The following is a 72,089-nucleotide window of genomic DNA, read 5'->3' as shown; positions in this document are numbered from 1 at the left end:
CTCTTATACTGGTCCAGCACTATTGCTCCCCTCAGAAATGGTGGCAAGTCCCATTGACACCAATTTATACTGAGACTTTGTACCAGGAGCAAATCCTACAAAAAATAATTTTTGCCCTCCGGCACCTGGGTTTATATGGCCACCAGAAACAGCAGACCCCAATGCAACACCTCCTGCTCTGCCTATGTCTTCGTGCTGCATCATGCCTAACCCTCTCTCCAGCCATCTATAGCCATCCCCTTGGGCTTCTCCATCTTTCGATGCAACAGACCCGACCCAAGGGGCGGAGGAGTGGCACTAATAACAAGGGACTTGTTGCAGATCAGAGAATTCAAAACTACCCTAAATAAACAACAATTGTGACTTCCTACCAGTCAATTTGACCATCTCTGTCTCTGACACCATCACTCTTCACACCATCTATCACCTCCCGGGCCCAGCTCCAACCTTCGGATATGACCTGCTTCACACCTTGGGTGCCCTGATCACACCCACCTCTAAAATCCTCCTCCTTGGGGACCTTAACCTGGGATATAAGGATCCGACAGACTCAACAGCCACTTCCGAAGCCAATTTGCTTAGTTCTCTAGGCTTCTCACATCATGTCAACATGCCCACTCATGTTATTTTATGTTATGTTATGGTATGTTATGTTATTACATTTGTACCGCGCCAAAGCCTGTGGGCATCCAGGTGCCAAGAGGCAGAAAATAAAAAGTTGTAACTGCAAGAAATTGGTGATATTGGTGGAATAATACCCTTTTCAGCTGCTTTCTAAACGCGAGATCATTTCCGGTTTTGCGTAGCTGTACTGGTAAGGCATTCCATGCCCCTGCTCCCTGAATGTGGAAGACCCGACCGGGCTTGTTTAACACGGAATTCTTCCAGCATGGAGCTGATCTCAGATTTTTTTTAGGATGGTAAAGATTTACTCTATCTTTCAGGTAGGCTGCAATCATATAAAAGGCTGCACCCTGGATTGGATTGTGGACCTCAAATGACAGGTTTTTGTTTGCTCTAACAGCCCCTGTCTGTGGTCGGACAACCACATTGCATCTTTCCTACCGGGCATGCAAATTTGGCCCCACTCCTGATACTCCCTACTATGGCCCGTAGCTCCAGAAACCTCACTAAGGAGCACATTGCCCCTCTTCTCAACACACTCCTGCCAGACGCAGCCTACTGGACAGTGTTAGGAAAGATTTCTCTTTACTGCACTTTTCCTTCCATCTTTATGGAACCCCAACACTTGTTGCTTTTATTTATGATTCTGACCTGCTCCTTTTGTAGTGAAGCCTTACACTTCACTACACTGGCTTTTGCTCATATGTTATGGGGGAACTGGCATGTCCTTCAGGCTGTCAGTACTGGGAAACATTGTTTCCTTTAGTCGGTTACTGTGTTACTACTTTTGGTTACTTTGTATCACTTGTGGTAACTTTTAGCATCGTACAAAGCAATTTACAATGCAGTAAAATGGGGTACACTTTTTGTTTTCCCCTAGACTACAACTCAGAGGATTTTTGGTTACTCTTGGTGTGCTAAAAAGATAAGCTGGTGGCAGCAGTGATGTTTTCCAACTTTTTAGGACTTTTCATTTTAGCTTTACCCGCATTTTCTGTATTTGGCTACAAACTGTGGCTACTGGCCAAAGATGGCCGTGCCACAATATTTTTCTCTTGTCCTTTTGTCATCATGTTCTTTAGTCTTCTTCATGGCCAGTGAGGCCAGGAAAATCCTTACAAGGGCTTCCAGTGCCCGGGAAAGCAGAAGCTTTTGGCGGGCTACTGGAGGGCTTTGTGTGTTTACTGGCAGGGTGTGCGCTGGGACTGTCTGGTCCCAATCCACAAACTGGTTTCAGTGTGACTGAGTCAAATGCATGAGTGTTCCCATCAGTGGTCCTGATTGGACTACTGCTGGGGTGTGAGTGGGGGCTATTCTTGCTATTGGATAGTGAGGGCAGCTGCTCTTACATGGCTATTAGGATAAGAAAATCACCCATGCACCAATTTTTCAGAGATCCTGGAGAAACCTGAAGGAGCCAAGAATTCTATCCAGGTGTGAGACCTGCGAAGAAACCAGAGACTGTTGGAAGTAGGCAGGGTTACCAACATCTGCTGCCGTTCTGGAGGAGCCCTGTCTTGCTGAAGATCTTTAGCAGTCTTGCGAAGGATCTGCAATCCTGGGATTGGAAGGAACATCCATTCCTGACATCTGCTCAGTACCCTGCAAAGAAGAGCCTTCGGAAGTGTCCTGGGATGTCCTCTGGTTGGCCAGTTCTGAGTTTGGGCTACCGTGATGCTGAGGTCACTGTTCTGAGTTTTGACCTGGAACTTGGGGGATCCTCTGCTGGCCCTACAAGACTGACCTCTGTGATCATTTGGCATCATAGCTTCAAGGAGACCCGAGATAGGAAGAAAAGTCTGATTGCAGCAGTTGAGTCTATTTGTGTCACCGTCCTGTGGTGACCACCATCCAAAATCACCCAGCTGACCCAAGTCCAGTCCTCTGATGGGTCCTTCATTCAGTTTTGCTGCATTCTTCATTAGAGAGTCCTTGCAACAGTGAAAGACACCAACCAGAGATCAGCCAGAACCTGGAATCCCTGTGCATCGAGGACTGCAACATTGGTGGGAAAAACAACCTTGGACCATCTTCCTTTGTCCTGCCAAGTATGGGAACAATCTGATTATGGGGGTAAATTACAGTGATTCTTACCACTATACTACCATTATACGTTTATGGGCTTATAATAAACTTCTTTATAACAGTATTGGCTTTGCCAATGCTTGCTTGTGCACGACCTCTGAAAGTTGCGGCTACTGTTAGCTAGTTTAACTTGTACTCTGACAATTAGAAACCTTAACAGGACCCCAGAGACCCTACCTGCATTTGTTCCTGCTTCAAAGATTCTGTGGAACTTTACCTAACTATTGCCCAAAAGGCCTCAGACAATTTAGGGCTGGACAATTTAAGTTAGGGATAATTCTCTGTGGACCTTGAGTGCATAATAATAACCTTGCCCTTCCTTTTCAGGAGTTGGCGATATATATTATGCCCTCTAACAAGTGGATGTGTATGCATCCATTTTTGCTAGTGTTGTGTGATAACTCTACTTGCCAGTAGTCATTTTTTATAATACATTTTGGCCAATAAATAATAATTGTATTTTATACATCATGTCTAAGTGTAATCCGTGATTCCCATTGTGTGAACTCATTGTGGACCCGTTACAAGCTCACCACCTCTGGAGAACATAGACTAGACCGCCTTTCACTGCTACCTGAACTGGTTTGGCTACAGCTCCCCAGAGTTGTCCCTGTCACAATCTAGGTTGGCCTTCTAAACATCTGACCACCAGGCCAGAGTATAGAAAATCAGTCATAGCAGACAGACCCCACTGCACTCGTGAAAAATTATTCTAAAACCCTGACTGCAGCAGTTGATGCTATTGCCTTGTTAATACCACGCAAACTAAACCATCACTCCCGACCTTCCATAGCTCTGTGTAAAAAAAGCCTATCAGAAGTTAAATAGAAAAAGTCACCCACACAAGCTGTGAAGTTGATGCTTACTATAACAGCTAATCACTTTAAACAAGCTATCCTCCTTGCTAAGTCATCCACTTAAAATACCAATATTACTAATGCCAAATCTAGTAACCAGGATATCTTTACCATCCTTAGGCAACTTCAAACCCTGTCCTGCCCCCTGTAACTATCAACAAAGACGAACCATGTTGCACCAACATTCAAAGTGCACTGCTTGCCAAAATTGACTCCCTTCAAAGAAAAATTGACCATAAGCATTCCTTGCTTTCCCCTCGCCCATCTGAAAAAGTATACCCACCCCAAGCCAATCTACTAGACCTCCTCATGTTCCGCTTAAGCAATGTCTCTGAGGTGGAAGTCAATTCCATCCTAAAAGGCCTCAAACCCTCAAGATGTGAAGGAGACATCTATCCGGCCACCCTTATCAAGGACTGCTCTGAGGTCCTGGGCCCTTCACCACCGCCTTTATCAATGCCTCCTTCTCCACTGTGATTTTCCCCATCAACCTCAAGGAAGCCTGGGTTCTTCCTCTCATTAGAAAAACATTGCTCAACCCTACGATTAAAACAAACTATCGCCCCATCACAACAGACACCCTCTTAATTAAAATCCTGGACTGAGCAGCTCATCGGCAGATTTCACATTATCTACAATCCAATCTGTCTTGGGTGTGCGCAAGTCAGGGTTCCGTCCAGGCGATGCAACGGAAGCAGCACTACTGGATCTGAAAAACCAGTTTGATGAGATCAGGGACGATAGCAAGCCTCACCTACTGCTACTCCTTGACCTATCAGCTGTGTTCGTTTGATATGGCTGGTAGACCACAAAATCATTTGCCACCACCTAACCTCCATGGGCAATTTCTCACCAGAAGCCATAACCTGGATTGCCTCCTTACTTTGCAAAGGATCCTTCAAAATATTCTCTGAGAATGACAGTGCCAACTCAGCCCCCATCACCCCTGGAGTACTGCAAGAGTCTTTTGTTTCCCCAACCTTACACAATATCTTCACAATGCCTCTTTTCGTCCTTTTAGACTCCATCAGCATATCCTACACAAACTATGCCGATGATACCCAAATCTTATTCCCCCTTTCTGGCAACAACTTCGCTAAACTCTGTCTACAAGCCCACACAGCCTTTTTTCTTAATGACGAGAAGACCAAGATCATTCTGGTGGGTCCCTCGGCTGGGATCAATAAACTTGATGCCCAATACTTTTACTTTGTCATTGATGGCATCCAGATTCCTATATCACTTTCAGTGAAGCAACATGGAGTTAACCTGGATGCCAAACTCTCACTCACACAAGTGAATGCCATCGCCTCCTCAGCCGCCTACACCAGAAAACTAATAAATGCCTCTAGACCCTTCCTATCTCCAGTTAGCTTCTTTACAATCGTTCGAGCAACTATTGGATCAAGGCTTGACTACTGTATTGTTTTCTTGGTTGGCAGTTCCAAGCACAACATTCGCAAGATGCAGGATATTCAGAGCAACACACTTCGGGCAGCAATGAATATCTCGAAACCCGAACACATATCTCAGCCAAGCAAGGCCCATTGGCTGCATATTAGTGAGTTGATCCTATTCAAGGTACTTTCAATCACTCACCAGTGTCTTCACAATGAGGGCCACACTACCTAGCTCAGAAGATAACTAAAGCAAACTCCTCCAGACCTACGAGATCAGCCTATTCCCACCGTCTGTGCGAGTCTAAATTTAAACAGGCTAAAGCTGGAGGCTCAAGCTTCCCAACCATTGCAGCCAAACAATGGAACCTTCTCCCCACAACCTTGCGTTCCGAACAGTCCTACTGTTCCTTCAGGAAATCCCTGGAAACACTGCTATATGCCTGAACACTGAGCTAATGAATGCCCCTGTATCTTGTTTCTATTCATGTTCTCTCTCTGCAGGTAGCTGGTTATGCAAGAGCGCCTTGATGCATCTCGGCTTAGTGGGCTGTACAAATCCAAAAACAAATAAATTAACTGAGCTTGTGGGAAAGTGTGCAGTATGCCATATGCTAATTCTCAGGCGCATTGTTTGCACAAGTATAGTCCAATCCAAGGCTTTTCTTCATCCCCATCCTGCTCTCACCAAATACTTTTCCAAGTTTTAATTCACGATCAAGTGAAAATCAAGCATTTTCATTTAGCATTATTCCTCACTTTCCTTCACTTCCCATGTACTATATCCACCTCTCCCTGACCTGCACACCCTCAGCCTGACTTCTTACAAATATGTGGGTTACTTGACCACTCCTCTCCTTTTAGGCAAGTATGCAATTTCTACTTTTGCAATACAAAAGGCCAGTTAAGGGTCACTGCTATATGTATTTTTTTTAAAAACACAACCACCAGGTACTTTTGATTTCTGAACAGGAATCTGCAACTTTTGCATTATTTCATTCAAGCATCCAAGCAAGATATGAATTGCCTCAACGTTGGACTGGTTTATGCTCTTTAGTCTCAGGATATTCAATTGTCCCCCCTGAGCAGTTAACCCAAAGTCAACTAACTTTAAAGTTATTATAAATGTTAACTTTGTGAGACTTTACCCTGAGAGTAGATGGTCAAAATACATTAATAACCCTTTTACCGCCAGGAATTCAATGCTTTCCTATTGAAATCAGGACATGGGTGTATGCATGAAACCCATCATGTCGACACAAACAAGCCCCTCTAACTGCACTGACCTGTAGGAACAGTTGCATGAGTAGTCCTTAGGAGCTTGGGTTTGAGACTCCAATGGTTTCAGCAGCCCCACTTGTTACCCCATCCCCCTGTGACACCCATCAGCGGGTGGGGCGGTTTGCACTCAGTAGTTAAAGCGCGGGTCGCGCCATCGGCTACACTCGTGAGCTGGGGTGTGAATGTTTTCAGATGATTGCCTTCAATGCAGATCCTCGCACCTGGAAACGCATTGCAGCTTTTCTGCCGCCTAGGTTGCTAACCTCAATCTCATTTCATTAGCAGCAGAGAGGCATCTAAATTGCAGTTTCAAATCATTACCATATTCTATTGTTCACTAGCTGATTAAAGGGAGTTTATTAATAAGTGCCTGTCCCAGAAGGAACTCAGATCTGTGATGATGGTGGGAGGGTTGGAGCATGTGTGGGGGATGGATGCGAACATGAATATGAGCTACTTTATGGCAGTAGCTGATTAGTCGCAATTCAACTTAAGTCGAGATGAGAAAATATAGAGTGAGCAGGAATTAGCAACAGAATGTGCATATACAAAATGCAATGGTGCTGTGATCACCTATCTTTCTCCGCCCTGCCCAGATGCAGAACGTACGTGTGTGTGGTAATTTCACCATCTGATGTCATCAGATGGTAATGATTCGTTATTTATATGGTACGTTTGCCAATGCACTGCCCATAGAACATTTACATACAATTATTATCACCCAACTGAAGTTGGTACTCATTTATCAACCTTGAAAGTCTGAGTTGCCATTGCCAGGATTCGAACCTGCACTTCACACACCGGTTGCAGCAGCAAGCACTCAACCGGCAGACCTATCTTACCAGCTTTAAGCAAGCAGAATGCTGGTATTCAAGCAAGGAGACTGCTGCCCAGGGTAAGGGTGGTTGGTGGTCTTTTCGTTGTACTTGACTGATATATGTAGCTGCATTACAAATAATGTATGACAACATGCCTGCAATGTACATGAGCAGACAGCATGACCTCCCTGAAGGAAAGCCACTGGCTAAATACTGCATGAACTGGACTCCTTAAAACATTTAAGGAACAATTCATATTTTATTTATTTCAATGAAATATGCACATTAGTGTTGCAAATAATCTTAAAGAAAAGTAGACAGAGGCCTGCTTGATAATGTGTGGGGCAGTAGAGTCCTACCAGCATCTCAGTAACTCTCACTCTCAGTGCCGCAGTGTTGCACTTTTTAACGGGATTCAAAAAGTGTAACATAGTGGATATGTGGGGGCGGTATTACAGAGACTTGGCACCAGTGACAGTACAGTTAGCATTAGCGCAATGTTTTGCCCTAGAGCAAAAATACATGTTTTCAATGATTTTTCCACAGGCGAAATGGTTGCCCGATTCCTAGCAATATTGTGATATGTGTATATATACAAAGATGGCCAACACTAAGCCATACAGATAAAACACATAGTAACTAGTCCTTTTTTTATATCTAGGTTTACTCATCTGAAGATGGCCGACAGCATGCCATATAGAGAAATGATATACAGTAACCAGTCCTCTTTCATGAAGTATTTTGAACTGAATGGGAATGTGGATCACCTGTTGTGATCAAGAGGTGAGGATACCGTGAAATGTGTTAACTCTGCTATGCGTGGGCCACACACTTTGGGAGAGCCACGATGTTAGTGGATTTTTAATCAGCCATGTGCTGGCAGATATATTGAATAAAAGATACATGTGATACTGGTCTCCTGAGGAGTCATTACTGAATAATGGGGGAGTGCTTTTCAACGACGGCGGAAGCAACAGTCTTATGAACACATATATATATATATATATATATATATATATATATATATATATATATATATATATATATATATATATATATATATATATTCATTTGTACCGTGTTAGCCAAGTGTTGAATAGAATGTTGATACAGAAGAAAACGGCGATTCAATACCTTAATTTGGATAACAAAGTCCTTTATTTTGCATATTTGCGAGCTTTCGTGGAATGTCTCCCCTTCCTCAAGCAGGGATGGAATTAAACCTTTGAAAAACATCACAGTACTACAGCTTACATAGCCCCTCCTGCAGATACCCCCTTTAGCTTTGACTGTCTGTACCTGATTTGTAGTTTTGCTCAGAAAGGCATACATTGGATGCTCAACACCCCCACACACTGGGATCTTCACAGTCTAAATGGTACACTGTGTTATGTGGGGCATGGGTAACTGAAATTGGAGAGCAGGGAAAACACATACGCAAACAGCCTTTCTTATTAGACAGATCGTAGGAATGCAGAAGGATGTGGCTAGGTGTCTGTCATTGCATGTGCAATCCAGTTGAAGCTCAGTATGTCCGACCAGTCTCTTTAAAAAAATCAGTGGTAGCACAATCATCAACATATCAGGCTTGTGCCTCTGGAAGTCAGAAAGAGGGAATATACAGCCAGTTTACATGTTAGGCGTGTGACCCTAGGAGCCCAGTGTGGTAACTTTGTGTCAATTACCATATCAGTATTGTGTCACAACACAATGAAGAGGAAAGGGTGGGGTTCGATTAGGGACAAGGCCCCAGACAAGTCTCATGGAAGCTTTTCAGCTGGGACATTTTGAGGGCAGATGGGGCTGGGTTGAGGGAATCCATCAACGATTCATTGCTTTAGAGAGGCTGTTGGGGCTGTTGCAGTTCCAATTGAATGAATGTGAACAGCTTTGGAGAAAATGATGGAAAGTGTCAGGTCTGGATGTTGTGATCCCTGTATCTCTATGGGGGGAAAGTCTGTTATTTGGAATAGTGACTCATGAAACTGCAATGTCTGTTTAAATCCCCTGCCAGTGCATTAAACATGTGAATGCCTTTGAATTCATAGGTCTTTCTTTCTTTGTCAACCCACGAAATTACCCCAGAGTACAGCAGTGTTGAGCTCATCAAGAGCATGATTAACTTCTGAAAAACGCTCACCCACTGGACTCTCGTAAGTACATCGCTTGACACGTTGACGATTGAAGTTCATGCGTTTATGTAGACGTTGACTAGTTTTCCAAGCATAGTAGCCATGTTCGGGACATTTCATGCACATAATCAAGTAAACAATATTGCTGGATGCACATGTAAACCGTCCCATCATTTAGTAGTTCTGCCCCATGCGCGGTATCTTGATTGTGTCTGAAATGTTGATATGTGGGCAGGTTAGGCATCTTTGTTTCTGCATGGCACAGTTCCATAATTTGTGCTATGTGTGTGCAGTTTGCTTCTCACCATCATTCCCTTAAGATTGTCCAGTTGTCTGAAACCAAGGAAGAGCATCTCAGAAAAAACGTCCCTCAGACGTTCATCATGCAGGATGGGTTGGAGTGCCTTAGCAATCTTGCAGAGGGTTTGGAGCTCTGGACTGCAGGTGACTACCAATGGCTACCGGGTTTGTGTCTCTTTCTCACTGTATTCTAAGAGGTTACTCTGGGGATCTGTGGTGCCTGTCAATCTGGCTGTTGTAGGGAAGGCATGGTATCACAAGTATGATACTGACACAATGGAAACAATTTGTAAAACATTTATTTAAAGCGTTGGGTTCAGAGAAACTCCTAATTTGCCCGATAGCTAAGATAGGAGTAGTCTCGACCATCAAACGATAAACAAAACAGTCCTAGTGGTGTCAGTCAAATCAAAATGGCCTATGCAAACAAAATGTAATGCCTGCCCTATTTCTTATTCAAAAAAGTTTAAAAAGGGGAAATGTATGCAAAAGGAAAAATAAGTGTTTAAAAGGATAAAGGTAGTTGAACCAGCTCTCCTCCTCATGTTACACCTCATGGAGTAAGGCTGTCCCTCTAGGCATGATGAAACACTCTGGCTTGGTTTGTAACACTCTAAGCAGTTCAAAGAATCATTGATTGAGACCCGCCTGGCCTTCCACGTTAAAGTCTTTTTCTTGACTTTCCAAAATAGGTTTTCCAATGTAAAGTTCACAAAGGTCCCCTCTGCCACGCTCAGACCTTACAGTACACATTTCACGAAGGTCCACCTCTGCCAGGCTCAGACCTTACACCACACAGTTCATGAAGGTCCCCCTCTGCCGGGCTCAGACCTCTCACGTCACAGTTCAACTCAAACTTGCAAAGGGGCTCCCTTCCCCAAGTTTGTTGTACTTCGGGTCTCCCTCAATCATGCTCGTACCCCTTTTGAAGATGTTGGAATGTGCGTGGTGCTTTTACCAGACCACCGCAGGACCACTTCGACTCAAACCTCGATGTTACTTTCACTTAATTTGCTCTCGATGTCTGTTTGCTTTATAACTTCAAACAATGTACCTTTCACAGAGACTTTCAAATGGGCTACTTCCTTTTGCTGGACCACTCCGTTACTCAGTATCATGCGATTCTCTCTCCCTATCTATCCTACCCTCAGGCTCCAGGCAGACTGCAGGCCATACCTTGGATGTTCTCATCGCTACTGACATCCCTCTCTATATCCCTCTCACTACCTCTCTCTCCTGGACTGACCACTCTCTACTCTCAACACACCCAAAGCTCTCCTCTCCTCTTGAAGCAACACACGCGGCACTGCCACTTGGCATTAAAGTCACCAGACCCATGATAAAAGTGACAGTGGCTGCCTTTTATCTCCACCTACACTCCTCCTCCCATTCCTGCAGCTGACTCCCACCCTGTTACAGCCGTTGCTAACCTCAACCTCTTTATCTCCCGCACTCTTGACACTCTTGACCCTGCCAAGAGGGTCCGACTGAAGCCTTCCAAAAAGCACACCTGTTGGTACGACTCCGATCTGGCTGCCATTAAACGCAAATGAAGGGCAGCTGAGTGGAAATGGAACTCATCGGGCGGACCATCTGACCAATTGGCCTGCATCCTCCCTCAAAGGCAATATCGACTCTGCATCCGCTCCAAGAAAAGAGGCTTTATTCAAGCCCGCATCTCTGTGGCATCAAGCAACAGAGACAAACTTTTCAAAGTCTGCAAGGAACTTGCTAATCCTGCAGCTGCCTCTTCTTCTGTCACACCCACCCAGGACCTTTGCTCGGCCCTGGCTGCACACTTCATCACAAAAACCCAAGACATCCTTTCCACCCTCTCTTCCACTCCACAACATACACCAACACCAGAGCCTTCCTTGCCCCCCCCCTCCATATATCCTCTGTTCTCTCTCACCCATCACACCTGATGCGGTCACCAGTCAAGTCCAGTCTATGAAGGCTTCATCCAAACAGGTGGACCTCTGCCCCTCTAAAACCATTAAGGAGAATATTGTCTCCATCACTCCAGCCTCTGCAACTCTCCTCCACTGGAATTTTCCAAACTGCCCATAAGCACTCACTTGTGCACCCTTTTCTCAAGAAAACCTCTGCCTAACCCTCCAATCTGGCAAACTACCGCCTTATCTCCATCACTCCTTTCTTGAGCGAACTGCTGGAGAAGTTGGCTATCACTCAGCTGACCCTCCATACTGAACCTTTTGGCTGCTTTCAGGACCATATGTCTGGCTTTAGAGCATTCCGAGGCAAAGAAACTGCTCTTTTGAACACCCATTAACACCTGCCCTCAAATCCTGACACTATCACTCCCTCTGTCCACATTTTCTTTGAACTCTCCCATGCCTTTGACATGGTTAACCACAACATCCTGATTGCACGTCTCTGTGACACCCTGGGAATTACAGGTCAGGCTCTTGTGTGATTAATCTCCTTTCTCTCTGACCGCCCATTCGACTATTGCTCTCTCAACCTGTGGCATTCACCAGGGATCTAACCTCTCCCCCTGGTTCTTCAATGTCTACATGGCTGCCTTGGCACATGTGATTGTCACTTTTACCTCTAACTTCTAGTGATACGCGGATGACACGCAACTATCTTTCAGCCACCTCCTCCTCACTCATATCTGACTTTCTGTCCGCTATTCAGTCGTGGTGTGCTGCAAACCACCTCTACCTCAATGCCAGTAAGACTCAGATTGTTTGCATTGAGACCCCTGCTCCCTCTTTTCCACTTTCACTCTGGCCGGCCTCCATTAGCCCCGCGCCCGATCCCACCTGCGAGGCAAAAAACCACAGGGTTATCTTCGACTCAACTCTCTCCTTCTCCTCTTACATCTCTGTGATCTCTAAAAAGTCTAACTATCAGATACACCTCCTCAGAGGTACCCTACCTTTTCTCACTTTCCCTCAGTGGCTCACTGTCTCCAGAGCCTTGGTTCTCTCTAGGCTGGACTATTGCAACAGCCTCTTCCTCAACCTCCCTTCTTCGGCCCTGTGCCCACTGCAACTCATCCAGAACAGAACTGTGAGACTTCTCCTTGGCCTCAACCCCAGGGACCACATCTCCCCTGCGCTTAAATTCCTTACCTGACTCCCCATGGCTGCAAGGATAAGTATAAGACACTCTGCATTGCCCACAAGGCTTTCAGGTGCCTGGGACCTACCTACCTGCAATGCTGCCTATCTAAATACTGTCCCTCACAAGCCTACCGCTCATCTACCTCCAACCTTCTGCAAGAGAGCGGGTTCTCCACGCAGAAATTTGGAGGGAGATCCTTATCCTCAGCAGGTGCCTCCTTCTGGAATAGCCTCCCTGCCACCCTCTGTCTTGAGCCTGACATTCTTAAGTTCCAGAAACTCCTCAAACCCCCCCTTCTCCTCTTCCTTCGCTCTCCCTCTACCCTGCAAACCTAGCTCTCTGCTCTCTCCCTCTCTCCCTCCTCTTCATTACCGCTTGTTCACTGTCCGCCTGGTGTACCTCAGAGTTTCACCATTCCCGGACACCCAAAGCAGTCCTCTTTCACACTTGCCTCAGGGGCCTATACCCACCCACCTTCAGGGCACTTAGAAAAACCCCAAGAGAGCACTTGGACCCCCCTCCCTGTTACTGTCTATCCACTTGCACAATCCAAATTTGATTTGATTTTGATTTGAATTTATAAGGCGCCGAAGCCCACAGGCATTGGGACACCAAAAGAACCTATCAAGGGTGGGAAGAAAAACAGATAGGCCTAAACCAAAACAAGCCTAATGAAACAGACTCCTCTTCAGCTCCTTCCTGAATTTGAGTAGATCCATCTCTGACCGTAGTTCCTTAGGCAGCTGATTCCAAAGCATGGCAGCACAGACAGTAAAATATCTGCCCATTTCCCTAGCTCGTCTACTTTTAGGAATAGAGAGGCAAACTGAGTCACTTGCTAGCAAATCTATAGTAATGCAGAGTTTTAACACATTCTCTCAGGTAGTAAGGAACCTTACCATACAAACATCTGTGAATGATGGTCATAGTTTTAAAGCAAATTCGTGCTTCCACCGAAAGCCAATGTAATTTCCTCCGGTGAGAGGAAATAGACTGGTGTCTAGCAATCCCCTTAGCTATGCGCACTGTTAAGTGACTCCAATTCAGCACTCCAACTAAGTCAATGCCTAGTCTGGGATGCCCAAGGGAAGCCCTAATTTATATATTTTTATGACAAGTTCATAGATCTGGATGATAAACCCTTGTATAACGCCCCTCTCTTTGAATCCCCCTGACCTCACTGAGCCAAGAAGTAGGTTTGTTTTGCAAATAAAAAGATGTATTTGAAAAATTAAACAATATATATATATATATATATATATATCACACTTTTATGAATACATTAATATTTGATTGCACAATCTTTTCAATCAGTGAGGCATTAGTATAGAAAGGATATGGTAGCAGAGAATACTTTTATGGTTTCAAGGAAAAGCAATGATGGAAAGAATGCAGCACAGAAATCAACTGATATGGTTTCAACAAGAGATAATATGATCACTTTTTCTTTTGACAATTCACTCCCCCCCTATGCAATATAAGGAGATGGAAGAAGAGCACACAGTTTTCAGGAATACCATCAAATGCAATACAAATTCCAGTTCCCCCCTAGCAAGCTTATAGCAACCGGTATGAGTTTAAAACCTGCAGAAATACTTTTAATGTGATTTGCAGTGAAGTGAAAATATGCTAAAAATGATTCAGGGTGGGTGACAGCTATTTTGAATTAGTTCAGGTGAACACTAGCAATGATTAATGAGGGATTATCAGGTTGAAAACAAATTTCAGCAATGGACGCAAAAGACAGCTATTTTTGACAGGTGAAGAAGTTGAGTCAAATTGCAATTCGCTGCACTTTTTCTGAGTGCATCGAGCGCGATTACGGAAAAACTATAAGGAGTAGAAAGTCTTGGACTTGTTGGAAAGCTTAGATTCTTAGCTTTAAAATGAAAGTTAAATCTTGCTCCTAGGAAGTGCGGTTCAAAAGATACAGACAATTTAGTGGAGGTAGATTTTCAGAAATAAATGTTTGCTGTGGAATGTTTTGAATCAACAGGATGGACACACAATTCTATGATGCAGTTCGGGACAGGTTAAACATGTTTTGAATTAGATTATTTTAAACTAAGAGATTGGTTTGCACAGTTTTGGCTTGATACTCACTCCTAATTTTGGAAGGAATGGGCCTCGTCACAGATCTGGTCAACAGGTTTAGCTGTGGTTCTCTCTGCTCTGCTTGTCTGGATCTCTGGTTCTGGCAAAAGTTCTGGCACTGCACAGCGGTCTGGTCTCCTATCGGCACTGCACAACGGTCTGGTCTGCGGTTCTGGATACAGCTCTGCTTTGTGGGTTCTGGCACGGGTTCTAGCCAGAATCAAACAGCTCGCTGTAGAATATCAGGTTGCAAAAGATTTTGAGGCCTGCTGAAAAGGATTCAGCTTGTGGATTGACCCCTCTGCTTTAAGTTCTGGAGTCTAAATTCTAAGTTCTGGTCTCTGGATCTGTCTGGATTTGAAGTCTGGGGTCTGGTTTTCTAAGTTCTGGTTTCTGGATATTGCCTGAATTTGAAGTCGTCCGTCAAAGTGCTTCGCAAGAAATCAGTTTGAAGTGGAAAGTGAATGTCCCTGCCTGGCTCTCAGTGGCTCTTTTTATGTCTTTTGAAAGTGGGTGGGAAGGCTGACTTTCTATGCCCAACCCTCTGAGGATCCTGATATGCTCTAGGATTCTCTGTCGCCTGACTGGAGAACTGAGTTGTGAGTCAACCAGCATCATTTTTATGGCATACAGAAAGAACACTCCCCTTGTCACTTTGCACACAAATCTATTTTTGATTCCAATGCATATTTATCCATGTACAATTTTTCTAATATTATATGTCTGGTTAACATATTTTCTGTAGCGCCAAACCATCCGATCCCTGTCTTTGTAAGATATTGTGTTCACTTCTGACAGAATTCTGCCCTTTTCATCCAGAACACAATCTCTAAACTTTTCCAGAATTTACACAAATGTGCGCAAGGAATATGGGCATCAGATGATGAAGTGTCAGATTTTTAACATACAGACATTTGGAGTAATACCCTATTTTCCGCTACTACCCCCCAGAACATACCACAGAGTCCTAACACCTCTTAAAATGTGCACAGAAAAATCACAAGAATAATGATATTAATTATATAATTTTGACAATTATGTACTATGAATTATCCATCTTTCTAAAATTAGGCTCTGGCCCAGAGGGGTGTGGTTTCCCAAAGCACATGGGGGAATTTCTGGTTTGTCCACTTCCTCCAAGCTCAGCTGGCTCACAGAGGCAGTGCCTCTCCCATTTCCTTCCAAGAGGAAGCCATTTACGACCCCCTGATTTAGCAATTGCTTGGAGCAAAGGAAAGTTCATTGTTCTGTTTCCCTGCAGTCCCAGGCGCCGCTCCCCTGATTCAATCAAAGAGGTGTGATCTCCTTTTGGTGGGGCAGCAGAAGGCAGGCCAGGCCTGTGAATACAGTTGCTGGGCAAGTTTCAACTCCTGTCGGGGGTAGTTGCCGGGCTGAATTCAATCTCCTTAAGCCAGACTTCAGCCATAGGTCACTTTTGTTCCCATTTTTCTTCATTCAAATCAAACTTACAGTTTTGACACATGCAGCTAGAACGCTGATTCTAAGTTCAAAACCATGACATTTAAGCAGTTGCAACCTATGTGACACTCAAAAGTAGGTCACTCATTTATTTTAAACATTTCGATTTTAGTGGCTTTAAATCCCATTTCACTTATGCTGCTGACATCCACAGCTCAGCCAGTTTTGTTATGAACATTATTTTAGGCTCTTCATCTTTCCAGATTTGGTATTCACACAAGACTTCATTCTACCAGACGTCTGCTGGTGTTCAGTAAGATTTTTGAATATCTTGCAATGTTTGAAATAGGCATTTTGAGCTTGCATTCTGAGAAACAAAGGTGATTTCAAAGCGCTTTTTGAGCTCACAGGCACTGCTGTTTTTCCTTTGGCACCACGTTTCACTCATGGGACTTCTGGCCCATCACGCTCGCACTGGTGGGTGGCGGGTCAGGCGACCATTTTGGTGTGCGCAAAAACTGTGCGGTTTTCCTGGATTCTGGTGCAATTGTGGGCTTTTGGGCCATCTTGGATTTTCTAAGCCCACAGCACCAAATGTTGCAGCATAATAACTTGAACGTGGGTCGATACACCTGACAGAACTGCGTCATTCTGCAAGACTTGGAGACGCCAAACACAGTTTTTACTGTCTCCAATCATCAGGACATTGCAGTAATCTATCCTCAGCATTATTAAAGCATGCATAAGGATCGTGCAATTAGCCTTGTTACATATGGTTTAACTCGCCTAAGCAGCCTGAGAAAGTATTGAGCTTTATTATAGACACGGTCAATGTGAAAATTAGTATTCAAAGAAGACTCAAAGATTACACCCAGTGTCTTAACTCTATCCACAGATTTGATGGGATGATTTTCAATACAAAATCTCCCATACTTAATGTCCAACTTGGATCTGGTCTGGGGGAACCAAATGGCATGAGCTCAGTGTTGGTAGAGTTCAAACAGATCGCAACATTGGCCATCCAATATTCGATTGCTGTATAGACTTTATTTATATGCTCCACATCCTCTATATATGTGCCGCTGAACTCGTAGAGAAGTTGGGTGTCATCCGCATAATTTGTAAAATGCACAACCAGCTTTTCTAAGGGATCAGAAAGAGAGCGGCAAAAAATGTTGAATAAAGAGGGGGATAATCAAGCACCCAGAGGGACCCCACATTCTAGTTGTTCATATGAGGAATGTGCATGGCCCCACACTATTCGAGATTTACAGCGAGTCAAAAAAGACTTTAACCAGGTCATAGCCTGCGTAGAAAAGGAGCCATGTGCGGTTAAACCAGCTAGCACTTTTGCCATGGTTGACAAGGTTGAGGGCTGCTGACAAAACCAACAACATCAGCACCCCCACCTTGCCCTAATCCATGATTAGGAACATTTTGCTTTTCATATTCAACAGTGCACTCTCTGTCCCATAGCCTGATCTAAAACCAGATTGCCTGGGGTGCCATTTTCCAGATGCTTCCAAATGCTACTGGAAATTTGCCACCTTGTCTAGTATTTTTAAGAGCAACAGCACATTGGAAATAGGTCTGAAGTTAGCCGGCACATTCTGATCAAGGCCCGGCTTTTTTAATAATGGGGTCACGAAATCTTCTTTATTGCCATAGGCAGACAGGATTCCCTAAAACTGGCATTTATAGATGAATCAAAAGAGATAAGAGTAATTCTTTATTTTTCAGAATAACTTTTGATGGCAGGAGTTCCCCCTCACATGTCGATGGTCTCATTTTTTTCATAATATTCAGAAGCAACTTCTCCCTAACTGGTTTTAATGAAAACGGCGCACCTCGATTTAAGAATATAGTAAAATGATTATCAAATTCCGAGACCAAATGGTCAGGGGGGTCTGTGTCCTGATTAGATGCCATAAGAGTACTGAGACATGACTTCAGGTCTGATTGTTGAACTTTCTCAAAATTGCGACAAGAGACCTGATGATCAGGATTATTTTCCTGGGTTTTAGGAGATGGCATAACAATAAAATGGTCCGACCAAACACACGACTGAGAGTCAACCAGCTCTAATGGGAGGTTTTTACTGACCACCCAGTCTAACACATTCCCTTTCCTATGTGTAGGGTTGCTCCCATTTTCAACAATGAACTGTTTAAATGTAAACAGTTGAACCAGCCTTGTGGCTTCCAAATCCAGTGGATTCCCCAGCCATCTGTTAAAATCCCCCACTATTACAGTGGATGCATGGGTTTGTGTGCTGATGCTAAAATAATTGCTAAATCATCATAAAAAGTATCTATATCTTGAGGTGACCTAAATGAAAAAAAATATTAGGCATAGGAGTAGTCTTGATAGATACAATTTCACAGCCTTTGCAGACAATTGGGGTCTGAAATAACTTGAGGAGAGTGCGTGCAATATTTGCCACTCCCACCTCCCCCCACCACCCTACCTGTTCTGTCCAAAAACGGTATATCCAGATGGGGTAGCCAAATCAATATTAGGGCCACTTGACTCGGATAACCAGGTCTTTGTAATGGCCATAATATCAATGACTTGGTCCACAATGCAGTCTCTTACACTCAATAAATGTTTATCAAGCAATCTAGTATTCAAAAGACACATTTTCAATTGCGAAGAGTCTTTTGCACAAATAGTAATTTCCCCAACAGTTTTTTTTCACATTCATGACTGGCCCTTGGTCGATAAAGCCCAAAGGCAAAGCTTTACTAAAAAGAAGAACACTCACCTCGCCATTCAAGACCACCATAGTGGAAAAGTGTCTACGAGAAAGGGGGACAGCGCCGGCGCGTCAGCGTGGACTAGCACAGACTTGCTTGTCCCTGACGCACCGGCGTTGACGCTTCTGAAAAGAAATAAAAATGTGCAAAGACTACAACTCCACTGGGAGTTGCAGTTTCAACGTGCAACATGACTGAGATTGTCTGTCTGTTCTCCCCTGTGTAATCCCCTTAATTGCACTGGGAAAACTGCAGAATCGCCGTGAGGCCTATTTGCTGTGTCCCAACTGTTAAATGTATTTTATGCATTTACTCTGCCTGTGCAGACTATTATCGTCAAAGAATTGCAAGCGCTCTGAGCAACTGTTGTTTTTTTCCCCTTTTCCCACCCCTCCCGAGCGCTTTGAAACACTTTTCTGTGTATAGGCGCTATATAAATAAACAATACAATGCAATAACATCTTGCTAAAGGAGTCAAGCAAAGCCAGGCACTCTACACTAAGTGCATACACCAGATACCACCGGATACCAGTTTATCACAACTGCTTTTTACTTCAAAGTTCATTCACAGGTCTGCCCTTCTTCACATTTCACCCGTATGCGTGCAGCCTTCACTTGGTCTCTCAGGTCGCTCACCAGCTGTGTGCACATCTTTTTTGTTTTGCTATTTTCAATTAACAAGTAAAAGTTAGTACCACAGGCTTGGCCTTGTCTCTCCATCCGCGAGGGTCGCTGGTGTCCTTGGAAGACAATGTAATATTCACTTATAGGATCTGGCCTTCTCCATTTGTCTTTCGAGGTCTGTCGGAGGCATCGCCCTCCACTGGGGAACCCATGGGGATTTCGGCCCGCTGCTTTCATCTCTTGGTCCGTTGCTCTGCTCCAGTAGGTGGGCCCTCGTCCTAGAAGTTCTGCTTGTGGTTGTGTTCCGCCTTGCTCAGAGAGTGTCTTTAGGTGTTGCCTTTTATTTGTAGGAGGAAAGCTAACTGGTATCAGGTGTATGCACTTAGTGTAGAGTGCCTGACTTTGCTTGACCCGTTTAGCACGACATGTTCAGTACAATGAATGGACAGAGTAAATAAAACGGATTGAATAGAGGGTACAGATGGAGTGCTTGATCTCAAAAGCTTTACTGATAACCACCATATCACACTACCACGCTTATTCTCTCCTTTACACCACCACTCAACTAGAACACAGCGATACTATGACACATGCGGTATAGCTGTTCTCATACTAACACCCGCCACATACTCCTCATCATCCTAATTAAACACAGCTAGCTGAGAACACACTGCTAGCTTAAGCATCTCCTCAGGCCTAACACAGCCAGAAATCAGTCTGGGTGTCCACCCTCCAGAATGAACACATACAACTGACCTCCCCACCACAACACCTACCGTTAAGAAGCAGCTATCATGCGACTGCCACACCGGCTGCACACATATCCGGTACACCCACGCACCTTATGACTCCCTCCCTCTCGCTCTACTGACTTGAACTACGGTTCCAGAGGGCGTTCAACGTACCAGCGCTTTGAGATCATACCAATGATACATAAGGCGCTATATAAATGCCAAGTAACATAACATAACAATGTGGGAGAGTTAGTCTGGTTGCTCTCAGTCATCCTCTTCCTTAGCCCTGTGCTTGTGAGAAAAGGTTGGGTTGGGACTTTGGAAAATCCTATAAAATAGGGTGCAGCAGATGAACAAAAAAAGGGGAATACCGCGTCTCACCATTCCCTGCCTCACCCCACTCTCCGAAGACCCCTCACCGAGGTGATCCTCCCGCACTGATCCACCCCTGGGAACTGGATCCGAAAATGATGGCAGTTTCCTGGCCCCCTGGATGACAAGTACCCAAGGACTAACGGGTGAGACACCCTTTAGTTTCTCACAAAGTCCACGATTCTGTTTTTTTATCCATGATTATGTAGTCTGATCTAAAAGTTTTTCATGTTTTTAGCCCGGTCCCTTATGTCGGAGCATATTCAATTGTATCTTAATTCTTGGCTGAATATTGTAGTATGTTTTGTGTACCATGATTTTCAATATATTGTGGTCTGTTGATGGCCATCTTTTATTGTTATGGGGCTGTTGAGGAAATGTAATTTATCAGGAGAGTAGGAGAGTTTGAGGTTGATGGTTGTATGGAATTAATTTAATCTTCTGTGAAAGTTTAGGAAGCCCTGTTCCCCAGCAGTACAGATCAGGAGGATGTAATCCATGTAGATCAGGTATCTGAAATGTCTGCAGTTACAGGTGCCAGGGAAATCCATCTCTTATTTTGCCAATAATACATATGGATACTGCAGTGCCATTCGAGTGCTCATGACCAACCCCATCATTTGGAGATAAGTATCGGTACCAAACCTGAAGGTCAGGATGAATTATATGCACTCGCCTATGGTGTCAGCAAGTGGGTTCTGATCGCCAAGAGCATTCTTACATGGCTCAGTGTCATCGATGTGGGGAATGTTTGTCTAGACATCCATGGCTGCCAGTAATGTGCCCTATAACATCCATTTTGTTGAGTTCATCAGTGGTGTCCTGGGTGTAGCTGGGTGTCTCTCTTACCGGTGGTTTCAAGATGTTCTGGACCCAGCCCGACATATTCTCAGTCAGAATGCCTGACCCACAGATTATTGGGCATCCAGGGTGGTTTTCTGTGTGTATTTTGCAGAGCATGTAGAAAGTACCAGGTATTGGGTTATCTGGTACGAGGCCCTGAATGTGTTGCTGGAAGTCATTTAGAAGCCTCCTGATGATCTTGTTGACTTCTCCTTTGTATTGTTTCATTGGGTCTTCCTGAAACTTTTTGTAATATCTTGTGTCAGAAAGTTGCCTTTGTGTCTCCTGCACATATTCACAGGTGTTCATTTTGACAACTGATCCTCTTTCGTCTGCTGGTTTGATTGTAATACTCTTGTTGCTGTTCACAGATTTTACTGCCCCCCCTTTCTGGAGGTTGCAGGTTATAGGAACGTTTAATGTGTTTCTCCAGTTTGGCCGATGCATGTTCTATGTCTGAAGCTTTCAATGTATCTACTCAGTTTTGGTTTGTGTCAAATGTCCAGAGTCCAGTTGGAAAACAACATTTCTGGCTTTTTTTGTGTCCCACTTGTTGACAATTTCACTGCTGCCCTGGCTTTGAAACGGTGATGCACCAAGTTAAGCGGGTCATGACTTCCCACATTCGCTGAATTGCACGTTTGTTTTGCATTAAATCTCTTCCATTTAACTTCCGCCATGGCCACTATACATATCTTTCAGGCCCACAAACCAGGGGCTTCGGCCCTGGTCAGCGAGCATGGCCTTGTTGCTCACTGGGCAAGGCCATATTGCACCCCTTGACAGGTTACCCCAATAGGTTACCCCACTCCTCACCATGGTTGTAAAATTCCACTTTGTTGGGATTAATCTGATTCTTTTAAATTCTCTTTTAAAAAAATGTTTTTCCATAACCGCGGTTGTCTTAGCAAATGACCCTGAATATGCGAAAATAAAAATGAGACTTTAATCAAAATCAAAATAATAAAATCGCTAACAATTTGTGAAAATAACCCTGAATATCTGTGGTTATCAGTGCGATGCACTTTTGTTTCCCGATCCCGCTTTCTACTATAACCCAGACTACGCAAAAATGACACTAAATTTGTGAAATGTTTTTTCATAACCGCGGTTGTATTAGCAATGGACTACAAATGTTTCCCGATCCCCTTTTCTAACCCAGACTATGCACAATTGACACTAAGGGGCTGATTCACGGAATTATTTGCGCCGAAAAACGGGTTTTGTGCGTCATTCTGCCCGCAAACCCCTGTTTAACAAAAGGGGATTTGCTGGAAGAATGGCCCACAAATCCCCGTTTTTCAGCGCAAATAATTCCATGGATCAGCCCCTAAATATGTGAAAACATTCAAGCTCTGAACATAGTCCCCAGCCGCTTTCCAACTCTCCAATTTCACATGGCATCCTCATCCTCCCTCCAAGCCTCAAAAATGCATTTTTTTCAACTTTTTCCGTTTTCGATTATCCACAAATAATTTGAAAATGTTCACAGACATCTCTTGCATCGAACAAAGAAAACATGGTAGCTTTAATTTCTGAAAAGCCTCTCTCCTGAAAAGCACAATGGGAGATTAAGCTATCATTTTGTGAGAAGGGGACACCCACTTATCCGTCAAATATTTTAAAAACTACTCCACGGAATAACCCAAGACCTCACAGAAATTCAGTTAACGCTTCGTGCCCAGGTTATTTCATATGTGGTTCAATTCCATCCAACTGCTTTGCCTGTATATGGCAGCAACATTTGGACTTTTTCTCTATGGGAAAATGAATAGGGACTAGGTCCAAATAGCATTTTTTTCACTTTCTTAATAACCTTTTTTATTTTGTAACTGATCTTTTTCTTAATGTCCAGTTATGGGGGAGCCCATAACACACTTATTGTTTGCAAAATGTCAGCCAAATCCAGCATGCAGGCCAAAAGTTATTAGCAATTAATTTTTCGGGTTTCCTAAGTATCTCGATACTCAACTATAATGCGGCGACCGCCACACTCTAATATGTATATGTAAGTTCAATGAAAACTTTATGGTTAAGTTGCACTAATAAAAACCAATGAAATTCACTGAAAAAAACTTTGTTAAAGGGACATTATGGTTAAGTTGGACTCATAAAAGCCTATGAAATTCAATGAAAAAACTTTGTTAAGGGGACTTTCTGGTTAAGTTGAGGTACTAAAAACCTATAAAATTCAGTGGAAAAACTGGCGCCACCACCGTGCACTGCTAAGACTAACATCCAGGACATCAAAGTTGACATCAAAAATGTCATTGATGACATCAATGATGACATCACATGTCTGTCTCACTCTTTTTTCCTTTACTGATATATCTAGGCCAGTAACAGTCAGGAACTAAAAATTCACTATACTAATCCACTTTAATCCTATGTTTTGTCCCTTGTGGTCATGGCCAGTAGCCAGATTGTCCGGATCATGACCTTAGTTCATGACCCAGACAATCTGGCCACTGCCCATGGCCACAGGCTACCCCTCAGTCACTAAAGGCATACTGCTATTTTTTGTAGCTACATTATGACACTTGTCAAAAAATAAAACACTGGCACATTTCCAAAACCATGCTTGTAGGTCCTTGCCAATGCTCTTTACGCAGGTTTGCTGGAAATCCACCCATGTTTTATTTTTTCAAAAGTGTCAAATGTATGCACATAGAATCATCATATAACCTAGCCCCCACTTGACAAAATCCATTCAGACTTAATGAAAACATTTATATCTAGATCTATAATCGTTTTGCAAACCTTTGTGTAGATTTGTCAAATGGCACCACATTTATAAGACTTTACAATATTTTGGGACCCCCCCCTCTAATTTTGCTCCCTCTTGACAGAATCCCACCAAACTTTAATAAAAACATTTATATCTAGATCTATTATCAGTTTGCCAAATGAAGTGTAGATTCGTCAAATGGCACCTCATTTATAAGCCTTTACATTATTTTTCCCCGCCCCCTCCAATTTTGCCCCTCTTGACAAAATCCCACCAAACTTCGCAAAAACATGTATGTCTAGATCTTTTATCAGATTCCCAAATTAAGTGTAGATTTGTCAAATGGAACCTCATTCATAAGCCATTACATTATTTTGGGACCCCCCCTCTAATTTTGCCCCCTCAAGACAGAATACCACTAAACTCATTCAGAACCACGTCATACATATACATGCAAAATTACACGAAGTTGTATTAAGTGGCGCCAAAGTTATAGCCATTCAAGAACTGCATTTCACCAACCCTGTAATGCTGAGGTGTTTGCAGACTTTTGTGGCAAAAACACCTGTTTTTCTGCTTCTTGCAGCCATATCCCATCCCATCCTCATTACCCCTCACCTACCCAGAGATTATTTGTTAAGTTGATAAGTGCAATGTTGTGTTTTTTAATATGTTTTTACCGCGATGTTCGCGGACAACGGCAGATGCCCGTGAATCCAAGAAGGCGGGCGTTTCCAAAAAGCTCACGCACTTCAGGCTCTTCACCATCAAATCAGCGAACACGTTGCATGTCCGCGGACATGACGCAAGCCGATTAAACATTCAGTGTCCTGTCCACGGAGCGAACAGGGAAGCGAACAGGGAAGTGTGTCCACGGAGCGGACATAGATATCACACATTTTTTAAAATAACTACTGGACGGATTTTCACCAAATTTACAAAAGCACTCTTTCGGGACCACACCACTGCTCCTGCTGCAAATTTGGTGAAAATCCATCCAGCGGTTCAGGCTGTAGGCATGAGCAAAGTTTTTTTCCCTTTCATTCTATGGGAAAAAAGTTATAACTTTGCCCCCCGCCGGACCACAATTCACTTTGCAAACAAATGTTGGTGAGGATTCGTCTAGGGGGAGAGAAGTTATAAGTGGGATTAGCAACTTAACCATAACTACATAGCCACTACTGTGGCTGTGTAATATATATATTTGTATATGTCATTGTTAGATGTATGGAGTAAGAAGTGGGTTGTGAAGGAAAATGTCTTTCGGTGTAAATTAAGACCAACATAACCTTTCCCAAAGAAACACATTCTTCATAAATTAACCTATTGTGTGTATTTACGTTACACACCCAGCTGTTGGTCTCGGAGGACATGGCAATGTTTGTATTCATGAGGAAGTCTCTGTCACTATTCGGATCATAAATGTGTCCATGGCCTATCTCTCTTTCTTCCAGTTGGGTAAAAATGAATACAAGATACATTAAATTACATTGTCATTTCCATTGTTCTTTCACACCCTATATATTGGACACTCTCAATTACCTCACCATGAGTAGCAAACACACAGGGTGGCCAGCCATGAACCACCATGCAAACTCCTTGGGACACATATAAACACTGTCAAAAATGAAACTAATCAATGCAGAAAACATGCTAGACACATGGGATTGCAGAAGAGCAGCCTCTACCAGTCGCATATCCGACATAATAACCAGACAGAAATGCAGACAGAAAAAGAAGAAAAAAGGCACGCCAAGCAAGTAGTATCTGTTCTACAACCGCAATACCGATGGAAAATCTAGGGCAAATGCACAGAGCATACAGCCACCGCCTGCTCCACAGCAGAAACACAACGAAACTGCACGGCAACTGAAAGGCAAGACTCCAGGGCCCAGGTCACTTGGTGGCACCTCTCCCCACTTCCAGGAAAACACATACATGGTCATAGAGAGAGAGAGTAGAATGACCCAGAAACAAAACAATGGACATGGGCATGAATATGAAGGGATAGAACATATAGGAGAAAGAACAACAGGCAATGATCACACATACTTGCACAGGTGAATAAAAAGGTAGAACGGAAACATGCAGCAAACATGCAGCAACCATGCCACTGCACACATGTAGCCTAGGGAAAACAAGAAAAAAAAAAACAGAGTTGTGGGTACCACAATACAATAGATGACCCTGATTTAAATAACCTGTTTTATCGGTGTACCCCACTCAGGAGGGTCTACAAACATGGTTAGACTCGTATCCTTAACAGAGGATAAATACACATTTGCACATCAGTCTGGTCCCACCCACTTGTTGATGTTGTAAAACCTGTGGTTTTACCATAAGTCACCTTGGGTAATCCTACATGGAGCCCTTGCTCACTGTAACTTTTAGAATCTCAGCTTTACTTCACTGAGGACACCCAGCACGGCTGAAACACGTGTGTGGGTTCCTGATCGTATTCTTGTTCAGAGGAGAATTGCCAGGCATTTCACTGCTGGACTGGTCTTGTGGGTGGGACCAGACAGAGATGCAAATACAAATGCCTCCTCTGTGAAGGGTCAGTGATCTGGGACGTGGTTGTAGACCCCCTTGAGTAGAGCAAATTCCAAGAACAGGGTATTTGTACCATGTTCATTCTCAGTAGAGGGGCTCCCAAACCTTTGAAAAGAGCTCACTGGCAGCAAACTCTCCAGTGCAAAACATGGTACGACTACAGGAGAATTGAGGTGTATGCACATAACAGGGAGGAGGTAGGCACCTGCAGGAAGGAGAACTTGAAAAACACGTGTTGAATTACATAGAGCCAGAAGCAGGGTTTTCAAAATCACCCAAAAACAAAGTCAACAAGTAATACATTTGCAGAACTAGACTGAGCATGAAACAGGGTCAGAACAAGCACTCAAACAGAAAAAAGAGGGTTGAAAGTTCGCTTGACATGATATGATGATATGATTGGTTATTTATAACACGCTTAATACCCAGAGGTTTCTAAGCATGGACCTGGCAATCAAAGCCGTGTTGCTCCTGTGTCGTCTTGCTTCCAAGGTGAGCATGTTGCCGCTGAGCTATCTTCCCAAGTCATGATATGATTGATATGATTGACATGCCTCAGCTACTCCAGCAAACCACACATGTGGAGGGAAGGGGTGACCACTTCACTCAAACGTATACAGGCAAAAGAGCAGAATGGACAGAACCACTCAGAGTAACAAAGGGGGAGAGCCCCAAATGCAAGGATGGTCTCAAACTTAAAGTGTTAAGGAGATAGGATGAAAATATGCATCCGTAGATCATGGGAACAGGCTAATATATTATTAGGCTGGCTGGCACTAATGACTAATAACAATGCAAAATGCAGAAAGACATGTATGGACAAGGTGCAAAAAGTGTATTTCTTTTTATTGGATTTGGTTCAAGAATAACCTTTAAAACCGAATTAATAAGATTCATAATGCAACACCATATCACATTGTTATACTTAATAGTAAATTATAACATCTTCGATAATAAAATTCATTATAACATTTTCAAGTTTTATTTTTATTTTATGTTGTGCAATTTTGGTTAGCATACACCTTATACACATTTAATCAATACATAGTACAAATTACAAATGCAAATACATATGGATAAACTGCATGAATAAAATGGAATAGATAGATAAAAAGAATAAACACACCATTTAATCAACAATGTCCATACAAAAAGTCATATGCACTTTCAAATTCGGATTCAACACCATGGGATAAGGTGGCACATGACTTCCTCAAGGTTGCAATTACTTGAAGTTAGTGACTCTTCCTGAGCTTTGAGAACATCAATCACTATTGTCCAAATATAATAAACCGCTGCCATGATGACCACTGATTCAGCTGGTAGGATTTAACAATGAATTGTGAATAACGCTTTTCATAAGCACCGTACATCCTTTGACACCGGGTCAGAAGATGACGCGCTGTTTCGGTCTCCAGTCCACATAGTCGACAGAAATGGTTTTCACGCTGTATCTTTTTCCACCTTGCCGTGTGCTCCAGAGTTGATAAGACATTCTTCTGCAAATAGATAATATTTTTAAAAATCAGCTTTTGGCAAAATTTGGTCAAGTAACTACGAGGGAGGACACCACCTATTGATTGTTTGCAATATTGTGCATACATCGGCTTAATCGACAATCGATCCAGATTATTACAAATCTCTCCCTGTTGCATTTTCTTTTTTTAAACTACCATCCAATTTGGGAGGGCCTTTATATGTTCCAATTGTAGACTTACTGAGGTCAAACGCAAGTGGGCAGTATTCCTCAAATATATTAAGAATTTATTTTTACAATCTAATCCCTCGAGATTAGCTAAATAATAATAGAGGGTGCCCAGAAGCTCGGCAGATGGCTTGATCGCAATATACAATGCACTGCTTTGTAATAGTCAGTGCATTTTTAGAGATTGGTCCCCCGGCTTGCGCCTAATGCTTGAACTGATACTGAATGAGGGACTATGAAAATGGATCTTAATATTTTCTGCTGTAGTTTGTCCATCCAGGTAGTCAAAGCTTGGGGTAGTAGTGTTAGACCATAAAATATGGCAGGCACAATGCTCTTAGTAAGCATTTAACTGACGCCACAGAAATCGTGTGGACAAACTAGACAGACCTAGTTCTATGTGTATGCACGCGTTTGGAACTGAAATGGCCAAATTTAAAACTTGTTTCCAGACTCGGCCTTGTATGGAATTTAATAGCTCCTCAATATTATGCAAACATAAATCCATATTATACAAGATTATTGGTTCGATCTTTAACAGATAGAATTGAATTGCAGGATTTAGCTATCAAAAAATCACGCCAATATTTCTTTGAATAGTTGTTCGTAATGTCAAAACCCAAATATTTCAACATACAAATGATATCCAATTGAACATTATTGAGTGTCCAAGAATAACGTGGGATCTTATTTGTGGAACCTGACAATATTAGAATCTTTGATTTGCCTACGATAGCATGTAAGTTGTGATGATGGGCAAAGATGAAAAAGGCCTGTAATTTGTTTTGTAGGACCATATGTGTTTTATCGAAGATTATATATTTATTTATTTATTTATTAAATATGCATTTAGCACAGTTGATTTACATATTACATACATATGTCAATACATCCAATTATCACTTAAAAACTGCTTAAATAAAGTAATTAAAGCAATCAACTATATAAAATTCCTGAGGACAGATTTTCTAAGACCATCAAAATTAGATTAAAACATTTCATCATGTGATATATCAAATTGGAGTCGCCACCTTGCAGAAGACCTTGCCAGATTTTTCTTATTTCTACTGTTGTACAGGCATTATTATAACGTTTCAGATATATATGTCTCAGCTTCTCTAAGCTTTCACAGTCATAAATTAAATGTTTTGCAGTTTCTACACTTTCACCCCCGCACAATCTGCACAATCTTAAGGTTCTTATTATGCCCAGTCTAGCGCCTATAATCTCCATAGTCTCACATTTGTTATATTTAAATAACATATAGGATCTTACGATGTCAGCACAGGGGTATGCGTAGAAATATTTTGGTTCTCCAGTATTCATAGTCCAGTATTAAAAAAACATATGACAATTTGCTTTTGCTGATAGGCTTACCATATCTCTTTCTTTTGCCACAGTGTATATAGACTCTTTCAATAGGCGTTTAACCTTTGCATGAGAATAGAGTATCCATATCTTAACGTTTTGTTTCGCCCCTTTCAAATACATCATATATAGGAAGTAGATCCTTTTAAGACTTTTCTGATTGTTCCCTTCATTATACATCTTCATCAGGTCTACTACATAGGTATTATTATTTAAAGTGCATAGTTTCATATATAAAATAGCAGCCATGTACTCTAAAATGTCACTGGCATATCTAAAATCACCTTCAAGTAGAAGATATTCGCACAAAACAGATATTTATAATAGTTTACATATTCAATTTGTGTTTTTTCAATATACCATTTGTATCTATTAGATCTGGTTTGTTTTCTTTTATCTAGAAAGGCCATCACCTTGGTTTTGCTTATATTTATCTCTAACCCATTTTCTTTTACAAACTTTACCAGGCTTTTAAGCCTATTTTGTAGACCATGCGGGGGTATAATCTAACAATACTAAATCGTCTGCGTATCCCAGCCAGCACAACTGCAGCATAGCAATCCTAATCATATCTGTCTTTTCTTCACTTATTTCATTTAAACAGTCTGCCAGATATAAATTAAACAGCATTGCCGCAAGTGTGCATCCCTGCTTTACTCCACGATGGGTTAGTATGGTTTCAGATAGTATTCCCTCGGCATCCAGTCTTATACGTACCGATGTATCTTGATAGAGCTGTTATATCATAAATAACAAGCCCCTTGGTATCCCCCATTTCTCTAGCTTACTCCACAATTTGTCTCTTATAATGATATCAAACACCGCAGTAAAATCTATAAAAGCTACATAAACCGGTAGTTTCCTCACTTCCCAGGATTATTCAACACGGATACTAAATTAATAATATTGTGAATGGTCGATGATTTTGCCCTAAAGCCAGCTTGGTTTTTTGGAAGTATGTTGTTCACTTTAATCCACTCATTTAGTTCTATAAGCAACACCTTGGCAAATTTTTTCGCTGGGATGTCTAACATGGCTAGCATTCTGTAGTTTTTTGGATCACTCTGCACACCTTTTTTATATATGGGAAGGATGGTACTTTCACTCCAAGTATCGGGGATGGCACCTGATTTTCCTATGTAACGGTATTAACGGAAGAGTCCCTTGGCCCATAACTCAGGTGATAACTTCAAGAGGGCATTGCATGTGCCATCAGGCCCTGTTGCCCTGGAGTTATGTAGTTGTTCAATTATTTTCGTTAGGCTGTTTATAGTGTATGTACCTATCCATTCAGTTTTTATAGCTCCATTCATTTGCCTGTCTCCTTTAGCCATCCCCAAATGTAGATTGTACGTGCTGTACTCATTTATTTTCAGGCACACAATTTATTGGTAGGCATTTCTTCTTAGCATCATTCATTGCTGCCCACATTCCATGATGGTTATTCGACTGTGCACTTACAGCAACAGATCGCCATATTTCTTGTTCTTTATATTTGCGGTATTTTCGCAGCCATGTCCCATATTCTTTTTTCACATGCTTTATTGCCATAACAGTTTCACTCAACTCGGATTTTACTATTTCTTTTATAGAGTGCCGTAGTTTTTGTTTTGCCTTGTGTATTTCACAGTCAAACTTCTTACTATTCATATGTGAAAGGTTCCATCTTTCTCCAATACTGACATATTTCCATTTTTTTGCAGTGGCTGTTTTAATTTTGTTCACAATTTGCACAAAGTCTCTAATCGTTTCTTGATGGTTCTCTATAGTTTCTGCTATTTACAGTTCAATGAAGATCGTTAGCTCAATTTGCACAATCTCATCTGCCTTGGCCAATTTTGTCAGATTCCAAATTATCCTATTCACCGGTGCATTAATTTGTATATTACCATTCAGTTGGTATTCCTTTTCAATTTTTGGAAATTGCGTCAGTAAATAGAGTGGAAGATGGTCAATTTCTTCTCTCACACCTACAGCCATATCTATTACCAAGTTGTTGGCTTGATCATTCACAAACATGTAATCAATTGTTGAAACACCGCCTTGTCCTACTCGAGTAATACCTTGTGTAGCATCACTTATAGTGTTTCCATTTAGCATCCTCATCTGTTGTTTTAAAAGCATAGTAGCCCATATTCTACCACTGCAATTGGAAAGGCCATGTTCAATAGGACCAGATCGATTTCCTACCGTAAATGGGTTGTCCGGAAGCACAATTTTGGCATTAAAATCTCCTACTAGGATTATGGGGATTTCATTGTGGTAGTCATGCAATATTTTTAACACAGTGGCTATATTTATTTTATCAAATATTCCATTAGGTGGATTATATATATTGATTACCATTATGTATGGTGATTCTATCAGGTTCGTATGGACAATCACTGCTAATATCATCTCAGTGGACCATTTAGTGTTTACAGCAGTCCAGGGGTTTTTAATTGTAATTATCAGTCTGCCTTTGGGTGTCCTTTTTTCCCTTTAGTGGCTAGGCATTGTATGGTATTGCGACCATCAAAGTCACATGCTTTGTGTAGCCATGTTTCTTGCAGTGCTACTATGCAGAACATGTCCATATTTTATTAATAGTCCACCCTCTACTACATAATGTAAATTCCCCCGAGTATTCCATGACATAAATACCCCTATCTCATCAGGCATATTGCTGGAGATCGGTTTTAAAGGCCACTGCCAGTATCCCTCCAAATTTCCCTCTCCATCTTTTTCTGGTTTAGCATTTTTAGTCAGTTTATCATTACACTTAGAAGTTACTTCTTTATTCATCATTGTAGGACAAGGTATTATACTGTTATTACTTGATACTCCTACACTAGTTATTGGCAAGACTTTTCTAATATAAACTTCTATTGTATTCTTCCAGGTAGTCGAGATAGGTATATGTTGATTTTTTACCTTACGCATAGATGTTTCCTGACATCTATATCCCACTTAAACAAACAGTTCACAACATTCTAATATATATTCTAAAATAACATTATCACTACACCATACATTAGTAATTGCTTGCTTCGGCGTAATTAGCTGATCTACAATTTTAAAATCACTGGAATTCACCATCCTCAATGGAACAATAATTGCACATATATCCAAAATTCGCCTTCTGTTGAGTAACTCTACGTTGTGTGATTCTTCTATAGCCTGGAATTGCAATGCTCTAGTATAATTGGCTGGATCACTTTTATATGTTGGAGTATTATTCTTATAATTTTCTTCTTCACGAAAATATACAGATTTGCTACTTTGATCTCCTTCTATAGTATTTCTTACTATCTGTTTAGGGCAGCTTTCAGCTCTTTGCTCCACAATGTTGGCTATTGTTGAATCAACAAATAGTTTTTGTATATCTTTTAACACTTTATTGGGTATACCCCCTTCTTTCACTTTCTTAGTTTTGCCAACGTTTTTCTTTTTAGAACATAGCATCCATTCATCGAAAGTCAGAGTTTCTGGAAGGGGCAGCCTCCCTTGTTTGGATCTTAGAAGTGCTTACTTTGCCTACTTCGCCTTTTCCTTTTATTGATATAATCTTTGTTTGCTTGTGTATTACTGCTTTATGTTCGTCTACATAATTTGGTTCCTTCGTAATGTGTGATGATTTTGTCACTGCCATAATTTTTGGCTCTGTATTCAATTTACAATCTTCAATAATACCAGCCTCAACTGTTTCATTCATTATACATCCATTCTTACTTTTCCATTCATTACAATCTTTATACATCACTGCCTGATGTATTTTGATCTATTTCTGTTTTCTTGTTTTTGTATTTTTCCTGTCTTTCCTACCATGTACATTATGTTCTACCTTTTCTGATATTGTATAGCTGGGTTCCCGAAGGTTGTTGCCTCCTTCTTGCTCTTGTTTCAGTGGTACATCGACTGCTGCCCTGTGACTAAGTGCAGATTGAAGAATTGCTGTGTTAACGCCAACCTCAGTGAATACTTTCATTCTTCTATTTATGCTTTTGTGTAGCAAAATAGAGTGTACATCTAACTTCTTTTCAATATTATCACATTTGTCCACTAAGTCAGTCAAAACACTTTCTATTGCCTCAAACAAATCTTCATTACCCATCGTAGCAAAACTTGTATTGCTTTCTATGGATATATTACTAACATGTGACCTATTGCTATTCAGGTGAGTACAGGGGAATCCTTCTATGGATTTCCTACATTCAGTCAATCTTTCATGACACTTAAGAAGCCCCGTTTTAGTGTCGACAAAAATTCTACTTTCATCTTCCTTTATTGTAGTCATCCTTGTTGTTTCTATAGTCAGATCATGGGTATCCGGCATCAAACCAGATATTGTTTGACTCGTACTTCCCATCTCAGGCTTATTAATATCAACCTCCTTCAATGGGGGGGTTGCTGTATTAATAGATTGGGTATTCCACATCTCGCAAAGGAGACTGTTTCTCCTTGCATCATGGAATGCATTTAAGTTGTATACATTCTGTTTCTCCCACCTAGTTATTGCCAGACATTAATTCATTGCTATACATGTGTTAGCTGTGACATTATTAGTATAACCTGGTTCTTTAAGGGCTAATGTAAACAACATGGAGTCTATACATGGTAAATTTAACATTAGTTCATCTGCTATCTCACTCCGAAAGATTTCTTTCTCCACTGTTGTCATCTGAGAGGAAGATACTTTGGGATAAATTTTTATCAAAAAATGAAGCCATTTTTTCTAATTTTCCCTCTGGTAACAAACCTGGTTTGGTAATAACTTTTCGTTTGCATGTTCTACTTGGTCTTTTTTCCATGTCTAAGTTAGAATGTATACCTTGTGAACTCATTACCCTTCCGTTCTCACCCCACATTTTACTGTGGGATCTTAGTTCCATATGCAATTAAACTTGTGTTACACTCCGCGCTCCACCCCCACTCAAGCTGTACCGCAAACACTTTTGCTGACGAAAATGTAACAAACACAATGTAACAAAATAATGCTACTGTAAACGTAATGCCTTGTAAATATCACCTTGCATGCACAGACTGTAACCCAAAACGCATGCATAGTCTGTAATTCATAATGCCTGTACCCTAATCTACCTTTACTCTCTGCAACCAGACAAGTGTCTTCTGGAATGTAACAGCGCCACGATGCTCTCGGGCTGATCGCGCGCTTTAAAAATCTGAATAAATAAATAAATAAATAAGTGTTAGTTTCACCTCCAGCAAGGAGTCAACAGTAAACAATGGACACCTTTTCAACCAACACAGACTTCCTTGCCCTTAGAGTTATTTTAACAGGTTATCTCCCCCTTTTAGCCTGCTAAAACCTTGAGCACTTCACCCTGCTTGTCGCTTATCGCACAGCGAACAGCCAACAATACTTTCTATACTTTCTTGGATGCGCGCGCAGGGTGCGCAGGAGCCTGGGTATACATCCGTTCCTGATGGGCGGGTTTTGAGCATCACATGATGGAAGGATCAAGAATCTAGGGTAGGAAACAAACAACGGACTTCAATAATCACTACCAATAGGGGCTGCTCCACAGACTACACTTATACAGGCTCACCAGTCCATACATGAGCGTTCATTCAAAGTGCTTAAATTATCACAGCAATGTTCATTTACTTTGTTAAAGCTGCAGCCGGCTTATAGTCAGAAAACGGTGCTGCAGTCAAATCACTCCTCCTGTTCGATTTTCAAGCGCAGCTCGTAGCGTTTCTCAACAGCCAACAGTACTTATCAAAGATTAAAATACTTCAGCGTATGCTAGCCAGTGTATTTTAGGATGGCTGAGTTTCACCGGAAAGAAGACAAATTTTTCCCAAATTGCCTCAAATAGAGGTTGAATAAGGTTGAGGCAAGGCTACAGCCTTGCTTCACCCCTGTACAGGTAAGGATTTCATGCATAATATCGCCCTGATTATTGATCCAGATTTTACAATATGTGTCTGTATCTAATAGAGCCAAGAGCTGAATAATATTTTCTGGGAAACCAAGTTTTCTCAGCTTGCACCAGAGAATGTTAAGAATGACGCAATCAAATGCGGCGCATAAGTCTAGAGAGGCCATATATATATTGCCTACTAGATGTTTTTTGCAGGAATATAATATATGAGATAGAGTAATCGCATTCATGGATGTGCCCATTTTTTTACGGAATCCAGTCTGGTTCAGAGATAAAATATCATGTGAATTTACAAATTGATCCATCTCATAAAGCAAAATAATTTAGAAGATTTTGTAAGAACAATCCATAAGGGCTAATGGCCTATAATTTAAAGGATCCGCAGGATTTCCCTTTTTATAAATGGACACAATCAGAGCAATGTGCCATGAGTGTGGAATAGATCCTGTATTGAAAATATTTTCAAATTTTAGAAACAAAATTTTTCCCCAGAAAATAGGATCCGCCTTTAGAACACAAGCTGGAATGCCATCAGGACCAGATGCCATAGAATTATTAAGTTTGCCTATAGCCCATATAATGTCATCAATTGACCAAAAAAGACGCTGTAAAGTATGCAATTGTTTTACAGTGAATTGTTGACAGGAACATTTTAGTTTAAAGCTTTCCATAATAAACATAGACCAGGTGTTAGCCGAAATTACATTGGGCAGAGCCATTTCTTGTAAATTTTGACCAGGTTTTTTGAACATCTGCCAAATAGATATGTTTATATAGGTGATTTATTAGGTTTTGATTATCTCGAAGATGCAGTAAATGACGATGTATTCTACAATTGGCATTGTAAAGCAGTACAATTTGTTTCTTTGTGTCTTTAAATGTAACCATATATGACATTTGTGCTGCTAAATCTCTCAAATCTTTATGTTTTTGTTTTTTGAGAGCGGCTATATGTGAGTCAAAGAGGATGAGTTTTCTGCTTGTTTAAGTACCTTTCAGACAACCAGATAAGAGTATTTCGTATGTTAGGTGCTTCCAAATTAACATAATCTTCAGCTGTGAAGTCCACACAAGGATCGTATAAAACCATTGTACTTAATCTTTCTACTAGTTTGTGACATAGAACTTTGTTCCATCGAATTGTATCCAGGAGACGCTCTATTTCTACCAGAGCCAATGCAGGAACATTAGCCAACTGTACCCATGGTATGTCTAATTTAAACGATATAAGAAAATGATCACTGAGACCCAAATCAATGGAAACACATTGAGAACAACACTTCAATAGATTCTCAGATATAACAAAAAAATCAATTATGGAGAAAAGTTTATCCCTTTGCCAAGTATATTGCAGATTGTCATGTGAATATATTACAATTCTCACGTCCCAAGCACGGAAAAAGTCCTTCCATTGTTGACCACATATACATGCTTTTCTTTGATTATCCGAATATTTGCGAACCCCAAGACAATTTGCATTGAAGTCACCTCCGACAATAATGCTTAATAATTTATACTTGTTGTTTAAGACAGCCTTTTCAAAGATTGAATCAAGAATGATCATGAACTCATCAATGTTGTGTTTGTATGGATTAAAATAAATATAAGGGTTTCCTTGTTTCCCAAATTCAGTTCTATTTCAATTGCTAGAATACTTGCTGAAGAATACAGTATGGAAGAGATGGCATTAATCGTGTTGTTATCCAAGAAGGCCAGCCCCCTTGTAGGATGACCCCGGCCAAAGTTTATTGCAGGACTTCAAATGGCAAAATATCCACTGACAGACATCTGCTTAGTAAGCATTGTCTCCTACAATAAAATGATTAGCGGAATGTGAAACATTTCCTTGGACTTAAGTGCCGAATAGATATTGTGATACTCACATACATTTCAAGACAATACCTGAAAGTCGTTACAGCTACCGAGATTGGTTCACCACAGTGCTGTTTGTGAAGGCGTTGACTAAATTGCCTATCCATGACTAATCCTTTATGTTGGAAGCAATGGCTGCTAATTGGATAATGGCCTCAGACGAAGCAACAGGCAAAACAGCAACATTACCACTGTTACCGGAGGGAATAAATGTTTGGGGTAAGACATAATTAAACAATTGAACCATTTGCACTTCATCCTGCAATAACTTAAGTTGGAGCCCCAATTGCTGAAATTCAACTTTGAAGTCCCATATTTGTTTTAGGATTATAGCTGATGAAATTTTGCAAATCATTCTGCCATTGTTGACATTTACCAATTTAATCCCCTCCACATCATTTGAATTCAATAGTCTTAGCATAGGGATTGTATAAAAAGCTTTGAATATGAATTTTCGAGCATTGCCATGTATATTGGGATCACTAATCCATCCCAATCCTGTGGCAGGATTGAATATTACTGAAGTGTCATCCAAACAAGATTTAGAATCCACGTCACTTTTTTTTTCCAAAGGTGCATTACCCTCTGCAGTTCCATCTGTATTCATTGAATAGTCTGGGTGTGGAAGAGCCACCTCTGCAAGCTTAGCGTCCATTTTCGTATTTGAGTTTCCATTATTTCCCACCATGTAAGGTTTGGCCCCCTTAGTCTTAAACTCAATAAGGGGGCCTTTTGGTTGCACTGTATGACACTGAACTGCAGTTCCATGGGGTGAGCCATTAGACTGTCTCTATAGTTTTGTGGATATCACCGTGATAGGATAAAAGGAGAACAGTTGCGTCTGTTTACGACTCATATTTAATAGTGGATTTATGAGATTTATGGAGGAGCCAGTTGCCTTTCGTTCTTCACTACAGCCTACACTATCATTGATTTTGACCTTTTGTTGTTTAGATATTTGCTCTTTTTTATTTGCAATAACTTTTTTCTTTTTATGATTGCACACTAGGTCTACATCTCCCTGTGGATGTTGTAGAGAAATCTTGCTTTCGGCATTTAATTGATCTAGATCTACCATACCTTCTTCAATATTACCTGAGGCACTATCATGAGCCTCAATGTCATGGTTGTTACATTGCTGACTTGAAATACAAGCACTACTTTTTGTATTTTTTTTAAATATTATATTTTTTGCCTGTGAGCAAGTAGCACTTTTTGCATTTTGGATGCGTTTTAACACTCTTTGATGTAAACGTCTCTACTTGCGAGACATGAAGGCTCCATTCTTAGCACCAGTCCCGTCTATATTTGACCCACTGTCTAAACTGTCATTGAGTGGAGTATCTTCCAATGTCTCCTCATTCTGTGGCTGTTTAAGCACCTGAACAAGTGTGGAAGGACTGTCAACCACCAAAGCAGTAAAGGAAACACAATTGTGTTCTATGGGTTGACCGATGTGAGCGGTCAATCGTGATAGGTCACCGACAATTTGAATGATCATCTCCTCCATGCGAGAGTAGTTCTCAACTTTTGGGCTTTGGTAGATTTATTAAGCGCGCTCTCCCTGCTGCACCGGACCTCTTTCTGCTCTATAACTGCCTGTGAAAAGGAGCGAGTCAGAAACAATGCAGCATTCCCTCCAATGTCTGTTTGGGTAGACTTCTCATTGTTATCATAGCATTTAGTTTAGAAGCAGTGTCCCGGGTAAGCTTCTTTCCCATGTTGTCCTTATGTGCAGTATTATTGGGAGTGAACTTATTTATGGTGCCATAAAGCATTCCTTCAATCTTGCTAATTCATGCTAAGATCTCAGTATTTGATCTCAGTATTTGAGTGTTTTAATGCTCTTATTTCTAAATGAGTAAGCTCATGACCCTTGTCTAAACGATTAACGATTCTGCTAATAACCAGAAACTGCTTATCCATAGTCTCTGAAGAAAGAGCAGGTGAGGGCCCAGAGAAGGTATTATGTGTACGCTCATAATTTACCCTAGGTGGAGTGGATAGATTTGCAGGAATTGAACCCACTCCTCTCGCTGGATAGTTTATATGTTCTAATTCTTCAGAAACTCCATCAGTATCAATCTGAAACATAGCCATCCTGAAAGCTTTCAACTGGGCAATTGTCGATGGACTCATGTTCATGGTGCCAGTCTCTACCGCAGCCTGTGATTGACATACTGATGATAAGGCATTTGCACTAGCCTCGTTTCCAGCAGCTAAATGCAGATGGACATGCTCTATACCTCCATTCCTACCCGTGACTGGAGTAGAGGGACCCAAAGAGAGCCGAGCTTGCTTAGAAAGTTCAGACATGACGGTTGCACCCATCATAGAAATGTCTGACATTTGGTTACTCAATGGATGGATGGTAGAGGTAGTTACATCCCCTGTTGCCTTCGCCAAGACATTATTTCTCACACTTAGAAAGCTATTTTGTATTGACAATTCCCCGTCAAACATCTCCTTAATACTAAAACACTTTTTAATGGGCGTTTCCCCATCAGCACTATCAGTATGAAGTACCCCTTTGTCCTTTTTGCCATCATTGGTCTTTTCAACACTGATGATGTGCGTGTTGACAGTGTGCGTGACACATTCCTCATTTACTTCTGTATGGGGATTAAGAGAGCTTTCTATACCTTTAGTGCTGAGATTAGCTTTTTTCTGTGAACTTAAACGGACCCTCCTTAATACCAGATGCTAGAGGTTTGTTATGTTTGCCACTACGAGTATTACTCGCCATTTTGTAACGTAAACGAGTAGAACAATGTCTAGGGAAGTTGTAATCAATTACTGGTATATGTACTTTGTGGGAACGAAAATATAGAGACCTAATTATAACCGTTTATAACCACAAATCCTTGCGTTGAATGCTAATGAGCAACGCTGCAAACCTGAAACGCCCTCAACATCAGGCAAGCAATATTGCAACATAAAAAATGGCAATACGCTTGTAGTGCTCTAGCATTCAGAGTTACTGGGAATGGTAGAAATTACAATACCTTGTTACAAACTTTGACTTCAACCGGTGCATGAAGCAAGTAACTCCTAAACAGAAATTCGCTTGAAATTGCAAATACACCTCATACACGACAAGTGTGTTAGCGCGGGAACGGAATGACGGGCGTGCTGCTTAGGTGCGCTGCGAGCAGCGGACAGCAGACAGCCCACTCCCAGCCCGCTTCCTCGGAGCGCGCGAACATTACAATACATCACGCTCTGGTGAGTTTAACGTTTTTTTTTCCAAAAAGGGGCGTGGCTTAAGGTCCTTGCTTAAAGTCCATGCAAAATAGATTCGAGAATCAGGAACCAAGAATCCAACAGGCAGCGTTGTACACCAGACAGCCCACTTCCGGCCCAAATCCTCGGAGCACGTGAACATTACAATACATCAGGATCTATTTCAAGGTTTCAAGTTCAACCTTATACAATCAACACAGGACTTCTCTTCTGAAATGAGACTACGCCTACGCAGAATTTCCTTAGTTGGAAATAAAGTCCACCTAAACCGAAGTAAATCCTCCGGATATAGTCGATTTGAAAGATATTTAAGTATGGCGCAACTATCCCACAATGCTTGCATTCCAAAAACAAATGAGACCGCGAAGGATAACTGTGAAACAGTTTTAAGGAGCATTGCCAATCAAGACAATATAAAGCCTGTTTCATAACACCAAGATATTCCCGCAAATCTGACCGGTTTGACCTATTTCTTGAATTAAATAGTCACATTGTGTTATCAATCTTTTTAATAGGTTTACTGCCTCAGGACGGGAAGAATACTTAAGCTCCTCGCATAAAGATTGCTTAATAGGAAAACAAATATTATTTGTACATATTTAGAAATCTCTATGTCACCCTTACTTGTAGCGACTTAAAACTAGTTTGTAACTAATATCAGCAACTGGAACTGTGTTAGATACTCTCAAAACCTTGCACCAGATTAATCCCTCAAGAGTATCCAAGTAATCTAAGCCCCTGGGATTAGCACTTCCACTCTGTAAATAATTGTAACCTATTAATCAAAAGTTCGTACATAATCCTGTAACAGCGCCTTGATGCCCACGGGCTGCAAGTGCGCTATACAAATGCAAATAAATAAATAAGATAAATAAAAATAAATAAATAAATAATGTTACACATTAAATTGATAAATGGTGTTGTTCATTTTTGTGAAACACAATATGATTTTATAATCTCTACATATATTTGTCATGTCAATCTATAGTACAGCATGATAAGATAGTCATGTTTAAATGATAACAAGGTTCCCTTCCTAACAAACTATCCTTTGAATTTGACTCCCTAATATCCCTTTCTTACTTGCTGGCAGACACCCTGACTGACCTGTGAATGTATTTCTAAATAACTGGGTGTTAGAGTGCTGCATTATCATGGCAAAGGGGTCCAGGAAGATACATGATTCAGGAAGCACTTCCGCTCTCCTCCATGCAGCACACTGCACACACCGCTCTCCATGCGCTGCATAATTCATTATTTCAATATGATGACAAACACCCCGTTCTACCCCAAGCCCCCAAAGCACCAGTGTCTGCCTAAAAAAATGGCACTTAGCATGGGAAACTACTCAGTCATTCGATAATCTTCTTCTCCTTCACAGGCCTTTGTTTTCAACAAAATGATTCAATATTGTTAAATGATTAAACACATCATAATAAATTCCTTACACATGCATGCATACATTTAAAGTGGATATCATGAAAATGTGCCGTGATTCTATTCACTGTTTGACAAGCCCATTGCCATTTCCATTAACCTAACCCCTTCATTGCCCGATGTAACCCTGTGGAGGTCCTTCAACCCACCGAACAATTAAAAACAAAAAGTCAGAAACAGCCCTCTTTTGACTTATCTGACCCCTAGCTAAACATCTAGCCCTCAGCTGCAATGTTGATAATTTCTTTATATTCCAACTGCAAAGGAGCACAGGGCACTGGGCACAAATACAATATCCAAATTAAGCACTGGCTGGGCCCCTAAAAGTAGTGGGGCCCATAAACTGGTGCCTACTTGGCCTAAAGGGTAATCCGACAGTGACCAACTTAACTGCTAAGAGCGTGTGGATTCAGGCTTAATTACATAGGAAATCATGTGGAGCCCAGCCCTCTCCCACACTTAGCCATTCCCCTTTCATATATTCAAGTGCGTGAGTTGGCGGCGCCTCCAATGATTACATGTGGGAATTCGGGATGAACATACTCGCCCTTAGCAGTTAGGTGGTTGCTCCATTACTTGGAGTATTTTTAGGGATATAACATCTCTCTCCTTACTCCACTCCGGAATCTCTCCTTTTCGGACGCAGACGAGAGCATGAGTTCTACATAGAGGTCTCTATATTCAAATAATGCCTCCGTTTTGGGCATGCAAATATGTCGGAATCGATCACTCATGGGATCCAATATCAACGACAAAATGGTAATCAACTTTCTATTTACATAAAGATCATTACGATCACGAAATGGCTCTCTTCTTCCTCCTCTCTGGTCCGGCTTCTGTCCCTTTCAGTTGACAGAGATGGCCTTTCACTCTGTCACCAATTCTCTCCTTTCCGCTCACTGCTCACCGCATTCCTGTTCTGTCTCCTGGGCTGGCAACTCCTCTGCTTGTCACCCACTTCGTTATGGTGTTCCTCAGGGCTCTGTTCTAGGGTCTCTTCTCCACACACTGATTGTATTTATTTATTCATTTATTTATTATAGTATATTAATAGTCTAAATTATTTGACTTTATATACAATACAACAAGTAAATCAGTAACTCATACAACCAGTTCATCTTATACCTACAAACAGTTATTTCCTCTGTTTATGATAAAGTATTTCTGAATGCTTTAAATATAAAATGTCAAGAGTAACATCACAGGATGTCACAATATTATACATTAGAATGACATGATTATCCCTCATAAAAGATTCTGAAACCCAGTACAGGCCACTCTATCAACCTGATTACTATACACCCTCAAAAAGGAACACTGCAAAGTGGCCAGACTCATGCATTGGTAAACACATGTTTGACAGTTTCAAGTGTCTCCTCACCACAAAGTCAACAGCAGCGATTAGCATGAGCAATACCCATTTTCCCACCACGAACTTCCATGCTGTTCGCCAAATTAAATTTGATTTCATATATCCGTGCAGAGTCTGACAAGAGGAATAAGTACATATGTAGATGGGCAGTGAGGTTCCTCTTTGCAAGTATTCTGTAAAAAGGCTGCTGTTGCTCTTGGCTGCTAGATTAGTAGTGTTATTCACAACCCCATAAGATTTTAAGAATACATTTTCAGGAAAAATCTTTATTTTAAGAATAATGCCTCTGTTTTGGACATACAAATGTATCAGGATTGATCACTCAAGGGATCTAATATCAATGACACAATGGTAATCAAATGTCTATTTACATTCCAAATTCAGTACTGGGATGGAGTAAACATGCCTTAATTAATTTATGAACACAACTATTCAAAGGGTTTTTGAGAACAAATCCTGTTGGGTGAATTCTCACATCTGTTTCTTGTATGCAATGTTCTTCCTTCATTAAGGAAAAATGGCCTCGTGGCTATCTTGCTTCAATTGTTGAAATGATTGTTTTAACACTGTGGTTAATGCGATAAAGGCTTCGCTTTTATTCGTGATAGTATTGGATAGTTTCTCACTGTGGGATGTATTTACCCATGCATCCGAGCCCTACCTCAAAACTGTGCAGTACTGACATGAAAACATCATGATGGCCAGAGCTTCCCAGAAAATGCACAGGGAAATGCATGAAGAATAGGCTGCCACTCATTTTTTTGCCGATGTTATGGGCACAGAAGGACACTGCCTAAAACCACCATTGGACTACCCGCACAGTAGTCTGAAACCATTGGGAGTGGCAATGCTGATTGCCAAAAGCAAACCCATAACTGTTGGGAATTCATTTTCTTAAATCCCAAAAATGGGTGCAGTACCAGTACTCACCACTATCCAAAAGCCGGCGTTTTAAAACCACTCTGTTTCCCTGAAGGCAAGTCAAAATGCCTATTTTCAAACATTGCAATATGTGCAAAATATTTACTGAACACCAGCAGACATTTGGTAGAATGGAGTTTTGTGTGCCTACAAAATCTGGGAAATGAAGAGCCCAGAACAATGCTTATAACAAAACTGGCTGAGCTATGGAGTCAGCAGTTTAAGTTGCACTGGATTTAAAGACACTAAAATCGAAAATGTTTAGATTAAATAAGTGACCTATGTTTGAGTGTCACATAGGTTGCAATTGTTTAAATGTCATAGTTTAAACTTAGAATCAGCATCATAGCTGCATATGTAAAAAAATGTCTTGACTTAGACTGGGGAACAAAAAGTGACATTTTATCTGAAACCTGGCTTAAGGAACTGAATTCTGCCTGGCAACTACCCCCATCAGGAGGAAACTTGAGTCACAGCTGTGTTCCCAGGCCAACCTTCCTTTTGCTGCCCACACTAAGGATATGCCATCTATCTGATAATTGAATTATCTGTGCTCTGCAAGAGAGTGAACAAAGCCCTCTTCACTCAGGCAAGGGTTTTTATTACCGCAGTCGTAAAATGTAGCTTCCTCTTGGCAAGAGCTGGGAGGGGCACTGCCTGTGAGAGCAAGCTGGCTTGGCAGAACTGGAAGAACCAGAAATTCAACCTTTTGCTGAGGGTAAACCACACCCCTTTGGAGCCAGAACATAACTTTAAAAAGATGAATAACTCATAGAGCGGACATGTGAAAATTTTATAAATGATACCATAATTCTTGTGATTTTTCTGCCCACATTTTAAGAGGTTTTTCGACCCAGTGGCATGTTCAGGGGGGTGTCAGCGGAAAAGTGGATATAACTCTAAATGTATGCATGTTAAAAATCTGAAACTTCATCAGTTAATGTCCCTACTCCCTGCACACATGTATGTAAAGTTGGGTCCATGTCAGAAATTGTAAAATCAGTTAAAAAGTGAAATATGTGCCAGTTCTGAATGCAAGCTCCCAGGAAGAGCAGAGTTTGAACAGGGGATACCTCCTGTAATGCATGATGGGTGCATATGATTTTAAAACAATATGTACCTCTGCAAATATGTATTTGTTTCAAATCTAGATTTGTGTGTAAGTTGACAGGAGGAGTGGACTTTCTGCAGGCTGTAAAATGACATCACTCTGACTCACAGTTCATTCCCCAATCAAATGATAAATGGAAGTTTGACCAATTAGAAGCTGAGAGAGAGGTAGGGTCAGTGATGCTAGAACACACCCACATTCTAAACACATAAAAGCAGACAGACAGGACAGATAGGGACCTTCCAAATCCATCTGCAGCGGGACGCTCTGCCGGAAAAATCCATACTTACCTCCATACAACATCCAGAGATCCAGACTTCAAATTCATCAATCTATCCAGAACTAAGAGACCAGACCAAAGAGAAAGCAGTGCTGTACCCAGAGAGACCCAGACCAGCAGAGAGAGTGACCAGAGCCCAGTCTAAAACCCTGACCAGATCCGTGATGAGGCCCATTTAATTCAAGAATATAGTGTGAGTACCTAGAAAACTGTGCAGAACCAATCTCTTAGTTAAAATAATATAATTCAATCCTATTTTAATCTAAGTAGAACTGTCTCCTAACTGTCACCTGTCACTTGTAAAGCTGTCACCTGTGATTTGCTAGTTGCAAGCTGCACTTGTCATTTTGAGCTTTTGAAATTTGCAAACCCAAAAACGACCTTTATTAAATCGCTCATATCTCCGCGACCGTTTGGGCTAGAGACTTGCAGTAACTTTCCTCTGATAGCTTAGAATCGTAGCTTTGAATCGCACCAAGAACCGCATTCCTACCCCTTATAGTTTTACCGCAATCGCGGAACACGCATCCGCGAATTTTACCGCGATTTGCAATTTCTTCACATGTAAAAACTGCTGCTGTTTGCTTTCCATTTGCCAGAAATTCGTTTAACCTGTTAACTATCCCTGCATCATTGCTAGTGTGAGCCTGGACTAATATTAACTAGATACCACTCACCCTGAACCTCTGAAAGGGAATTCAAAAGCATTTCCAGCATATTTCTCATCCATTGCTAGCACATATCAAAGCATTTGGGCCTGTGTTTTCAAAACTCCTATCTGTGTTTTAAACTTCTGTTGTCTAAGCTTGGGGGGGATTGAACTGATTACATTGATTGCATTTCTGAGAACTGTGTGTTTTCCTCCCATTTCCTTGCATTGCATAAAGAGGGGGGGGAGTGAATAGCCAGAGAAGAGTGATTACATTGTTTGGTTGAAATCATATTGAGTATTTTCTGTACTGCATTCATTGAATATTGCATCCACCTGAGCTTACATAAAGCATCCTCTCCCACATTATACTTTTGTTCCTATTTACCAGTGTGCTATCTTATCCATTTCATGTCAACTCATTAGTGATTATAAAGAAGTGTGCTAGTGCCAGATTCTCTGTTGTCGATCTTTATCATATCAGATTAAGTGTGCTATTCAATTATTAATTTATTATAAAGCGTGATATATATATATCTGTTTAAATTATCAAATAAACCTTTTAAACTTGCAAAACAGAACTACTTCTTGGCTCAGTGGGGTCAGGGGGATTCCAAGAGAGGGGTGTTATATAGGGGTAGTCATCCAGAACGCATGAACTGGACCTAAAGATATATCAATAAGGGTTTTCATTCAGTATTCTAGACTAGGCGTTAACTTAGCTGTAGTGCTGAATTGAATCCTCTTACAAATTGGGGGCTCGAGCCGAGACGTTGGGTTAGATTTACCACTTGTGCAGCTTAATACAGTGTGCTAACTGACGGGATACATACATCCGGTCGGATCACCACGCTGCATTACGCTGTGAAGCATTCCTCAAAAGGGACACTCCAAGAAAAGTTCTGTTCTGCAAAAATAAAATACAAACTTCTGTAAGTCAGGACAGAGACCAATCTCTAGAATGACGACCTTAGTAGACATGAAAATAGCCAGAGAGCACCTCTTGCATAAGCTATTTGTGAGAGGTGAATGGACCGAACAGGGCCAGGATGCGTGGTTGCAGGCCATCACACAACAGGTCACTGAAACAGGGTCAGATATATATAGAGATCAGGGTCCCTTACATGTGGCCCTGAGTGAACTATATATGGCTCCTAAAGCCAAAGATGAACACAATAAGATTGCCAGGGTAGCGGCGTATTTATATTTACATATGGGAGCCGTGCAGGACAAATGTGCTGAAGGCCAAGATCTGGCGAGTAGGCAACTGCTGGCATTACAGAAGGTCCAATCTGACCTGGTCTCTTCTGAGCAGAGGCTGCAGAGGAGCCAGGAGTCAGAAAATGACAGCAGACTGTACATCACTAAAATGAAGGAGGATATGGATGTGCTGCAAAAGGAAAAGTCAGAACAGGATACCAGATTTCTGGCCCTGCAGAAGGAGCACCAAGACAGTTTGGACTCCTTACTGCAGAGCCAGAAAAAGCTGGAGCAACAATTAGACTTTAACAGGGCATGCACAGAGCAGGTAGCCACCCTGCAAAGTCATCTAGATAGAGTGAAGGTAGAGAGCAACAAGCTGATCTTGAAAGACCTGGATACCCAGGCAGAGTTTGATGAGGAGCGCCAAAAAGCTGGTGCCTTCCAAAGGCAAAGGGACGACCTGGCGGCGCAGATGCAGGCTCTTAGTCAGGAAAGAGACGCCTTAGGCCAGGAAGTCTGCCATTTAAAAAGAAAAATGGAAGAAAATCACCTGGCCCACCAGGGACTGGGTGATCTCCAAAAAGAACACCAGAACTTGTTAGAGCACACCAGGAGGGTGGAGGATGCTCTAGCAAGAAAGGAGCAGGCCAATAGGGACACAGCTCAGGAGGTAACCCTCCTGCAGCAAAGACTGGCCCAGTTCTCCAGGACCAACCAGGAAGCACAGAGGGAAAACGAGGCCCTCTGTGAACACAATGATAGGCTCCAACAACAGGTAGCGATGCAGGAGAGACTGATAGAGTCCAGTAAGGCCTTAACTGAAGAACTGAAGGCACAAATGCAGGCTCTTGCATTGCAACAGGGAGCAGGGGCGGATAGAGATGAGGTTCGCTGGGAAAGGGAAACTCCGGAGCATAACCTCAGGAGCCCTAGTACCAGAGGCCCTCATACCTCTCAGTCCCTGGACTCTGCCACCCCCATGTTCCCTGGCGCACATGAGCACAGGGCCACAGGGATGGCAGATTACTATCCAGCTAAGAGTATGGGGCTCATAGGCCAGAACCACTCAGGAATGGAGGGGTGGGCATCCGGGTATGGGCACCCAAGTACAGTACAGTTCAATGGGGAACCCCAGGAGAGTAGGCCCATTAAGGGCATCCTGAAAACCTCTGCCCAGTTAGGTCAGTGGAGGGGGTACCCATCAAATCCTGGCCGCAAGGAGGAATCTGAAGACTCCTCTGAACTGCGCAGGGCACAGGAGACCAGGTCCCCACATTCTGCCAGCCATTCCCAGGCTCGCAGAATCCGGGAAAACCTGGAAGAACAGATGGGAACCTCGGGGAGCAGTGCCTCTGAGTCCGAGGAAGAATGGACAAGGGTTACCCGAACCAAAAAGGCCAATAAGGCAAAAAGGGCCTGGCTTAAGGACCCTTTAAAGCAGATTAAGGCGATCAGGAGCGTCATCACGCCTTACCATAAGAACGCTAAGTATTCTGTTTGGGAGCACTTAGAGTTGTTTGAGCAAATGATGGAGACTTTCCATATGAAGGACAGCCAAAGCTGTATTCAATATGTAAAGTGGACCTTCTCCCCGGAATACTCCAGTTTCTTTGCGGGGCTGGAGGACCAAAATCATTTAAGATGGTCCACATATAAGGCGGCCATCCTGAAACATTTTTCTGTTCACAGAAATCCTCAAGAGGCTCGCAAGGCAGCCTACAATTTGCAATGTGGGGAGGATCAGGCCCCACAAGAATTTGTGCAGGAGTTAAAGCGTGCTTTTGCACAGACCACAAGAAGGGTGCGCACGGATAGCAGGGAATTTATTAATACGTTTTTCCATGCCTTGCCCAAATATATCATGACCCAGCTCGTGAGGGATTTTCACGAGAAAAGATCTTTAGACTGGGTCATTGAACAGGCTACCCGGATCTATGAGGTGCAGAAGCCCATAGAAAATAAAAGCAATGCCCAGAAAAACCCCAAAGCCAACAGCACCCCTGCTGCTGCCAAGGTGGCAGAGGTAAAGGTCACCCCCGTTTTCGATTTGGAGATGGGGGGGCCTAAAAACCTACCTGCACCTAATAATGCTAGGCCCAGAAGGTCCTCGGGACAGTCACAGACAGGGAGCCAGGGAGGCAGCCCCACAAATGGGGTCCCTCGCTCTCCTGATTATGTAAGTCCACGTTACAAGGGAAATCGACCCATCCTGGGTTATGTGTGGACCCCTCCAGCCCAAGGGGGGGGATCCAGACAAGCACCTAACCCAGGGAACTTCCCTCCAAACTTCCCACAGGAGGGCAGAAATTTACCAAACCCTGGGCAGAACTTTTTCCCCAGATATCCACCCGACTTTCAGCCCCAAAACCATCCATCCTTCTTTCCCCAATTCCCTGAGCCCAGACCACTGAATCCGGGAGAGGGGAGGCCAAGGGTGGAGGGGTACCCAAATCTTCCCAACCCGGGGTATTACCAGAGGAGGGACAGCTACCCTTCCCGGGATCAGCCCAGGGGAGAAAACAGGGCCCCGTATCAGCCTGAGCGGGTTTCCCAGTTAGAGCGCCAGGTTCAAAACATGGCGCGTGACCTGGGTCACATACTGAGGGCTCAGCAGAACCCTCAGATGGGCGTGCCGGCGCAGAACGCACCCAACTCTGGACCTGGTGCTCCAGAACAATGACGGGGGCAGCACCCCGATAACTCACCGGTTCCCAGGGAGGAGGCACAAAGGGAAGGGGGGTGTAAAGCCTTGGAGGAAGCTTCCTTCCTCACTTGTAAACAGCCCCTGGAAACCCAGGAACCGGAAACGAAATCTCTTGCCCCTGAAAGTCTGCCTCCTAAGGAGCAGAGGGGGGGTAGGAGAAACAAAAGACCCAAACAGATTCAGTTTGAGGAGGAGGTACAGATCTTCCAATTTGAGGGAGAGGGATCCTCAGAGGATCCTGGGAAAAGGATCTTCTCCTTCAGAGAGGGGGGAACTCCTCCCAAAGAAAAATGGGTCCCTAGGGATGCAAATCCAGACTGGGGAGATGTGGAGACTGAGCTACCGCCGCCCACCATCTCATCCCAGAACCAACAGCAAGAAAATCCCCTGGTTCAAACCCATCCTGGGGACTGCCTCCAAAAAGGGGGGGGCGGCCCAGAACCGGAACCAGGGGAACCCACAATGGCTCTGATCTCCAGTTGCCAACTTTTTCTTTCAGATTCCCAAGACTCTCCACAGGATTCTGCCCAAATCTCTTCGCTATCGATGTCCAAAACCAGAAAGTTAGCCCACCAGTTGTCCAAAAATGTACATTATCTGTGCCCCCTTGAGGAGAAGGAGGGAAGATATTATGCCCCGGTACAAGTACAGGGGCAGGGTACAATCTCGGCACTGGTGGACACTGGATCTCAAGCTACCCTTCTGTCCAGAAGGGCCTTTGACGAACTGAATGCAGGAAGGGGAGAGAATTACCAAATTCCTCTCACCTCTCTTCCTGGACAACTGCAGAACTTTGACGGGAAGGAAATTCCCGTTGAGGGGACTGCAGACTTGGACATTAAGATCGGGCGACACAAGTTGAAACACCCGGTCATAGTTGTGACCCCAGAGGGCACCCCTTGTTTACTAGGGAATGACCTCCTGAGAAGGTTGTCACCCCTAATAGATTGCGTAAACAAGGTCCTCTGGACCCAGACTAGCCGACCCATAAAATTAAAACAGAGTGTCAACCATGTTAGTTTAAACGGCACATGCCACATGGTTGAACAAAAATCTGACCAAGTAGAATTTCACTTCCAGAACAACCAGATTCCAGACGTGACAGTAATAGCAGTAGGACAACAGACTGGTGATGGGGGGTCCTCTCTATCTCTGAAAATCAACCTTCCTTCCAGTCTAAAGTGGTACTCCACGCTGGAAGGAAACACTTTGAAATTCTATACCAATCCACAATCAGAAACTCACACTCCTCTAGTCCAGAAAGATGTGAAATCAGCTCAGAGCCTGGCTGATATTCAGCAAATTGAAGAGCAGTTGTTCATCCCTGTTCAGTTAAATGATGGGAAGGACTCTGTTCTCGCTCGAGTGTGTGTGAACAACGGTAAGAGCTTCATCAGCGAAGCCATGTTTCGCCAACTCCCAAAAGATCCAGCCATTCCCACCTTCAAACTGATAGACAAATGGGAAATGGACCTGGAAGCACCTAATTCCAAACATCTCCTGCCAAGCAGGTGTATGCTCAAAATCTCCATTGGCAACAAGAGCATAGTCCACAATTGTTGGGTCGTGCGAGACGTCCCTGCCGCCTTTTACGTAGGCAGTGACATTCTCAATCGCTTTGCCATTAGTTTGGACCTAATAAACTTCAAAGCTTGGTCCCGATTAGCGGATAATCCCATGGGCTTTGATGGTCCAGAAAAAGCATTTAGGTCAGCTCAATTGCTACCTTATGCAGTTGAAATTCAGGTTAAAGAGGAAGTCACCATCCCAGAAAGGACCCGACAATTCTCCCTGGAAGTGAAAGTTAAAAGGGGACAAGAGTAGAAAAACCCTGATGCTTACATACATCTAAATGCTTCTCTCCAACAGCAAGGGTTGGGGGTAAACCCGACTCCATTAGTCAACATAGAACATGACACCATTCTAATAGAGGTGGATAACAGCGACTTAAAGAGTAGTACTCTAGCCGCAGGCACCATTATTGGAATGGCGGTTGATGACCGACATTTCTCCATTGATCTTGTAAATGAACTGTTAGGACCAATCCCCAAGGACTGTTTTGACAGTGACAGTGAGGACCATACAACACCAGACAGGATTTTTACCCGGCATGGGGGGAACTTCCTGGTGTACACTTCTTGCCCCTATGGTAAGGAAGATGTGACTTGTGACTTCAGGAGGGATGAGGTGATTTTCCAGGTCCATGAGGGCTGCCTTTCCCACCTGAAGCCTCCGGTCCAAATCAGCACTCTGACCAGGGACTTCTCCACCCAGTTGGAGGAGGCCGCTGAGATAGCCAAACCAGAAGTCTTTCCAGGCTTCAGGCATATGGTGGAAGAGAGAGTCAACCTAGCTGATGCCTGTGTGACTCTGGAACAAAAGCAAAAGTTGAAACAAGTTTTCTTGGATTTCCAAGATCTCTTTGCGGTAGACTCATATGACTGTGGTCGCACTGACATCCACACAACAACAATCCCCACGGACCCTGGCATGACTCCTGTGTTTGTGAAGCAATATCGCTTGCCTCTCGCATCAATGGAGTCCCTTACTGAAATAATTAAGAACCTTGAGTCCCGGGGAATAATCCGTCCAGTCCACAGCACCTTCAATAATCCGGTGCTGGGGATATTGAAGCCAAATGGCCAGTGGAGACTCTGCGCCGACCTCAGGGAGCTCAACAAACGGGTCCATACTTCCCGATGGCCTCTGCCCTACATTGACCAAGGGCTGGCCCAGATCCAGGGGTCACAGGTATTCACTGCAATAGACCTGACCAATGGATACTGGACTGTGCCTGTCAGTAGGGAGGACCAATACAAGCTGGCTTTTACCTTTGGGGGCCAGCAGTACACATGGACCCGGACTCCCTTCGGATACCTCAACTCCGGCAATGAATTCAACATTTTCCTACATAAGGCCATGCCCGACCTGGGTACGAGGGGTAACCTGGCTTATGTAGATGATGTCCTCATTAAAAGTTCATCTGTGGAGGAACACATAGCAGAGATCCGTTATGTTCTGACACAGTTGAGGGCTGCCGGAGCAAAACTTTCCTTTCAGAAAGCACAGTGGTGTAGAACCCGTGTTAATTTCTTGGGGCATGAGATTACTCCTCAGGGTCTCTGTCCCCAGGAAAAGAAAGTGGAAGCACTTCAGAAACTGAAAGACCCCACAACTCTGCGGGAACTAAGGAGCCTCCTTGGACTGACTAATTACAGCAGAAAGTTCATTGAGGGCTACGCAGAGATCACCAGACCCCTGATTCATCTCCTGAAGGGGGGGGGTCAAGTGGGAATGGGGTCCAGAACAAGCCGGGGCAGTAAGACAACTCAAAAGAAGCCTCTCACAAGCGCCCTGCCTAGCTTACCCTGTCAGAAACAAGGAGTTCTTCCTGGAGACAGGGTTCTCTAATACGTGCTTGACGGCAGTATTATATCAAAAGCATGACAAGGTCAATAAAGTAATCTCCTATGCGAGCAAAACTTTATCCTCTGTGGAGGAAAAATTCAACGATTGTGAGAAGGCACTCCTGGCAACGGTGTGGGCATTGAAGAATTACCGCCCGTTCATCCAGGGGGAACACATCATAGTGGAGACTCCACACCAGCCTCTGCAATATCTCCAAAGTGACAGAATCCGGGCCGGAAATGTGAGTAATTCCCGAATTACTTCCTGGATTCTGTCAATGCAAGGCTTTCCTGTGGAGGTCAGAAATGGCCAAAACAAGAAGAGTCCCCTCGCGCAAGGTCTGGCTGACTTGCATGATTGTGCCAGAGAAAACTGTCTCGAGGACGAAAGTCTAAAAATAAAGGACAACATGGAGGCATACCTTAATTCCCCCCACAAAGTCTTTGAAGAGGACAAGTGTGAGGGAATGCCCACTGTCTATGTGGATGGATGCTCTTACCATGTTGACAACGACGGGGAGAAAGAACTGGTGGCCGGCGTAGGGAATGCATGGGTGAATGAGTCCCCAGAACCCTCCGCTGGATACAAAATTGGTCCCCGAAGTAGTCAGGTGGCAGAATTGATGGCTGTGCATCAGGCCATCCTCACTGCTGTCCAGCATCAACTCCACGAACTGGTCATAATCACAGATTCGGATTATGTACGGAACGGGTTCGTGGAGCACCTGGTTAATTGGAAAACCAGAGGCATGTTATGTGCTAACAACAAACCCTTGAAACATGGGAAGTTGATCCAAAACATTGATGATCTGGTCACCTCGAATGGGATGACCATCTATTGGAAGAAGATCAAGGGTCATTCCAAAGTAGAGGGACCAGACAAAACTGGAAATGACTTAGCTGATCAGCTGGCCAAAACCGGGGCCATCCAAGGGGATCTAATTGAGATTGAGTCCCTGTTGGGGGAAATCCAGGTCACCGCTATCACTAGGTCCCAGACAAATGCTCACAACGACCTCTCAATTGCACAATGGAGTAAGGAGACCCCTGATGCTGATTTGATTACCGCTCAGAAGGGGGATCCAATTATTGGTAAATTTTACCAGCACCATGAGGACCCTGAGAACTTTCCCCTGACGGATACCGATTACATTGGGAAAGAGGACCTAAGAGTGTTGATGAAATGTCCAAAAATGTTCCGGATCCAAGACGGTTTGTTGGTAAGGAAATCCAAAGCTGGCCACGATCAGTGGGTGGTTCCTACCTCATTCCGAAGCCTGATGTTAAGTCACGCCCATGATGCGGCCACCGCCGGTCATAGGGGGTTTCACACAACACTGGAAATCTTAAGAGAGGTTGCATACTGGCCACACATGGGCCAGGACCTCAACCAATATTTGAAGGGTTGTCTTGTGTGTGCACAATTTCAGCCGACATCCCTCACACACCGGGCGCCTTTACAAAAGCGGGGGATGACCCTGCCATGGTCAGATTTACAAATCGACTTTGTAGGCCCTGTGATTCGCTCGGCTAGGGGGAATAAGTACATGTTGACCGTCACATGCTTGTTTACCAAGTGGGTGGAATGTCTCCCAGCCCCAAATTGCAAGGCAGAAACTGCAGCTGCCTTGATGATTAACCACATCTTTTCCCGTTTTGGTCTACCTCAAAGGATTGAGTCAGACAGAGGTAGCCACTTCACCAGTGAAGTAATGACAAAGATGTGGGAGATACTGGGGGTCAAGAGAAAGCTGCATATTGCTTATAGACCAGCTTCTTCTGGGGCAGTAGAGAGATATAACCGGACAATTGTGAGCATCTTAAAAAAGTTTGTGGCAGATTCTGGGCCAAGTTGGGATATCCGATTACCTCTGGTCCTAATGGCCATCAGATCTACCCCTTCATCTGCAACCAAAATGTCACCATTTGAGTTGATGACTGGGCGCAAGATGGTGCTTCCTCAGCATTTGCTCTACAGGACCCAAGAGCAGACACTGATAAATGCCTCCACTACTCATGAGTATGTAGAGAATTTAAGGAAACACCTCCAACATGCTTTTGCTTATGCTCAGCGGAATCTAGAAAGATCAGCTGATAGCATGAAGACCCACTATGACCTGAAAACTTCCAGGAAGGAATATCAGGTGGGGGACCGGGTCTATCTATACAACTTCCAAAGGAACCAGGCCAAGCAGCGCAAATTTTTGCCTACATGGAAGGGACCCTTTGAGATCGTCGATAAGATCTCCCCTGTGGCCTACAAGATCCGCATCCCCAAAGGCGGTTCAGCAGAGGGGGAAGACAAGTGGGTACACATAAACCAGTTGAAATGTTGCCATCCCAGGCACACTCTGCAACAACTGGAGGAATCCTCTGGAATCCTAGCGGGTACTGTATCAGACTAATTCAGTTCCAATCATAAAACATACCACATCTAGTCTCTAAAATATTGTGATTTGCATGAAACTGTCTCTTAGTTATACTGTTTTTTTTTTCAAAATAAGAATGTAATGTTTCGTGATGATGAAATGCATATGCTGCCCCACTATCTCAACGGTGGTGGAAAAACGTCTATGAATAGGTATTGCCGCTCTTCCTTTGTCGTCCTAGGAGAAAGAAAACCTTGAGACGGGCCAAGGAGGATGATACGGAGACCGGGAACGAAGATCCAATGGGCCCAGTGGACCGCCCAATATTCCCATCAGGACCGGCGAGGAGAACTGATCGATCAGTACCGGATGGAGGAAAAGATGCTGAACTGTGCCATCTATTGGAAGAAGATGAGGAAACATCCCAGATCTTGCGAGTCCCATCAGTGAAACCGAATGGCCATCGCAAGAGGGGGGCTTGTGGGATGTATTTACCCATGCATCCGAGCCCTACCTCAAAACTGTGCAGTACTGACATGAAAACATCATGATGGCCAGAGCTTCCCAGAAAATGCACAGGGAAATGCATGAAGAATAGGCTGCCACTCATTTTTTTGCCGATGTTATGGGCACAGAAGGACACTGCCTAAAACCACCATTGGACTACCCGCACAGTAGTCTGAAACCATTGGGAGTGGCAATGCTGATTGCCAAAAGCAAACCCATAACTGTTGGGAATTCATTTTCTTAAATCCCAAAAATGGGTGCAGTACCAGTACTCACCACTATCCAAAAGCCGGCGTTTTAAAACCACTCTGTTTCCCTGAAGGCAAGTCAAAATGCCTATTTTCAAACATTGCAATATGTGCAAAATATTTACTGAACACCAGCAGACATTTGGTAGAATGGAGTTTTGTGTGCCTACAAAATCTGGGAAATGAAGAGCCCAGAACAATGCTTATAACAAAACTGGCTGAGCTATGGAGTCAGCAGTTTAAGTTGCACTGGATTTAAAGACACTAAAATCGAAAATGTTTAGATTAAATAAGTGACCTATGTTTGAGTGTCACATAGGTTGCAATTGTTTAAATGTCATAGTTTAAACTTAGAATCAGCATCATAGCTGCATATGTAAAAAAATGTCTTGACTTAGACTGGGGAACAAAAAGTGACATTTTATCTGAAACCTGGCTTAAGGAACTGAATTCTGCCTGGCAACTACCCCCATCAGGAGGAAACTTGAGTCACAGCTGTGTTCCCAGGCCAACCTTCCTTTTGCTGCCCACACTAAGGATATGCCATCTATCTGATAATTGAATTATCTGTGCTCTGCAAGAGAGTGAACAAAGCCCTCTTCACTCAGGCAAGGGTTTTTATTACCGCAGTCGTAAAATGTAGCTTCCTCTTGGCAAGAGCTGGGAGGGGCACTGCCTGTGAGAGCAAGCTGGCTTGGCAGAACTGGAAGAACCAGAAATTCAACCTTTTGCTGAGGGTAAACCACACCCCTTTGGAGCCAGAACATAACTTTAAAAAGATGAATAACTCATAGAGCGGACATGTGAAAATTTTATAAATGATACCATAATTCTTGTGATTTTTCTGCCCACATTTTAAGAGGTTTTTCGACCCAGTGGCATGTTCAGGGGGGTGTCAGCGGAAAAGTGGATATAACTCTAAATGTATGCATGTTAAAAATCTGAAACTTCATCAGTTAATGTCCCTACTCCCTGCACACATGTATGTAAAGTTGGGTCCATGTCAGAAATTGTAAAATCAGTTAAAAAGTGAAATATGTGCCAGTTCTGAATGCAAGCTCCCAGGAAGAGCAGAGTTTGAACAGGGGATACCTCCTGTAATGCATGATGGGTGCATATGATTTTAAAACAATATGTACCTCTGCAAATATGTATTTGTTTCAAATCTAGATTTGTGTGTAAGTTGACAGGAGGAGTGGACTTTCTGCAGGCTGTAAAATGACATCACTCTGACTCACAGTTCATTCCCCAATCAAATGATAAATGGAAGTTTGACCAATTAGAAGCTGAGAGAGAGGTAGGGTCAGTGATGCTAGAACACACCCACATTCTAAACACATAAAAGCAGACAGACAGGACAGATAGGGACCTTCCAAATCCATCTGCAGCGGGACGCTCTGCCGGAAAAATCCATACTTACCTCCATACAACATCCAGAGATCCAGACTTCAAATTCATCAATCTATCCAGAACTAAGAGACCAGACCAAAGAGAAAGCAGTGCTGTACCCAGAGAGACCCAGACCAGCAGAGAGAGTGACCAGAGCCCAGTCTAAAACCCTGACCAGATCCGTGATGAGGCCCATTTAATTCAAGAATATAGTGTGAGTACCTAGAAAACTGTGCAGAACCAATCTCTTAGTTAAAATAATATAATTCAATCCTATTTTAATCTAAGTAGAACTGTCTCCTAACTGTCACCTGTCACTTGTAAAGCTGTCACCTGTGATTTGCTAGTTGCAAGCTGCACTTGTCATTTTGAGCTTTTGAAATTTGCAAACCCAAAAACGACCTTTATTAAATCGCTCATATCTCCGCGACCGTTTGGGCTAGAGACTTGCAGTAACTTTCCTCTGATAGCTTAGAATCGTAGCTTTGAATCGCACCAAGAACCGCATTCCTACCCCTTATAGTTTTACCGCAATCGCGGAACACGCATCCGCGAATTTTACCGCGATTTGCAATTTCTTCACCTGTAAAAACTGCTGCTGTTTGCTTTCCATTTGCCAGAAATTCGTTTAACCTGTTAACTATCCCTGCATCATTGCTAGTGTGAGCCTGGACTAATATTAACTAGATACCACTCACCCTGAACCTCTGAAAGGGAATTCAAAAGCATTTCCAGCATATTTCTCATCCATTGCTAGCACATATCAAAGCATTTGGGCCTGTGTTTTCAAAACTCCTATCTGTGTTTTAAACTTCTGTTGTCTAAGCTTGGGGGGGATTGAACTGATAACATTGATTGCATTTCTGAGAACTGTGTGTTTTCCTCCCATTTCCTTGCATTGCATAAAGAGGGGGGGGAGTGAATAGCCAGAGAAGAGTGATTACATTGTTTGGTTGAAATCATATTGAGTATTTTCTGTACTGCATTCATTGAATATTGCATCCACCTGAGCTTACATAAAGCATCCTCTCCCACATTATACTTTTGTTCCTATTTACCAGTGTGCTATCTTATCCATTTCATGTCAACTCATTAGTGATTATAAAGAAGTGTGCTAGTGCCAGATTCTCTGTTGTCGATCTTTATCATATCAGATTAAGTGTGCTATTCAATTATTAATTTATTATAAAGCGTGATATATATATATCTGTTTAAATTATCAAATAAACCTTTTAAACTTGCAAAACAGAACTACTTCTTGGCTCAGTGGGGTCAGGGGGATTCCAAGAGAGGGGTGTTATATAGGGGTAGTCATCCAGAACGCATGAACTGGACCTAAAGATATATCAATAAGGGTTTTCATTCAGTATTCTTGCCTAGGCGTTAACTTAGCTGTAGTGCTGAATTGAATCCTCTTACATCACATTACATTGATCAGCTTCATGTACATTTGAAGGCAATTGCACGCCTTGTTTGTCAGCCGACACGTGTTTCGACCCGAAGGGTCCTTATCAAGGCTGGAGAAGATTCAAAATCATGTGGTTCGTGACACTTGTGACATGGATTATATAGGTGCATGGATAGTGGTGTTTAGGTGAAGTGAATTAAGTGTGGCACGTGGTTAATAGTTACATGGTACAAACGTTTGCATTGTTGAAAATCATTCACGTTGGAGGCAAAAAAGGGGGGAAAGGAGGAGAGAGGAATGATGAAGGTTGGCGAGGTAGTGGTCAAGGGTAGCAGTCGAGATTGGTGGATTTTGAGGAAAATTGTCTCTTACCTATTGACAAAATTCTTGAGCACCCTGTGGGGTCCTCGTCTTGAAATGGTTGCTGTTGTGTAGACAGGCGTGGCACCTGTTGGGCCCTGAAATGCAAGTGGATTGCTATTAGGATGCATAATGTTACATGTGCAGTGAGAATCTCTTTGGCCCATTGGCACTGGATGACGGGCCCTGGCCTAGTATACAAGAGTAAAATTGCTGGAGTCGCCAGGTAGGTAAGGGGTGTTCCCATGAAAGGATAACTGAGGCGGAATGGACCTCTAGGAAGTGAGGTCTGGCTGGGTCGTGCATGGCAGGTGAGGGCTAATGTAGGGTGGGGTTGCCTTCCGCCCATGGGGGCGTTTTGACAAGGTGATCTGTCCCTTTGTGAATGGCGGTCGAGCCCAGCTGTCTGGATATGCTAATCCCCTCGAAGAAGTAGGGCCGTGAAAGTGGCCTGAGGTGTGGGGAGCTGGCTTGGCTGTGTATGGCATGGGTTCTGTGTTATGTAATGCTGTGGCCGGCCGAGTTGTGAAATCAAAGCAGTCCGGTTCAGGCCTGGTGCATCAGTACTTAAATAATACGTGGTAATGCGATCTCTGTTGCCCTGTTTAAGGGTGCTTGGCAGGTGTTGAAATGCACATATGCTTATAAGGCTGTGATCGGCTTGTCATGAAAAAAGGGGGTTTAGTTTCAGCCTGTACGGTGGTCTTGGTGTGGTGAGGGTTTGGGCTTACCTTGTATACGGCTATATTCCTCCGTCCATTGCGGCTCCTGGATGGTGCCCGTGTGGCGGCCCTAATAAATTAATCACGCATGTGTGTCAAGCCATGAGTTGTGGCTTTGGCGCATGCATTAGGGAACAGTGTCCCTGTCTGAGCTTGTGCGCATGTCACGCCATGTAGTGTGGCTTTGGCGCATGTGTGAGGGAACAGTGTCCCTGTCTGCGCTTGTGCGCATTTCACGGAATGTGAGAAACTATCCAATACTATCACGAATAAAAGCAAAGCCTTTATCGCATTAACCACAGTGTTAAAACAATCATTTCAACAATTGAAGCAAGATAGCCAGGAGACCATTTTTCCTTATCTACCTAAACAACTTGGGGTACTGGCTAAACCCCAAAGCTCCTGTGATCTTGCAAAACTGAAACAGTTTTATTAGTCTCAGATAAATAGCGGGCCTATCCCAGGCTGTTTCCACATCTAGAGCCAACCTCGACCCTTCTTCCTTCATTACGATCGAAGATTAGGACTCAAAATGTCCATTGTTTCTACCTTTGCCGGTGCAACGGCAGACAAGAATCAATAAATCTGAACACGAAGCTCCATAGGTATTCCCCCACACAAAGAATGCAGCTCCTCAATGATACCTGCTGCAATGGAAGACCTGCAGCTGCCAGGATACCAAGCAAACATGTACATTATGAGACAAAGACTAAAGAAGCAGACATTAAGCTCTGGTATATCTCTCACATCCAGTTACATCACATTTATTTATGTATTTATTTATTACATTTATATAGTGTGCCCAACCCTCAGGCATCTGGGTGCTTGAACTTAAGAATACGGTTACATTTGAGAGACTTGGTAATACAGTATGGTTACACATGCAGATAAAGTGTCAATACAGTGGGGCTACAGGTGCAAATATGGTATAAGTTCGATCCTGAACAGGTGCAATAGTTATATATGAGTGTTCAAAGTTGATACTTAGTCATCTTTTGATAGATCATATGCAGTATACATTATCCCAATTTCTCATTGTACTGTGTGTGTCTAGTCTACCCTCAGTGGGCAGCGGGGAACCTAGAGCTCATTAGTGGAGTGAGGTTGGTTCTTAATATATTGGTTGAAGGTAAATTATGAGACAAAGACTAACGAAGCAGACAATAAGCTCTGGTATATCTCTCACATTGAGCTACCCCTCATTTATTTATTTATTAATTACATTTATATTGCGTACTTATCCCTCAGGCATCTGGGTGCTTGAACTTAAGAATATGGTTACATTTGAGAGACTTGGTAATACAGTATGGTTACACATGCAGATAAAGTGTCAATACAGTGGGGTTACAGGTGCAAATATGGTATAATTACAAACAGGTGCAATAGTTATATATGAGTGTTCAAAGTTGCACTTATTAATCTTTGATGGATCATATGCAGTATACAGTATCCAAATTTGTTATTGTACTGTGTGTGTCTAGTCTGCCCTCCGTGGGCCGGGGCGTGGGGGGGATGATGGGGGAACCTAGAGCTCATTAGTGGAGTGAGGTTGGCTCTTAATATCATGGTTGAAGTTATGTTTATTTATTTTTTTGCGAAAGGACCATAGCAAAGGGTCTGTCCTTAGTTTCAAGGGCAAGGCATTCCAGTAGTTGGCTGCAATAACAGGGAGGCTAGATCCTCCTGCTTTTTGTCTTTTCTATCTTGGTGTAGTCAGTTGCCCTAGGTAGGCTGAGCGGGTTGGTCTGGCTGATTGAGCTTTGGAAATTAGGTTTGAGAGGTAGCGTGGAGTGGTGTTAGATAGATTTGTGGGGAAGAGATAGTACTTTGAATTTAATATGGTCTCTAACTGGTAAACAGTGGATGTCTCTTCTGGTTGTGGTTATATGGTCTGACTTCGGGATATTTAGAGCAGCTCTGATTGTGTTGTTTCGTACAATTTGGAGCTTCTTAATGTGTTTCGTAGAGGAGCCTGCAAAGATGGCATTATAATAGACGATCCTGGAGAGGATTTGTGCTCTAGCCAATGTGATGCGATTTTCCACAGTAAGGTAAGGTCTGCATGATGAGCTTGTCAATGTAGGATGAGGCGAAGTGATGACATTAACTTGTCAGGAGAGGGTAAGTGATGAGTCAAGGTACACCTCTATTGTCTTGACTCCGTTGGCGACCATGATGTTGTTTCCATCAATGTGGAAGGTTTGATAGGAAGGTGGGAGGTTTTTGAGTTTCGCTGGGCTGCCTATGATTAAGATCTCTGTTTTATCGTCATCAAGACAGAGTTTGTTTTGAGCCATCCAGGCTTGAATAGCAAAGTAGATAGTGTTGAGGCTTTTGGAGTCAGTGTCAAAGTCCCCAGAAATTGAGAGTAGTATTTGGGTGTCGTCAGCATAATTTGTATATGTGACACCCAGTTTGTCTAGTTTATCAAAGAGAGGTTTTGTGAATGCATTGTACAGCATAGGGAATATGCATGGTCTTTGAGGGACCCTGCTGGTGACCGGAGTAGGGCATGTAGTCGCCGTGGATGAGAAGACTCTCATGGATCGGCTCAAGTGGAATGGTTCAATACAGATTATGGCGTCATTGGAAAAATGTGCATCGCTAGCTAGGTGGCAGCATAATATGTTGTGATTGACTAAATGAAATGAAGCCGATAGTTCCAGTAGGTATAATAGTATGTACAATAGTAGGTATAATAGTTTCTATTATAATAACAAACTGGAAAATCATGCAAATATCCACGTAGATCATGCCACAAGGCAGCCGACAGTGTCACCCCAGCACAGTCAACCAACATTCCACGCTCATTCAATATAACAACTGAACGCATCATGCACAATTCCATGCACTCCAGGCAAGCAACATGAAACCAACACTCAGCACAACAGCTGGAAATATCCTTCACACCACCATTCACCCTGCTGCAAACATATCCACTGCAACAGCTGAAGGGACATGAACATCATTGTGCACCAAGTTGCAACCAATATACGACCGAAGCAAACCATGTAACACCGGACAGGTGTATGCCAAAGCAACAAACTGGCAAAGATCCCATAGAGAATAGAACAAAACAGAATGTAAATGCACAACTTGACTTAGGATGATGATGATACACCTATAATTCTCAATAGCTAAAGTTAGTCTTCGGTGCAGAGGAGGTAGCACAACCTTTGCACAAGGTTGGAAATGCAAAAAGACAAGAAAGAGTATCCAAGGGAATTGGATAATCTTGTCCCCTGCACACCGTTGTGCTGAATAAAACAGCCAATATAGTTAGAGATAATACGGATTAGATTCACTTTGAAATATTGTAATTGCTAATTCCACAGGTGAAGCAGATAGAAATAACTCAGTCCACAACAGTCCAGTAAATAATACAATTCTTTGCATTCAGTGCCAGCTGCACAACACGTTTCAGGATTCAATGTGCCTTCATCAGGTAACATTTGATAATCTATAACAGAATGCAACATATCAGTCTGTAAGTATGATTTATTTTAATATTTAAAAAGAAAAAGAAGATTAAATAAAGGCTCTTTTTTCTAACCAAGGTTATCAAAAAGATGAAAACAATGTATTATTATGTATACACGTTGATTGAACAGATCTATATTCTGGTAGCAAGTTAAATAGGCAGCAGGGACATATATCTGGGGGACATTAGTAATCGCTCAGAAGGGTGGAAAAACACAAAAAGACAGACACAGTAAGAAAGTAACTCATCTCTATAGACATAAGTTTATCCTGTGCGGAGACAGCAGGAGTGTTAATGGTGAAACAATCACTAATGGAGTTCACGGCATATATGATTCAATAATCAGTTCAGCACAGGGGAGTTGCTAGGTCTGGAAAGGATCCGGGGCTAGGCTAATGTCGGGTCTGTCGGGACTCAGGGCTAGCTAGCCTTTTGGTTGTAGCCCCTGAGCTTCTATCCGGGGCTATCCCCTTCCCACACCTAGCCCCTCTCCACCCCCCCGCCCCTAGCAACGTCTCTGGTTCAGCATGAGGATAGCAACGGTAAAAAGTCATCCAGGAGCGCTTTTCAAAATATGTTCGATTTATAAGCATAACAACAACAATGGCAATGGTCATTTGTTTTATGCCTACTTCTATGGTCTATGCTTATCAACATCTGTGATATGCCATACGCTGGTGTGTAAACACAGAGTAGGTAACGGGAACAGTGGCACATGCATCTTTGATTAGAGTATTATATGCGTAGGATCTAAAGATCAATGTATGGAGTGGTCGAGAGGTACAAACCTGCCATTAATGCAAGCAAACAAGTCATTCGATGTGTTTCCTGATCTCCAAGCTGCAGACGACGTCTCGTTACGTGTATTTATTGCCTTACCATGGTACCGGTGTAAACCAGAAAAGACGCACTCCCCTATTGGTGTACGTGCTAGACATCATGTCAGTACTAGAGACTAACAAAGGACTTGTCCAAATTCAGCAGAGAGGCCTGTGCAATACATCCCACGGATTATAGTGCGTATAAGTTAATTCATGTGTTTAATTAATTAAGTTGAAACACTAATGTATAGGCGCGTTAAAAATGCCAAATCATATCATATCAATGATGTTAGGGAGTCTGGCAAGATACAAATATATAGATACATGTTAATATATGTAAGGGCACTTGAAACCAGGACAGGATACAACATTGCTCTGGTATGTGGCTATGTATTAAACGTTGGTGAAACTCCAGGAAAACATGGCCACTGCTGGCGATGTGGATGCTTAGCCATAAAGGAGAAGAGAAGAGAAGAGAAGAGAAGAGAAGAGAAGAGAAGAGAAGAGAAGAGAAGAGAAGAGAAGACGTGCAATGCACAGACGTGATTGTAAAAGTAAAACGCAGAGAGAATAGTGTACCAGATAGATATGTGATGTTTCGTAGATGACAATAACGGGTGATATATTTCGACGGACACATAGGACGATTGCGAGAAGATCCCATAGAGAACAAATTATGCTAATAAATTCACCCCAAAACCTCATAAAAAAGAAAAGCTCTAAACTCGGAGGAGGGAGCCACATAATTGTACAATATGGAATAATCTGAAAACCAAGGCATTGGAGCCTTACAAAGGGAAGCTCAGAGTGAAATCAACAATTATGTTTATAATAAATCACAATTGTGCCCACATAACTGAGAAGCGAATCACTGAAGACACTATGAGCATGATTCGGGCTTGGCTACCTCAGAAAGTGCTCAGGTATGGCAAACACTGTGAATGTTCTTTACATAATTCAGTTAGAACCTGCGTACTACTCTTTCGTATTAGGATGAGGTGGCACAAAGAAAGTGATGAAAACATTGATACACAGGGACAAGCTCAAGAAAGAAACTTCGGTATTGATCTAAAGTTATTATTCTCTGGGTAGGTCTTTAATTATGGAAGCAAGAGCCATTTAAAACATGTTGTTAAATTATTGACATCATAGACTCAGATGCATTTTATTGCTATTTAATTCAAGTTTCTTTCAAAAGCACTAGCCGGAGAATGAACAGTTTAAAGTGCTGACTGTCAGCCCAATATCTGCTTAGTGCTTTGAATCCCATCTCGGAGATCTGCGGATAGTCATAAGAATTTCGAAAAGCAGACTGAAAACCTTCTAGTGAATATCCCATAACAGTCTCAAGGTGGTGTCACTCTCCTTTGTTGGTTCACTATGCTAAAGACTACCCCTCTGCTTCCTGTCCAAGAATGGTGATAGTGTGGGAAATAGCAAATCGCAGCCCACTTTCTTTTGAACTATAATAAAGCTATTTTTAAGAGATAACTGTTTGGAATTGTTGCTATTGTACATGCAATGTGTTCAGATGCACCAAATCCTTCTTCTGATTCTTGAAACTCATCTGGTAGATTAGGGGGCACTCAGTCATCCCTGAGGCAGCAGACCTAGGCCTCAGTTTGCATAGCTGCAGTACTATAAGACGTTCAAATGAGAATTGCCTGAGTCACATTAAGTTGGATGGGTGTGTCCAAATGTGGGTTGCAAGGATGATGCCCAATTAGACTGACACATGCCTGTTGTTCCTTGTGGTCTTGTGCAGAAGGGATGTGACTTAGCAGTTCAGGCTGAGCTGCCAATTGTGGAGTGGGACCACGCCTGATTTGCATATGCTCGTGCTCATTCTGTGATGGCCTGGCAGGCTTAAACATAGTGGTCTTTTGGCTTACCCAGAACAAAGTCCAAGGTTATGATTCATTCAGAACCTTCCAGCCATCAATCTTCCATTAGACCTTTAAAACATGCATAGTTCCTCAGACCACACTGTACCCCAGTAGCACCTTGCACAACAGGAACATTCTTACGATTTCATATTATGGTTCTGGTATTGATCATTTTCTCAATGTCCTGTGCAGCTGAGTTACAGCTTTAACGAGGATGGATAGCATGGAATCCATGGAAACAGAGATGAGTTCCTTGAACATCCCCTCTTTATTTATGATCAAAATGAATTTGGAGGCACATGTGGATTTGAGTGAGGGCATTTCTAGGGTTGTATATTGACTTTCATGTCCAGCCTCTGATGCTTAACTCTCAGAAGTCTTTCCCTAGATGAGAAAGATGGATATTAACTTAGAGATGGCTCATTAATGCAAACCACACAGTATCGAGGTGGATGTAGGGGTGCTTTCTGAAGCTGTACTTCTATCAGTCTATTTGTGGCAGAAACTTTGCCTCAATGGTGATACAACTCCTTTCTCTCTTGTGCTGCTAAGCTCACTGGGAAACCTGTTAGTTTCACAGTTGTGAAACTTGTGATGAATGGATTTTCCATGAATTAGAATTGTTACACCTTACACCTTCTTAAAACCAGGGAGCTGTGTGAGTTAGAATAGCTAGAGAGAAAGTATGTTTCACTCAATTTTTTCTCCATTGACTGCCCCATACATTTGCCCACCACTCTCTATAGGTCACATGATCTTGACAGTAACAATGTCCCACGTCCTAACTAGCCATACCAACATTACATTAGCTTTCACCAAAGTGCTGCCAAATTTGGCTGATATGAGAGCAACGTCAAAAAGGGAATTTGCAATTTGCTGGAATGTCATCATTGGGCTTAGAATGTAAAACTACAATCTATAATTAAACAACTGGTATGCATGTACTTAACCATATCAAAACATGGAACCTAAAACACATTTTATTCTATGGACAACATGATGGAATGTATGTGTAAAATGATATCTATTTGGGATCCACAATCAAGCAGCATCATTTAGGACCACTTCCTGGAGACTAAGCATTGATTATTTTCATTACAGTCAGACATTACCAAATGTCATGATATTTCAATCTGATAAATGAACTTAATCTGCAACGTGTCACCTAGCCAAACAAAGTTTGCCTTACTCCCCTTGTGCAAGTTTTAGGATTGAGTAAGAACACATCTGTAAGGACAGCAAGGGAATCTATCGCGGTGTCTCCATGGATCATGTGCTAGGAGGCCAACACGAGCCTGTCCCTGTCAGCTCTCCATTGCCTGCAGAAATAGCCATTCTGGGAGTAGACGCCTCGCTATTCATGAGAATTGGCTGGTTTCCAGCAAACACGTACTGCATGGCGAGGAAGGAGTGGATGTTGGGCAAAGTTGAGTGGCAGGCGCATGGAGAAGCCATGTTGCATCTGTCAGAAGATCAGAAGAAGCACTCCACCGGATGATAGTACTCAAATTGTAAACATAACAGGTGTTGATCACTGCAAAGACAACCAAATCCAGAAGCCCTACTGCCTCAACCTGGAGACTGGGCCTCATTACGAGTTAGGTGGAAATCGGGCAGTAAATCTGCCAGAAAATACTGCTAGGAATTATTGTTAATGGCGCTTGGAAATTCTGCCTTATTACAAGTGGTGGTGGCAGTGTAATTTCCCATTTAGTTTGTGTCCATTGGACCCAATGGGGCTTTTTTTGTGGAATTACAGTGGCAGAATTACTGCTGTGGTCATTCCACCAATTCTGCTGATTTTTCGGCCTTGAGTCTGACGGTTTACCTCCAGGGTTTTCCTTGAGGTAAATCCTCCACTCAAAACCCAAACTCATAATTTGGTATAGTGGTAACATTTTACCACTCACCGCCTAACTCGTAATGAGGCTGAGTGACTATTACCACTACTCCAGACAGAACTACTACTAATACTACAAACATTTTATTAAAGCTCCTCATGCAATAACAATCACTTCAGAGAGATAATGACGAGGCAAGAGGTGGATAATGTGGAAGGTGCTACTTCTGGGCTTGCAGAGGGCACAGCCCTTTAAACTAGTAGGGATGAGGGTGGGGAAAGGAAGACAGAACAAGGGATTCGGGGCAAGATGTGCTACAACCAAATGTGTACAACAGGTAAACAGGTCACACCAATTTAGTTTTTTAACACTTGTCTTGTTAGAACTCAGTTTCCAAAACCTTGAACAAGAAGTCTAGTTTTTTCAGTATTAGGAATTCCATGAGAATCCCTTCAGACCTCACTTTTTGATTCTGAATATTTCAGACAGCACGGCTAATCCATGACAAACATCTACCCCATGTCTTTGTTTCTTTTGCGAAATTTGTTGGCCAATATCCGAGATTAAGGACCCTTTAGGGTTTTGATTGTCCCACTTCAACAACTCCATCGGCTTTCAGTGAAAAGCTGTATTCATTTCAAGGTTTTGAGTATCACACACTGCGCTATTCATCGATCGGGTGCACTCTATCTTCAATCCAAACTGACTTGCTACATTCCCTCGAGATCTCTGTGATTGTCCTTTCAGCTTTTACTGAAGATTCTGAGGTTTCGTAAAGTGAGTGCTGGAGGTCGTTCCTTTTCTGTTCTTGCCCCTACATTATCTAATTTTCTTCCCCTTCAGATTCGCTAAATCTCTGACCATCTTAGTTTTTGCAAAGCTCTTAAGATCTACATGTTCAAGTTGCTTGTGGCTCTGTATGTTGGCCTCGTAATTAATGCCTCTCAGTGCCTAGATGCCTTTGGGCGATAGTAAGCACTTTATAAATACTAATACAATACAATACAATACCGTTCTGCCTAAACTAGATCAGGCGTCTGCCCTAGCAAGCTCTATGAAAGAAACATATCATTTTAAAGTGAATTTTTCCATCCTGTGGAGAGCAATTCTAGGGCTTTTAGGTTTCCTCTAATGGCGCGTGTTATTTTTTGTGTTATCTGTCATGTATTAGCTATAAATCATTTATGGATTGTTTGTGATTCCTGCATCATGTATACTACAATACTCACGTTTCTAATGAACAACAGGGATATAGCTAACAGTACTGAAAATGTCAATATTTCGGGGGGCGTGAGCACTGCAAATAATACTGTCAATTAGAAAACTATGAATATTGGAACCTAAAGAACCATATCCAGGAAATATATTCACTGCTGCTATGATGACCATGATAGGCAACTTTTTTCATTTTAATCACTTCATTTGAATGTGAACAGTCACACATACAATACAATGGGGTACTAATAATCATACAGGTGAAAGTTACTTGTTTCAGTGCAAAGGCCCATGCTCCTAACACTGCTGCCACCATGCTGCACTACTATAAATGAACCTCACAAAGTGCCCCAATGCTCGCGGAGATGGTCCAGAAAAATGCTGGTGTGCCCTATCTGCAGGCTGCTTCCCCATCTGAAGTGACTCTTAATTTCAGAATGGTTCCTAGATAGAGAGCTTACCCTCAATAAATGATTTTATCGAGGATGTCTGCACATTGTAAGGGAAACAGAAACTATGGATACTGACGAGATTATTTTGCAAGGAGGGCTGGCAATTCATCAAGGGAATCAATTCCCCCATGACATGACTACATCCGGGCTGAAGAGCTGAACGAATCTCCAGCATGGTGATCCCACGTGTTTTCCGGAGCAGCAACTTCATACTCTGGTAATCCCACTTGGGCTTATACTGGAGTGACTGCATCTTTTTACCTGAGGCACACTGTAATTTACTGGGACCTTCAACCATCAAATATGGCTGACCTGCACACAAGGAATGGAGTGGTTCGTGCTCTCACATGAGGGCCCTTGGGATTGGCTGTCCCTCCTTTCAACTTAGTAATTGGGGTAGCTGGAAAGCGAATGCCAGCTCCCACCAAAGGCCCACTCCCAATGCCCCTGTCTGCTCCCTGTCCACTGCCTGACCGAGTTTGGGGTCCTTACACCCTACTTGATTCCATTGTGACATTGCATTCCTGCATTCTCTGAGCAACTGAAACAATTTGTGAGGCTTTCACTCCCTATGGGTTTGTCACCCCTACTTCAATAACGCCTCTTAGCCGTATGACTGTCACTCCCTCCGTCTCACCTGTACTCCCCCTCTTATGACCTCCAGCTGTGCCCAGTGGTGCATTGTGTTTCATCCTGTTTAGCTTAACTTTGAATTTAGCTGTTCCTAGTGGCTGCATTGTGTTTCATCCTGTTTAGCTTAACTTTGAACTTAGTTGTGCCCAGTGACTGCATTGTGTTTCATCCATTTTAGCTTAACTTTGAATTTAGCTGTGCCTAGTGGTCCATAGTATTTTATCCTGTTTAGCATACCTTTGAACTGTGGAATGTTTTAACCCACTAGGCTCTGCACTGCGACATCCTTGTGTGCTGATGCTGCAAGAATCAGCAAATTGTCAGCGAAAACCCCATGCGCCCCAAAACCTAAGGAAATTGCACTCTACCAAGCACAACAAGATGGCTGCCAAATCTGCTTTGCCTGTTGTTAGTAGTGGAAAGGAGACCTCAATGCTGAAACCTGTCACTGGGCTGCATACCAAGGAAAAATGGAAAATGCATGAAAGGCAGTGCTTTCTTGAAAGAAACCCAGAAATTGCTCTGAAATCCCTTTTCCTTGTTTTCTGAAAATAGAAAATAACGGTCCAAAACACCACAAAACATCCAATATGTTTGCTAGGTGTTACCCGCGAATTCATTTAAGGAATCAATATGAACATACAATGGGCCTCATTCCGAGTTCGGAGGTAACCACGCCGCTATTTGCGGCATGGCTGTCTCCGAACTCGACCAAACTCCGGCCTGATGAATGGAGTAATTACCGGTCCATTCCGAGGTCGGAGGGACCGGCAATTCCCCATTCACCAGGGCCATTCCCCATTCCCCATTTGAGCCCCCATAGGGCTCAATGGGAAGGCAGCAATAACGGTACCGTAAATTACGGTACTGTTATTGACCTCGGAGTC

The sequence above is a fragment of the Ambystoma mexicanum genome, chromosome 6p, assembly GCF_040938575.1.
Source record: "Ambystoma mexicanum isolate Mex_15411 chromosome 6p, UKY_AmexF1_1, whole genome shotgun sequence".
Classification (NCBI taxonomy): Eukaryota; Metazoa; Chordata; class Amphibia; order Caudata; family Ambystomatidae; genus Ambystoma; species Ambystoma mexicanum.
The sequence above is the reverse complement of the archived record's forward strand: the minus strand, read 5'-3'. Positions refer to the sequence as shown.